At 33.2% G+C, this 72089-nt stretch overlaps 2 protein-coding genes across 3 annotated transcripts; one reads left to right on the plus strand and one right to left on the minus strand.

The window, feature by feature from the left end:
* The first annotated feature begins 11916 nt into the window (after window positions 1-11916).
* Window positions 11917-44294, plus strand: LOC112785368 (sulfate transporter 2.1). Of its 2 annotated transcripts, XM_025828838.3 has the most exons (12): window positions 11917-12391; window positions 12897-12945; window positions 13025-13232; window positions 13889-14063; window positions 17224-17289; window positions 17412-17642; window positions 18071-18197; window positions 37561-37847; window positions 41726-41919; window positions 42005-42096; window positions 43416-43492; window positions 43901-44294. In XM_025828838.3, exons 1-12 carry the CDS (start codon window positions 12056-12058, stop codon window positions 44024-44026), a joined length of 1968 nt encoding a protein of 655 aa, XP_025684623.1. In that variant the 5' UTR covers window positions 11917-12055; the 3' UTR covers window positions 44027-44294. The 2 variants fall into 2 exon arrangements, with proteins under 2 accessions (XP_025684623.1, XP_072086352.1); XM_072230251.1 differs by lacking the exons at window positions 17224-17289; window positions 17412-17642.
* A 10252-nt stretch (window positions 44295-54546) lies between these two features.
* Window positions 54547-58078, minus strand: LOC112783620 (bifunctional aspartate aminotransferase and glutamate/aspartate-prephenate aminotransferase). Its single transcript, XM_025826652.3, has 10 exons — window positions 57667-58078; window positions 57319-57577; window positions 57083-57176; window positions 56857-56960; window positions 56138-56386; window positions 55932-56045; window positions 55625-55708; window positions 55202-55372; window positions 55002-55115; window positions 54547-54847 (listed from the first exon to the last, which is right to left on the minus strand). The coding sequence occupies exons 1-10, from the start codon at window positions 57774-57776 to the stop codon at window positions 54707-54709; spliced, it is 1440 nt and encodes a 479-aa protein (XP_025682437.1). The 5' UTR covers window positions 57777-58078; the 3' UTR covers window positions 54547-54706.
* Window positions 58079-72089: the final 14011 nt, after the last annotated feature.

Raw genomic sequence — 72089 nt, forward strand, 5'->3', positions numbered from 1 at the left:
CTTTCTTCCTGGACTCTTTATCCTTGTCCCGTAGTGGGTTAGGAGAATTTGGTTTTTGAGCTGTCTCCCAATCGGGAGTTCTCCTCCATATTGATATTTTTTTTTGCCCTATCTTGAACTTCGTTTAGAGATGTTGGGTGCTTCTTGGATATTGAGTGGTTGAAAGGTCCTTCTCGCAGGCCATTAATGAGACCCATGATAGCTGTCTCTGTTGGCAAGCTTTGTATATCTAGGCATGTTTTGTTGAATCTTTCCATGTAGTTGCGAAGGCTTTTCCGATCTCCTTGCTTGATCCCTAGTAGACTGGGGGCGTGCTTAGCCTTGTCTTTTTGGATGGAGAATCTGGCCAGGAATTTTTTGGCTAGGTCGTCAAAGCTTGAGATGGACTTTGGAGGTAGGTTGTCGAACCATCTGATTGCTGTCTTCGTGAGAGTCGTTGGAAAAGTTTTGCAGCGAACGGCGTCTGAGGCGTCAGTGAGGTATATTCTACTTCTGAAGTTGCTGAGGTGATGGTTGGGATCTGTAGTGTCATCATACAAAGTTATATCCGGGAGTTTGAAGTCCTTAGGAATTTTAGTTTTCATGATTTTCCTAGTGAATGGATCTTGATCTTTGCGTGAATTGTCTTCAGGGGTGGTCCGGGTAGCTTTTGCTTTGAGATCGGCTTCGAGTTGTAGGAGTTTATCTTCTAATTCTCGATGTCGCCTTATCTCTCTTTGTAGATCCTTGCCAACTTCTCGTTGATGCTGGCTTTCTTTTTCAAGTTGCTTTAAACGATCTTGAAGCGCTTCTATTACTCCCGGATTTGATGAGTTTTTGTCTCCGTTAGATTCCGGGGTATCTTTCGGCGTAGTGTCTGTGTTTTTGTGCAGTGTTCTATCCTCTAGATCTGAATCGTGGTCGTTGTCATGGTCGTCCGCCATGGTGATGGGATGACTTTCAGGTTCCCCGGCAACGGCACCAATGTTCCGAGGGTTACCTGAAACTGTAGGTCGATCTCGGATGAGATCTTCTGTACTGGTCGGAGATGACGGGTCAGGCTGGTGGGTGGCGGCCGGAGCTGTCGTGTCCGACTTGTTGGACTGGCTGCACCTCTGATCCTTGGTCACCGGAGGGTGGGAGTACCTGCAAGAGACTCCGATGCTTAAGTTAGCACGGGTATTAAACAGGTTTTTAGTAGAATCAGAGTATGAGTTATACCTGGGTGCTCCAGTGTATTTATAATGGTTGTAGAGTAACTGTTTTTAGATAAGATAAGTTAGTTATCATATCTTATCTTATCTTTATCTTTGAGTTGAGATCAGCTTATCTTCAAGGGAACCGCCCTTATCTCTATAGGCTTAGACTGCCTTTGGATTTGGGTCGTGTTCCTCTATTTGGGCCCTTTATTGGACTTTTCTGTCGATTCGTCCGACCTCTTTTGAGAAGAGGTCGGATAGCCTGACCTGAAGAGGTCGGTCGCTTTATTACTGAACATCCCGGATCGGATAGCTCGAACCAGGGTGTGAACAGTATGCGAACTTGCACTATTCGCAAGACAAACATTTTTATTATATGTCCCTGCTATTTTCTTCAAAGACAAATGATAATAATAATAATAATAAAATGAGTAAAAGTACATGCGCAGTAAATTAAAATTGTATTCCTGATTGGAATATATTTTTTTAAAAAGGACAATATATAAACATAGTACCATACACTAAAAATTTTATTATTATTATTATTATTATTATTATTATTATTATTATTATTATAATAGACACATCTAGTAATTTTAAAATTTTTAAATATAAATATTAATATTTTATTAAACATTATTTATATACAGCATATTTGAAATTCAAATGCATAGGAAATAAAACTCAAGAAATTTTTTACATTATTTATTTACATAAATAATTAACGAACCCAAATATTAAATTTTTATATCATTGAATAAATGACCAATATTTTCTTCAATATCTTCAAAGAAATCAAATACTTCATAATGAGTGGTGTAATTTTCAGCAACATCCTTTGAAACGAAATTTGTCCCCTTTTCTTTGTTATCCTTTTTCAAGAATGTTTGATAAAGATCAACTAAGTGTCTTGGAGTACGACAGGTACGTGACCAATGTCCCTTTCCACCAGAACGGAAACATTTATCCTCTATTGATTTATTTTGCCCATTATTTATTTCTTTATCCGACTTCTGGTAAAATCCTTTCTTGTGAACATAATTTTTCTTCCTTCCATAATTTTTTTCTTATCAAAGTCTTGCCATTTACCTCTTCTGTAGTTATAATTTGCTGTATTTGCTTCAAAAAATGAGGCGGCACCAGCTGAGTGCACTTCATGATTTATTAAAAGCAATTCATTGTTTCGTTCAGCAACAAAAAGGTAAGAAATTAGTTTAGAATATTTTTTAAATTTTTTTCTCGATACTGCTGCTACAGGAGCATATTCGAGGCATGGAATGTCTAGAAAATTTTTTCTAACATGTCATTATCAATTATCTTTTTTCACATAATTTCATTCGTGAGATAATTTAAAATATTGTTGAATTGTATTTATTTATAGATTTAAAATCCTGTAGACACAAGTGTGTCCACTCATATCGGGCTTGAGAAAGTATTACTGTCTTTTGATAATTATACATTTTTTCAAGGTTCTTCCACAAATCTACATGATCTTTTAGTGTGAGATATTCATTTTTCAATCCTTCGTCAAGATGACAACGAAAGAAGATCATAGCTTAAGCTTTATCTTTCTGGAATGCTTTATTTTCATCTTTAATGGTATCTTTAAGATCCATTGAATTAAGATAAATCTTGGCATCTAATATTCATGATAAGTAGTTGTTTCTAGATATATCAAGAATATTAAATTCAAGATAAGAGAGATTTGTCATAATGAAAATTTATTACTTAAGTCTTCCTAAATTTTAATCAGAATCTTTGATAATGTATCGTAAAATAATAAATAAGAAAGAGAAAATAAATATAAAATAAAGAAGTGTAAATAGAGAATTCTAGTATTAATATTCACTAATATTATTATCTTAATTTAACTTAGATGATTCATATATATTCACTGCTATTATATGTTGCAGCGTATATATCTATATATATAGAGAGAAGTGTTTTATATTAGTATTGTGTATGTATCATTTATCTCGGCCTATGATTATTTATGTACGTGCAAAAGTTATATTTTTAACTTTCATTAATTTTAGGCTTCTTTGAAAAACTGAATTCTTACTATTGAAAAGTGAATTGAAAAGGTGAATTAAACGGGCATTTAGCCTTATCACAATAATAATTTTTTTTATTTATTATATTTCTAAATATACTTACGTAAATAGTTATTTTTATAATGTTTAAAATATCACTATTTTATATTTCAAATTTTTATTTAATAATAGTTAGACTATATAATTTGAAAATCTAATTTATAATTTAAATTACATGACATATATATTTTTAATAAAAAAATATGAAAAAAGAATGCTATGTATTTTTTTTTTTTAAAAAATATTAAAATACTTTTATTTGTCTTTAATATTTTTTGAGCATTTTAAAAATATTCTAATGTTTAATTTGTTTTAATTTTATTTTTAACATTTGAAATAGTTTTGATTCTGCAGCTATCGTTAACTTTTTGATTGTTAATAATTTGTCGAATTATTATTTTAATCTTTTTTTTTTTAATTCCAGTTCCATTCATAATCCTAACCTTAGTCCAACTTCAACCCCAAATTTTAATCATAATTTTCATCCTAATCCTAACTCTTTAACACGCATCATCACCCTTATTCTCACCACCACCAACTCATATTCTAACTTTTTTACCACCATTAACCCCTGGCTTGGTGAGTCTTGTCTACCTCAGTCTTAATACCTTGTTAATCCAATTTTATAGAATCTACTACAACACTACCCCGCCTTTTAACACCATCACCAACATCAACAGCAATAAGTGAATAAAGAAAAAAATATATCGATGTAGAGGTATATCTAGAAAGAGTTGCATAGGCAGAAGTGGTAACACAATACTAAATATATCTAAAAGATGATGAATAAGTGATGGTTGATGCACCACTATCTTGTGGTACATCTTGTGCTTAATTGAGTGAATTTTATCCACTATTCTCACACTTATTCATAGAAATCGCATGTTGTACATTTTTCTTCCTGATTTTGTGCTATGATTAAAAACATGCTTCTTTGGGCTTTAAATTTTCTATGTTTAATCCTCTCTTATTACCATTCGATACCATGATATGTGTGTTAAGTTATTTCAGAGTTTACAGGGCAGGAATGGCTCAGAGGATGGAAAGGAAGCATGCAAAAATGGAAGGAATACAAGAAGTTGAAGAAATTGCTAAGCTGTCCAGCCTGACCTCCTCGCACTCAAACGGTCATAACTTGAGCTACAGAGGTCCAAATGATGCGGTTCTAGTTGCGTTGGAAAGATAACATCCGGGGCTTCGAAATGATATATAATTTGCTATAGTAGCCGTACAGATAGGTGACGCAAATGCGTACTCCACGTGGACGCGTCGCAGTGACGAAAATCAGCGTGACAGAATTCGCAATCAGCGATTTCTGGACTGTTTCTGGCCCAGTTTTTGTCCCAGAAAACACAGATTAGAGGCTATAAAGTGGGGGAATGCATCCATTCATGAATACAATATTCAATATACATAATTTTAGGTTTTAGATGTAGTTTTTAGAGAGAGAAGCTCTCTCCTTTCTCTTAAGTTTTAGGATTAGGATTTCAACTTCTTCTCAGATTCCAGGTTCAATGTTCCTTTAAATTAGGATTCTTATATTTTCATTTATTCCATAGTATTTTTTCATTTAAATTTTATTGTTTATTTTATTGCTTCCAATTTTATTTCAATTATCTTCTCTATTCTTTTATATCTTTAATCCTTATTCAGAGTTACAATTGGAAAGCTTTTATGACATTATTGATGCAAAGAGTATTTTTCTATTTACCTCATTATTTGTTTGATTATCTTCAAGTATTTATTTAGTCATTTATTATGTGAAATTGGCATCCATGTCAATAGAGTAGATTTTCCACTTGACATGGGGGTTGATTAAGAGGAGACACTTGAGTTGGAATGCTCAAGTGCTTAGTTAAATTGGACATTGTTGGCTAATTCTGTATCTACTAACGCTAGACCTTCCCAAGGGAAAGGACTAGGATTTGTGGATAAGAGTCAGTTCAATCACTTGACTTTCCTTTACTCAGCAAGGGTTAACTAAGTGAAAATAACAACCTCTTTACACTATACTTGAGAAGATTCCAACAAGGATAGAACTTCCAATTAATCACACCACCGGTCAAGGCTTTTTAATTAATTATATAAATTCTCTTTTTAAATTTCCACTGCTTTAAATTACAAGTATTTATTTTTCTGTTCACAAACTCAAAATCTTCTCAGAAAAACCCATAACCAATAATAAATACACCTCCCTGCAATTCCTTGAGAGACGACCTGAGCTTTGAATACTTCGATTATAAATTTTATTGGGTTTTGTTACTTGTGACAACCAAAGTTTTTGTACGAAAGGATTCTTTGCTGGTTTAAAAACTATACTTACAACGTGATTATTCTTATAAAATTCTAAATTAGCAGAAATCCAGTTCGTCAAAATGGCGCTGTTGCCGGAAAATTGCAAACGTGTGCCTTATTATTGGTTATTGTAAATATTTTATTTTGCTTTTTTTATTTGCTTTTATTTTTGCTTTTTAATTTTTATTAGTTACTATGAGTTCTCACCCCGTCGCTTTGAGTTTGGTTCGAATATTGTTGAAAGGAATGGAAGCTATAACAGGAACATGCATCAAGGTCAAAACAATCACAGATGGAATGAGTCACAAGGATTTGATCAACCCTCTTGGCAACAACCCCCTCCAATGCACTATAACTAACAACCATTCTGTTATGCATACCAAGACAATAGTTATGGTGGACCTTTTCGTGACAACCAACCTCCACCAAATTACTATGGTCAAGAGTCATTCCAGGGAGCATACCAAGATAATGAATATGGTGGACCCCCTTACTAACAAGTCCCACCATATGCTTATGAACCACCTCCTCAACACAACTCTGGACCACCATACTCACGAGCCCCCTACTACCAAACACCATCACATGATTCTAACCCTTATCCACCATATCAACCACCCTATGAGCCATATGAGCCATACATAGATCCACCCCAATTCCAACCCAGTTACTTCCAAGGACCACCACCTCCATATACACCACATCCATATCCATCAATCCAAGAGCCTTATGATCCTACTTATGATATCCGAGCAGAACAAGAGTCAAGAGATCGTCTCAAGAAAACAATGGATCAATTTCAAGCAACCCTGCGTCAATTGGACGGAGCGATAAACCGAATAGCACCCGAAGCTTTCATGGCTAAAGAATCTCAACTTGAGAACAAGGAATTGAAGTGTGCTGTGCAACAAGTGGAAAAGATAGAGAGTGATGAACCACCCTCTTATCATGAACCTTTCTTCCCAAGTAATGAGCCCTCATGTCCACCTCAACCTTCAATGCATACACTCTTGGTGTTCTTCTTCAAGGGCAAAGAGAGATGAAACGGGGAGTACTAGAATTCGCAACTACCTTGACCGAGGTAGTAAATCAATTAGCTTCCCAACATCTGAGAACTCAAAGTACTCCCATGGCTACATGTGGAGAATCAAAAGAAGAACGTAGCATGAAGAAGACACTAGAAACTCCGGTGGGACGCTGAGCACGATAGTACCATCAGGAAGATATTTGACCGTAGAATAGGTCGGTGGCTCAGATGCTGGATGATATTCGTCAGGGATGGGACCACCGGACGAACTGGCACTGAACAAAAATAAAAAAGGCTCTATTAGTTCAATTGGAGACCGATGAGGGGTTTAGGCATCAGCATCTCACCAACAGAGCTAACAGAGCCTCGTCTAGGTCGTCTAAGTATATCGGCGGCTCAGCAACCTTCGTGAAGACTAAGGCCAGGCTGGTATGTAGTGACTTTAATTTTGTTAGTAACTTAGTTATATTCTTTTACATATTATGTGAGACATTTGGGGAGACATTCAAGTACACCCACACACTGAAGGAGAACAAAGAGAGATTTGTGGACCAGCGGTCTCAAAACCATTATGTGCATAAACATACATCTGATTATCTTCTGCTATAAAATTATTAGAGATTAACTATATATTTCTTGTAATAATCACAATAACTTGTGTTAATTACACAGGAGTCCTACACACAGAGACTAGAGGCCATGACTCAACTGACTCGGCAAAGTGGGGAGGACATTGTCAATGGTTTTGCAGCTTCAGTTGTTGATCCCGATGCGGTTTGGCACGAGACCACCTCAGCGCCGTACAAGAATTACGTATACGGGATGGGGTCATTTTTCATCAGCAGCCTCCACACCTCCATGTGGAGGTTGTCATTAAACTTTGCCACCAGTCGAGCCATCGAGCCATCGAGCCCGCGGAAGGCGTGGATTTGAGGCTGCAGGTGCAGGAGCTCCAACACAGCCTTCACTAGCAGGCTCAGGAGCTTAATGATTATCGGGAGAAGTATCAGAAGATCCTCACCCCATGTGACGTCTACGGATGAGCTCAGACTGAAGTGGAGGGATTCGCTGGAGCGGTTTCAACGTATGGAGGCTCAGATGGAGGTGTATTAGGCCCAGATGCACGCCGCTGGCATCGACTCTGTTGGTGGCATACAGACATCACCGCTTTTTGCGCTGCCAACTCAAGGCCATGGGACCGATGACAATGACGACGAAGACTATTTAGATCTGTAGTTATTAGTTTTTTGTTTTATTGTTTTACTGTATTTATTTGATGCACTTGACTTTTAACAACAACTGCAAAGTAATCAAACCACACAAATATTTAGATTTTTTTAAAAAAAATTAAAGACAAAAGAAAAAAAATCAACACAAGGCTGATATAGAGAGATCAAGGGATCTTTGGTACTTTAGAGAAGGTGGCACCAAGGTTGATGCCGATTATACCGCGAATCAGACAAGATTGAAAGTAGATTGTGTTTCGTCTGACAAAAGCGATGTTTGGAAGATGATGGAGAAAGAAGAGAGTTAGGGAATAGGGTATCGTGAATCAGGTTCAAGGTGGTTGGAGAGATATAATTTGGGTTACAATAGCAAGGTTGGGTCTTCAAACAATCCGAAGCAGGTTAATCATGCTGGTCCAGGGTGCCCATATTTTTAATTTGATTTAAGTTTTTAATTCAATTTTCCACGTCAATGAGTGCCAAATCACCAATAAAATTACACGTATAATAGAATGCTTAACTAACGAAATTCAGTTCTGATTAAAGAATTATTATATTTGGCACATAGAGAGCATTATTGATAGATACAAGCATAGTTGTAAAAACCAGACCGGACTGATCGGTTCGACCGAAAAACTGGTGAACCGGATCCCTAACCGGTCCGGTTGAGTGATATGACCGGATAAGGAAGAGAACCGTTGAGAACCAGGTTGAACCGGCCGGTTTTGATGAAAACCAAAAAATCGGCGATTTCTGGTTAACCGACCGGTACGGAAGCGCTTTTTTTTTTAAATTCATTTTCCAAAACGACGTCGTTTTGGTTTATAAAAAAAAAAAAAAACAGAAAATTCTCGTCGTATACGCACGGTACCCCCAAACCCCACTCCCAGCTTCCACTTTCCACTTTTCCCCCAACCCTAATCCCCTAACGGCTAACCCTCTCCACCACCGCCGCCAGCCGCCCGCCGTCGTCTTCTTCGTCTCACCGCCGGTCTAAACTCCGAAGTCTGAAGGAACTAAGGAAGTAGGAACAGCTGAACAGGACAGACCCGCGGCTGTCTCTCATCGCCGGCGCCGTCGCCCTCGCCGTTGCCGTGCTGTCGCCCTCGCCGTTGCCGTGCTGTCGCCCTCGCCGTTGCCGCGCTCTTCTGCTCTGTCAACCAGGTTAGCTCCAGTTCTCCTCTGTAGTCTGTTCTGCACTTCTTGCTGTTACAGTGTTATGACTTATGAATAATGTTGTTCACTTGTTCTGCACTTCTCCTCTGTTCTCCAGCAACCTTAAACTGCACTTCTCCTATGTTATTCTATTCTATGTTGAAAACTTAAAATTTCTGGGATGAATATGCTTGTTGAAAGCTTGAATCTATGAAATATGAATTATGTTGTTTTGTTGATTTGTTCTGTGTTGAATATGCTTGTTGAAAACGTGAAAACTTGTTGTTTTGTTGATTTGTTCTGGGATGAATATGCTTGTTGACTAATGCTTGAAACCGAGGTGTTGAATATGCTTGTTGAATATGAATAATGTTAATCTAATGTTGTTCTGTTATGAATATGCTTGTGCTGTGAATATTTAAGATTGCTATGAATAATGTAACTATTTAATATTGCTGTGAATTTAACTATTTAAGCCTTTAAGGTTGTTGTCTTGTTGAATAGGGAATAGGAATTAAGGAATTTAGGATTGCTATTGTTTTATACTTTTGTTATTTTGCTACTCCATATTCTTTTAGAATGGCTTCTGCGAATATACCATCAGAAATACCATCTTCGCAAGAACAAAGATCAACTCCTAATGCATCAATCGGAACCCAAAAAAACAATGAGCAAAAACTGATCCTGCATGGGGTCATTGTAAACAAGTTGTGGAGTCTGGAAAAATAATTTTGCTATGCATATATTGTGAGAAGCTTATTAAGGGTGGAGGAATTCATCGGTTTAAGCTTCATTTGGCTGGAAAAGGAGGAGATATTGAGTCTTGTCGAAAGGTGCCAACTGCAGTGAGACACCAATTCCATCAAAGCATTGAAGAGCTTCGAAGCAAGAAAAGAAAAACTCAAGAACAATATGCAAAAAGTTATAATGCTTGTGATGATGTTGAAAGAGAATTTGACGAGATCGAACGTAATGAGATGCAACAACAACAAAAATCCAGGGTTCCAGCACCTATCTCTAGAAAAGGAAAACAAGTCAAATGTTTACAATCCTATTTTCCATCGGCAATAACACCCGGAGCTCAACCAACTATCAAAAGCGTTCTTCAAAGCAAAGAAATAGTGGAGAAGTGTGATATTGCTAGTGTGATACTGCTATTTTTGAACACATTCACTCAAAGAAGAGGAATCAGTTAGAGCATCAAAAACTTAATGATCTTGTTTATGTTCATTACAACTTAAGGTTACAACAAAGGTACTTTCTTGATTGTTTTAAGTTGAAAGCATTATTTTAAAATCTTAATCATCACATGAGTAACGAAATATATTGATAACATAGGAACCAAATGAGAAACCAAGTTTATGATCCAATTTATCTTGATGCATTTGATCTGAGGATCATTCGGAATGGATACTGAAAGATTCACCACCATTTTTAATTCCTAAAGAAGTTGATGCTTTATGAAATGATCTTGCAGATATGTCTCTTCAATCACCTTTAGATGATTTAGGTATGCTTTTACTTATTTATGAATTATGATCAACTATGATTTTCGTATGCCTTATAACATGTTTTATATTATTTTTTATCTTGATTTGTGAAACATTATCTATAATGCTAGATCAATTGGATTTAGAAGATGATCGGGATGATGATGGAGCTAATAATTCTGTAGAAAATGCAAATCAAAATGAAACCAATCAGGATGTAGCCCCACATTTGTCAGATGAAGAGCAATTTGCCGACTTCGAAATCACTCCTTGGATTTAGTTTATAAATTGTTATCCTTATTGTGTTTAATTAAGATAGTAATGTACTAGTACTAACTAATTTCATATTTATCTTTGTATTAGTTATATTTAGACTTTGAAATTTGGTTGTTTTTAAAATGTTGGTGAAGAACTAAAGATATGTATTTTGAATTTATTAAGTTTATGACTATTTTTAGTATTTTATATTTTTTATTTACGTGAAACCGATTTTACCAGTTAAATCAGCGATTTATCGATTGAACCAATAAACCAGTGAACTAATAACTTGACTGATTCGATCACTGATTCGGTTCTTACAACTATGGATACAAGTTAGTTTTTCTTTTTGTATGGTCAGTTTTATATGCACTTCAATCTTTCAGAATAATTTTGATAGTTTACTCCTTTTATTTCTTCTCCAAAATTTGCTTAAACTAAACTTGCAATCACTGCTTAAATTTTATGAATAGGACAATAATTTGTGAAAAAAAAGAATATAAATGTAGTAACAATTACTTTTTAGTGAAAACAGTATATAATATATAATTATTGGACCTGGCCTATAAATTAAAAGCTATCTTAGAAATACATGTATGGACTACGGAACACTGTTAAAGTAAAGATTTATATAATAAATGAATAAATGTAAGCGTGACAAATATATCGTATATTTTGAGTTCATCTTTTAAACGTTTCTTATTAACCCAAGAATATTAAATTGTTTCTTAATTAAATAAATTTTAATATTTTATTTATTACATTTTTTATCAATAGATTAAATTTAAAATTTAAAATTTAGAACTAAAAAAATTTAGGATTTAAAGTGTTTATTTTTTTTCTCTTTTTTTTCTTTTCATAGCAAATTAATTTTTTTAAAAACAGTCATATGATTCATTTTTTTCGAAATACATTAATATTATTATTTTTAAGGAATACTATAGATTATTTTTGTGTCTCTCAAACATTTTTTACTTTTAGTATTAAAAATAAAAGAACAAAATAAAAATAAAATAATTTGTCTTTTATACTATAAAATAAAAATAAATAACACATAAATATAAAAATAGTGGAAATATTATTTTTATTAATATATATATATATATATATATATATATATATATATATATATATATATATATATATATATATATAACCTCCAGTGGCAAGCCTTTTGTTGTTCTATATAAGACTTGTTTCCAATCTTAATTCCTTCAACCTCATAGCAACCATAGCTCTTTCACAGGTAAATTTGATGAGAGTGTAGTCATCAAAGAATTGTATTCCCTATTCGCGGGAACAAAGAAGTTCTCCCAAACACTTCATCATCATCATGGCTTCTTCAGCAATGATACCTACCTGCATATCCTCGTCAAAGGATATGCAGGTCGACATTGAGAAGAACCAAAGCCATGTAAGGTGTCAGTGGGTACTCAACCCTCCTGAGCCACCGAGTCCTTGGCGCATGATCACGGACTCAGTGGAAAAAAGTATCTTGCGTTGGCGCAAGAACTTTTCTACGCTGGGACATGAATCATGGGCCAGGGTCATGTTTTCAACTTTGCAGAGGATTTTTCCGATCCTTGTGTGGGGAAGAAGTTACACTGCCACTAAATTCAGGAAAGACTTGCTTGCTGGTCTCACTATTGCGAGTCTCTGTATTCCCCAGGTATAATAATTCTAATTAGCAATTTGATTAAAGTATTCATATACATGTCGTTTAATGATATCTTGCCATTTTGCTAAATTATATGAATAAATTACTTAAAAAATAGTTATTTTTGTTAATTTGATTTTATATTTGTACATAGCCTAGTTAAGTGGTTAATAAGTTTATATTGTTAGTGTAGTCTCGAATTTGTTGTATTGCAAAAGACAAAGTTGTAGCAAAAAAAGTTGTTCCAATTTCTTTGGATATATTAGTTAAATAATTGTCAGTAATATAATAATACCTGAATTTCGATTAAAGTAAAAAACCAAGGAAAAAAAAAAGACCATATGCTTAATTAACATAGAAAATTATTGCAAGCCACTAACGGATTCCCCTTCGAAATAATAGTTTTGTTTGGCTGCTGAAAGCATCTAAGATGAAAAATGGAAAATAAATAAATAAAGGGGTTAATGGATCTCTTGCATCATGTTGGTTACTTAATTTGTTTCAACTTTGAATGCAGAGCATTGGGTACGCGACCTTAGCAAACCTTGATCCTCAATATGGCCTTTGTAAGCAAGCCACGTTTTGTGTCCTTTTTATTTTCACTTTGTTTCCCTTTGAGCTGATGAAATTGCATTTATATATTAGATACAAGTGTTGTGCCACCGCTGATCTATGCCGTAATGGGAACCTCTCAAGAGATAGCAATGGGGCCAGTGGCGGTGGTGTCGTTGCTCTTGTCTTCGATGGTTCAGAAATTAAGAGATCCTGTTTTTGATCCAATCGCTTACACCAAACTCGTCTTGCTTGCCACTCTCTTTGCTGGTATTTTTCAGACCGCCTTTGGCCTTTTCAGGTATTTACATTTCTTTACTAATCTATTCTTTATATTATTTTCATTTTGGTTGTGGTCAAATTTTATTAGCAATTCTAACCCTAATAACATTTAGATTCAACTCTATGCTTTCACTTTTAAGGTGGAGTTGAATTTTAATGTATTTTGAGAAATTCCAATTGAATATATTTTGGGTATCATTTTTTATTTTTACAATATTAATTGAATCGATTTAAAATTAAAATTTGTATTAGATATCATCTTTGAAACGATACATGCTAAATATTAAAGTGACAAATTTTATATTAAATATCAAATCAATTTTTATAATATATAATCTTATAGATAGTTATGTGATATTTTATAAGATCTAAAATAAAATAAAACTAAAAAAAGCATTAAAGATATTCTTAAGAATGACAATAGAATAAATAATAGTATAAATTTCGGTACTATTTGATCTTGTTTTGTCTTATTTTATTCTATTTGTGAATATTAACGTGGATACCTTTCAATTGTAGTCAATAATATAGTTTTCAAAATTTGATTCTATCATTTAATTGATTTCTATTAATTTCTAACAACATATATACTGAACACAAATTAAATAAACCATGTTCACATGAGCACCTTTTTGTTTTTCATATGATTATTGTTTTTTGATGTTATATTTGCAGGCTGGGGTTCCTTGTGGATTTCCTGTCACACGCAGCAATAGTTGGATTTGTGGGAGGAGCAGCCATTGTTATTGGCCTTCAACAGTTGAAGGGCCTCTTAGGAGTTTCTCACTTTACTACCAAAACCGACATTATCTCTGTCATCAAAGCTGTTTGGCAAGCAACTCATCATCCCGTACGTATAAGTATTGTTCATCAATTAATATCCATAGTCATAAATTAATTATATCTACTTATATCAGAAAAAAATATAATACTAATAAAATAATAAAATAATACTTTAATCACTTCTAAATTTATAATATTTATTATTTATGAGCTTCGCTATCTTAATCCAAGAATGATTAATAGTGTATTTTTTTTCTCTAAAGTGATAGAGGAGTTCTACACATATAAGTCATTTGGTTTACAAGTCTTACAAGTTGGGAGAAACTTAACAAAAAGCACGCTGACCCATATACGATTTATATGGCGTGCTTTGCGTTCCTCCTTTTCCTCCTCCTCTTTCTTCTTCTTCTCCTTCTTCTTCTCCTACTCTTCTTTTTCTTCCTCCATGAAAACGAGTTTCTTGCCAAATTTGATCTCCTTCATGCGTTCTCTCTTTGTCTTTGCATTCGTTGTTTTATTTGCGTTTATCGCTGGTATTCTTGCTTCGTTTTTTTTTTCGATTTTCATGGTTTATGAAATCAAGCTTTGAAATCGTTTTGAAGATAATGGAATTACAGAAATACACCCAAACAATTACAGAAATACACCCAAAGGATTACAGAAATACACCCAAACGATTATAGAAATACACCCAAAGGATTACGAAAATACATCCAAAGGATTTAAGAAATACACCCAAAATTCGTTGAAGTACACCTTATGCATAATTCAGAACTCTTTCTCTTTCTTCTCCTCATCTTCTGCTGCTTCTTCTTCTTCAAAAATGATTTCAGAACTTGATGTCAAAAAACAATGGAAATCGAGAATAACGAAGAAATAAAACAGAGAGAAAAACACGTAAATGAAGAAGGAGAAAGAGAATGCAAGAAACGAAAGAAAAGAAGAAGAAGAAGAGGAAGAGGAAAAAGAACGTGCAGTAAGAAGAAGAAGAATGTGCAAAAAATGAGGAGGAAGAAGATGAAAAACGTGTAGTCAAAAAGAACGAGGAGAAACACGACGATGAAGATGAAACACTTAAAAAACGAAGAAGAAGAAGAAGAAGAAGAGGCACGAAAAAAGAAGAAGAAGGAGAAGAAAAAGAGGAGGCATAGAAAAAGAAAAAGAAGAAGAAATAAATGACATGTATGAAAAAACGCTTGTATGTGGAGAATTTCTCAAAGTGATAATATAACTTTAGAGGAGTCAGATCCCTTGATATCTAATATTAATCAATCGTGTTAGATTTATACTAAATTTAGTCACTAAAATTGACAACTAATATAAAATACATATTAAAATATAAAATACATATTAAAAATTAGTTTAACAATACATATCTTCATATATAAATATATGATAACTAATTTTAGTTTATACATAATATTTTTTAATATTAATAGATTAATTATGTTAAATGTATACCAAAATCAATTACTAATATAAAATATATATTAAAATACAAAATACACATTAAAAATAAATTAAATAACAAATATATTTACACATAAATACATAATAATATATTTTAATAACTAATTTTAATATACATAATATTTTTTTAAACAATTAATAGGCACCAACGTATTTGATTTACTAGGATTTAAATTTAGTCATATTCTTCTTTATCCATAAATTTAATCTTATCTTTAATTTAGAGCCAAAAAATTTTTGATATAGGACGAAAATGTGTGAATTTCAAAAATATTATTTTTTTTGCGATTTTTCTAAAACATGGAGATTGTTTTACCAAAAAAAATTAGAGAGAATGTTTAATTTTGTCATTTTTGTAAATTCAAAAATACAAAAAACATAGGGTCTAATTTTATTTTTTAAATTTTTTAATTTTAAAATAAAAAATTTCAAGATGCGATTTAATTTTTTTATTTTAAAATTTTTGAAATGAAGAAATTGCATGGCGCAATTTCACCTTTTTAATTTTTCTTTTTTTTTAAAAAAAAATTGCAAGGTGCGATTTCTGTTTTTTTTTTTTAAATAAGCCGCAAGATGTGATTTATTATTAAATTTTATTCATCAATTAATATCCATAACCCTAAATTAATTATATCTACTAGATATTTAATATTAATCAATCATATTAAATATATATTAAAATTAGTTATTAAAATCAACTATTAATATAAAATACATATTAAAATATAAAATATGTATTAAAAATTAATTTAACAATATATGTATGTGTATGCATATACAAATATATGATAACTGATTTTAGTATATACACATAGTATTTTTTAATATTAATAGATTAACAATGCTAAGTATATACTAAATTAGCCACTAATATAAAATATATGCTAGAATACAAAATACATATTAAAAATAAGTTAAATATATAATACATATATTAATGAGTTATAACTCAAATGACATAGTCTTCTTATACTCACTTAGAAGTTGCGAGTTCGAGTTTTCCTATCTTTAATATATATATATATAGTACACATAATATTTCTGTTAATCGATTAATAGAAACGGACTTATTTGATTTATTAAGATTTAAATTTAGTCATATTCTTTTTATCCATAAATTTAATATTATCTTTAATCTAGCACTAAAAATTTTTTGATATGGGACGAAAATGTGTGAATTTCAAAAATATTTTTTCCTTTTGATTTTTCTAAAATATAGAGATCGTTTCACAAAAGCGAAATTGGAGGGAGCATTTTGCTATTTTTTGGTAAATTCAGAAATACAGTTTAATTTTATTTTTAAAATGCAGAAATCACATGGTACAATTTACTTTTTTTATTTATTTTTTATTTTTTTGAAAAAATTTGCAAGGTCAATTTCTATTTTTTTAATTTTTTGAAAAAAAAAAGTTGCGGGATGGGAATTATTATTAAATCGCATGGTGGAAAATCGCATCAAATGATTTAGCCTTTCTTTTACAAGAATAGAAATAGTCTTTCTTTTATAATAAATTTGAGTGCACCTAGTTCTCTAATCTCTATTATTGATGTAAATAATAATAGTAGTAAATACAATAAGTCAGAATAATTATAAGAATACTAGTCTTTTAACATGATTGTGTTAGTTTTAATCATTCACCTGTCCTATTTCAGAATTAATAGAATGAGAGGTGACAAAAAATAAGGCATTAATAATTAAGTTTTCTCATATGTTGATGGGAGCATATACAATAATATTATTATATGTTGAATTACAGTGGAATCCTCGCAATTTCATACTAGGATGCTCATTCCTGGTCTTCATCCTATCTACTAGATTTCTGGTGAGTGAAAATAACAACAATAATGAACCTCCATATGTTTTTGTTTGCTTTGATCAATTTCTATTGAATTTCCAATAATGATTCTTAATTAACTTGTTCATCATATTAATTAATTAACCTAGGGTAAAAAGAAGAAGAAGCTGTTCTGGTTGGCATCAATTTCCCCTCTCATATCAGTTGTAGTATCAACTTTACTGGTTTTTGTGACACATGCTGATAAGAATGGAGTTAAAATTGTAAAACATGTCAAAGGGGGATTAAATCCAAGCTCCATTCATATGTTGGATTTCAATAATCCATATGTTGGAGAAGTCGCCAAAATTGGACTAATCCTTGCTGTTGTTGCCCTCACTGTGAGTATATTATTCTCATGTTTTAAGAATATTTGATTTAGTTATTTAATTATTATATTTTTAATATTTTTTTATATTAATTTCTTTTTAGATTTATTTGAATTTTGCATGACTTATTTCTTCTTTTATTTGTCTCAAAATGAATTTTTTTTTTTTTGCTTTTCAAAGGTTAATAAAAATCGAATTATATATCTTTTGAGCATATAACTTTTGATTTATTATGTTATAAAATTATTTATTCTAAAAATTTATACGATTAAAAAGAAGCGAGTTATTATAATAAATTTTATAAATATTATATGCTTTAAAAAAGACCGTGTAACATTATTTATACAATTTGCGTACTAATAATCAAACATTTGAATCATAATTAGCATAATTTCATGGTGATGCAAATTATGTTGGTTTCTTGCCGCAATGAAATATAGGAATCTGTTGCTGTTGGACGGTCTTTCGCATCCATCAAAGGGTACCAACTTAATGGGAACAAGGAAATGGTGTCAATTGGAATCACCAACATCATAGGATCTTTCACCTCTTGCTATGTTGCTACTGGTAGGAACAATTTTTGTTATTTCCTCCAAAAACTACACCTAATTCTCAACTAATACTATGTAGAGTGAGCATTATCCGTGTGGCCTTAACTTTCAAATATTGCTTTTTAATGTTTATGATGGTAAGGTCAAACTTTTTTTTTTTCAAAAAATAACATTTCATTTAAAAAAAAAACTCATACAACACTTACATATAATATAAAAAAAAATAGGGAAAATTCCACTCCTGTCCCTGCGAGATGTTAAAATGACACTCCCCTCCCCTCTATTTTATAAATGTACATTCTCCTCCCTTCTAATTTTTAAAAAACATCATCTTTAATCCATTTTAAACTTTTTGTGTTAACTAATGTTAACTTTATCTATTTTTTAAGAAAAAAAATTATTTTTTAAAAACAATACCCATTAGTAAAAATTTTATTTTTTTGTCATTAAATTTTATTTACCAAAATATCCTTTAATAAATTATTTTTTATTGATTAAATTATATTTTTAAAAACATTTAATAATTATATTATTTTTTTCTAAAATACTCTTCAATAATTTTTTAATTATTAAATTATAATTTTACCAAAATTTTCTTTAACAATTTTTTTATATTTTACTATTAATTTTTTGATATATATATATATATATATATATATATATATATATATTTTTTTTTTTTTTAAATAAAAATTTTAGTAAAATTATTTTTTAATATCAATATATGTTGATTGTTATACATATTAACACTGGTAAAATTTTTTATTTAATGTTAAAATAATATATATTGATATCAAAAAATAATAGTAAATATAAAAAAATTGTTAACAAAAATTTTAGTAAAATCATAATTTAATAATTAAAAAATTATTGAAGGGTAGATATTTAAAAAAAAATTTAATTATTAATTTTTTTAAAAATATTTTGATAAAAATATAATTTAATCCATAAAAGAATAATTTATTAAAGGGTATTTTGGTAAGCAAAATTTAATGATAAAAAATAAAATTTTTGTTAATGGATATTTTTCAAAAATTAATTTATTTTTTCTTAAAAAATGGATAAAATTAATATTAGTTAACACAAAAAAAAAATAAAATGGATTAAAGAAGAGATTTTTTAAAAGTTAAAAAGAAGAAGAATGTACATTTATAAAATAAAGAGGAGGAAAGTGTCATTTTAGCATCTCGCAGGAGAGAAGAGTGAAATTTTCTCTAAAATTAGATCTCAATCATATATATATACTTTCTATATTGAGCTAAAGCTTAAGAGAAAAACAATATTCGATTAAACAGAATTTTAAAGGATAAGAATAAGAACAAATCTAAATCTCTTTAACTTTTAGTTCTATACAGAAAGTTCTATAACATTGTGAGATATTTTTTTCTCTTTTCTAAGAGTCTGAATTTTCTCTTGATTTAAAGATGTTTCCGCGAATGAAAAAGCAATTTTCAATGTATTATCCCATATATAACATATCTACACCACCGTACCCAAATCACCCTATGAAAATGATGACTAGTGAGATAAAAGAAACATAGAGAAAATAATGACAAATTTTAAATATTGCATTGCTATATGTGAGGTCTCATACATCAACCTTATACAGTAGCTTTAGCTTCTTTACATATGAAAAAAGATAACTACTATTCTAGAACTTATAATGTGATGGTCTAAAATGAGTCATGACTCAGAAAATAATCTCATAGCAAGTTTAACATATTTAAATATAACTTGAATAAAAAAGTTATAAATATTTTACAAGTTCTAAAATAAATAGTTATACATTTTTAACAAAAATTAAAATAATTAAAAATGGTTAGACTCTATCTGTATTATATAGAGTATATACATCTAGGAACTCGTTAAAGAATAGATATTCATTGCAGATCGTTACATCTTGAATAGAAAGTCTCACATAGACACATAATTGTTCCTGAAAAATATTTATAGAAAAACGGGTTGAGTTTTGCAACTCAGTGACTAGACAATACATTTATAATCGACATGAGACCATATAAACATTATATTAAAAAAAATTTAATTAAAAAATAATAGTTGATAATAATAAATGAATCAATAAGGGAGTTCTCATACAGAAATCAAATCAAAAGTCCACACTTGGGCAGCTCCACCTCTATGGGTAGCCACCTCCTCTCGTGTGTCCTAACAAAATAACAGATCTAACGCGTGGCTTACATGTTAAGCTAGCAACACCCCTGGAGTCTGAGTTAGATGCATCTAAATTAACGTCATAACCACCGTTAACTACGGTTTTCAAATATCAGCCTCCCAAACTAATTCAAAAAATATAATTTCAAATACAACAAATCTTTGATCTTTCAAATATATAAGGTATCGAATCAAATCAAATTATATTGTACTATCTCATCAGAAATCTTTTCCAATCATACTTTTTCAATCATAAAAAATTTCAAACATATTTCACAATCTTTAAAGTAAGTGAGTACCAATAAATACTTCAATGCTTCAAAAACACACATTCAAGTAAAATCAAACATTTTAGAATAATACAAAACTTCATAAAAAATATATGGTCTCAAAAACAGATATTCAAGTAAAATCAAACATTTTAGAATAATGCAAAACTTCATCAAAAATATATATGGTCTCATGTATAGTTCCGAAAGTATAAACTTCATAAAAATGAATTACTTAATTCTAATAAATCAATTATTCTAATCAATTTAAAACCATTCAAGACAAATATAGTGAGTATAATTCAAAAATCATAATAGATATATGTCAAAATAAATATAGATGCACAATCAAACAATTATAAATATAAAGCCTACTCACAATTTGGTTCTAAGAGACCAAGCCCGGAATGCCAATTAAAAGGTGATAAAGGTTGGAATAGAATGGAATGAAAGAGTGTAAAATTTGGACCGAGACCGTGAGAGTAACTTCCACGACTACATCGCAAATGTAATCGTGACATCAACAACTCCGTCTGTTCACCAATACCAATACTCAAGATAATTTCCAGCAGAAATGCAACAAAAGTAGAGTGATAGTACTAAAACAGAGACATATATTATCGCAATTAAAATGATGCTGATTCAGAGACAAGAATGAAGGGGGTGTGGGGCTGAGCAAGACCAAAATAGGGACTGAGACGATTCATTAGTAGTGACATCGGTGATGCTCCCCTGACGATGAGCTCCGTTGATGACAACAGCAGACGCGACAATGGTGAACAGTTCCTCCATCGCGACTTTCTCTTCCTCCTTTCTCTGACCAGCTCAAACTCTCCCTCTTCATTCAGCAATGACGGCGGCCTCTACGGTAATGGCTTGTCCGCGACGGAGGTGGCCCCCTTTCTTCCCTCATCATGGTTCTTCCTTCTCCGCGAACACCCTTCTCTCTCTAAGAAGCTCCCTCATTCGCTCTCTCAAGCTTAGCAACGGCTCCCTTCGATGATGACCCAGGCAACCGTAGCGACGATGGATGCTTAGGCGACGGCAACAAGGCATGGCGTGCCTCCTGCTCTTTCTCTCTCTGGCATCTTGGTTCTCTTCTCTGTCTCATTTTCTTTCTTTATTTCATTCTCGTGTGTGTGTATGTGTTTTAGAAGAGGATTAGGGTTTGGTTTGGAAAAAAGAAGAGTAAGGGTATTATAGGAATTTTACATTCTACCCTCCTTACAAAAATTTTTGCCCTCGAAAATTCAAAAATTGTTATAATCTGCAAAACTTTACATGTTTTTAGGACTTTACCAAACATGAGAAAGACCTATAACGAGGTGTAAAAGTTATAAGATAGATTTCTGTTAAAACGATGCGATTGACATTCACCTACTCTCATTCCCTTGACAACTTAGATATACATAGCACTTTTCACTTAGTTTGTCAATCTCCTCAAAATACACTTTTACTTCATAATCTCTTGGTTTTGTTGTACATCTCTTTGGTAGTAACCAGTCTCACGTCAAGCCTTAGAATTATAACTTTTTGAATTTGAACATCGATAAACCTTATCCTAAAGAACTAGCGGTATCGTTTGCTATATCTAGAAATCGCACGTGACATCGAAACAAGCTCGAGTTTACCTAAAATGATACAAAACTTAGAAAGAGAAGAACAAGCACCATAGATGATGTTCGCAAGAATTCGAAGCGATGCGTGAGATCGCAACTAAATAAGGATATACAGAAACAATGAAGCATGCCAAAAAAGAGAATCAATCGCATCTTAACAAGGAAATTTAAATGAAGAAACTTTGATAGAACAATAAAGGAAAAGATGGTGTATAAAGTCAAAACAAATTTATGTTGGATTAAAGAAGTACGAAGTTCACAAGAGATAGCCACTAAAATCAACGGCAATATTCACCAAGAATTAAGAGAATGATTAGAAACACAATCAAATAGGACATCCATCAACAATGGGTAAAACTAAGAGGGAATCATTAAAAGCATAAATGCTATCACGTCAAACAAATTTAAGTTGAAACAAAAGATGCAGGGTTTAAAATTGAAGATTAATAAGGGTTAAGGCAAATGTTTTTTTTTCCTCAAAAATTTTAGAGGATATCTAGGTGCACAATCATGCAAGGATATGCATGTGTTAAGGAAACAATTTTCAGAATATATGCATGTGTTATAATATAAAATTATTTAAACTTGTAAATGTAAAATATACCAGCCACCTATATCTCACACTAGCCTTTGTTGAACAGGCTGTGTAAATAGGGCACCTCCTTAAGCTCCAGTTGTTGACTATGTCGGCTGTTACTGTGGATTAGGTGATGCTTGTGGCTATAGAGGTGTCTGGTGTGTGCCTTCTGTCTTTGAGGATAAACCCAGGGTCGGTATCATGCTAACAGAGTCCAACCCCTGCAACAGTTGTGTCTGTATATCAACTACAAGATTGGTAGTATTTGTGATAGTCATAGGCTAGGTGCGTGATGATGATGCACCCATGCCACCTACGATGATGACCACCAATTAGTCCACCGTAAGCTCAGCTCCTACTTCTGTCACCAGCCATGTCACCTGAAGCATGCAAAAGTAAATAAAAACTACAAGAAAGTTGTCGAAAACTATTGGATTTATTGGCAAAATTACCAAAAAAATTTGCTGGTGAATTGGTTATCATCGAATTTAGCAGTAGACAAATTTAGACGATAAAAATCTCACCGGTAACAAGTTACCAATGGATTTTTTCATCCGTCATTAATTACTGGTGGATTTAGCGACAGATTTGAAGTTATATGGTGAATTTCTGGATGTCGTATCGTTGAAAATTTTTCAAGGGTAACATTGGCTCCATTAAATTGCATTTTGCATGTTCTTTACCGTTGAATTCATCCTCTAATAAATCTAACATTAATATATTATTTATAAATATTATTAAAAAATAAAATTAATTAATACAGACAGTAAATCTGATGGTAATCATAAATTTTTATTGTATTTTTATTTTTTTTAGAATGGCTATATAGAATACCTTTTATAATCTGATATATCATCATCAATATGTTAAGAATTAATATTCAAATTTCCGTTAATGAAAATCGAATAGTATTTTTAATCTAAATAGTAAAACATATAAACTAATAATACTGTCAAACAAATCAAAACAAAATCATAATCACTATAGGTCCTGATAATCGTCGCCATCGTCCCTCTGGTCCTACTGCATCAGCGATATAGGTGATGGTGTCGGTGCCTGTGCCAGTGCCGCCGTGTAAAGGACGAGGATGCCCCTCCAACAGCGACACTACCACTAGTGCGCATCTAGTGATAGTGGGCCGCCATCGGTGTGCAACTCTGTTGGATCTTCTCTAGCTCTTACTTTAGGGACTCTAGCTCTACATCACGACCATCCTTCTCTATCATGCGTGCGAAGAGCTCATTATACCTCTCCTCATGCAGATGCAGCTGGTGACCCTGATCCTAAAGGCTTTGGATCAGGCTATGTACTTGCTCCCGCAAATCAACGTGCTCGAGATCTGTAGACTAATGGCTGAGGTGGAGGAAGCCCTCAAGGTGTAGGTGAGGTCGTTGCTGGCGAAGAACGGCCCTAGTTTGTTGACATGATTATTGTACAGCTGGGATGCAGTCTGGCACCACATCGCATCAGAATCGACTATAGAAGCAGAGGAGTTGTTGCCGTCCTCACCACTCTGCTGAGATTGCTAGGTTATGGCCTCCTAAGTTCTGTGTGTATGATTTCTACCACGTGAAATGCAAAGGTTATTAGGATGACAATTTTCTAGTGTGAACATTTATTGAAAATGATTATATATTACGAAATAAATGAACCTACTATATTATATCAAGTTATATACCATCCTGACCTTTGCCTTCATAAAAGTTTCCGAACCGCTAGTATACTTGGACGCCTTGGTCGATTCACTGTTGGCCCAGTTTGTGGCTCAGCGACGCTTGAACCCCTCATGATTCTCCCTGTCAAGCATCTCTTTACCTCTGGTTTAGGCTCTTTTTCAAAAAACTGATCAACCTCCCACAAAGAACTCAGGTTTTAAACCCCTCGATCTCCCGTTGACCGTTATCCCTATCATACATTCACAAATGATGACTTGGAGTTATTTTGCCACAAATAACCTAGAATTTAACCAACAACACAATTTATTAAAATTGTTAGAAACTTTGGCAGAATTTTGTCTATAATTTAAAACCAATACCAAATATAATTTTTTATTTTTTACAAACCAAATATGTCTTTAAACAATTTTAATGAAAAATTGGCAAAGTTTTTTCTTAATTTAGATACCTCTACCAAAGAAACTTTTCAATTTTTACAGAAGAAATAATTGCAAATATAAATTACAACAAACAATGATTCGAGAAAACATCGTATTCTATCCGTTATAGTGCACATTCCCTTATTATTCCATAAATTACATAAGCGAAACTAATCAAATCTAACTAACTTAACATAACTAACTAAAACAAAACAAACTAACCAATCATGGTGTATACTAAATTAACACAAATATCAATATTATCGATTTTTCATATTTAACACAATTGATAAATTAATTAACACAATTTAAAAATTAATTCAAAGAGAAAAATAAAAATAAAACACAAACAAAATTATTAGTTTTTTAACATAACTAAATAAAAAAATTAATAAAATTATATACAATATATATACAAAAATTTTAAATTCTGAAACTTGGACAATGATGGCAGTGGAGGTGCAAGCAGGGGCAGTAGCTTGTGGCGGAATTTGAGATTAGGATTTATTTTTAACAAAAATAAAAAAAATTATTATAGTGAAGATTAAGCTAGAGTTGGGTATACCTGATGCTTGAAAGTGGCATCGGAGAGACTCATTGGAAGGAAGGGCAATATAGTAGTGAAAAAGAGAGACAAACTATGGTAAAAAAAAGAGGCGGCTACAAATAGTGACCGTAACATGCACAATGACGAGGTAGGCAGCACTGACGATGGTGACTTTGTGGAGTGGCAGCGACGGTCCTCCTTGATACGACAGTAAAAGAGAGAGTGATAGGAGAGACAGCGAATAGAGCGAGAGACATTGATTTTGCAGAATAAGGGAGGAGGCCCTTTTGTATATCTATTAGTTCAAATACAATCCGATGGTAATGAGTTGGTCATGAACAAAATGGTGCATTTCACTAAATTGGCTTATTGTCGGAAAAATCTAATGTCAAATCTAACGAAAAAGGACATGCCTTTTCATTTATTTTTCTGTCATTAGTTACGTCGGATTTATAGGAAGTTTTGCACATCCGTCAGTAACTCCTGTAGAATGACAAAATTCATGTATAATCTGCTGGTAAATTAGCCGATAAAATTATCGAAAAAATTTGACAGTAAATTTGACCATTTTTAGTGCATTTCATGTAGTGAAAGTTATATATACCATTAGCACTTAATTCCTCCTACATAGTCCTTAAAAAAGTTCGTATTTAAGTTTTATTAATTGAGTATTTCAAATTTTTTAAAAAACTTTGGTAGAGTCTCTCCTATAAAGAGTTTCTTCTATAATTAGGACACTCCAATTTTTTTAATTACCAAATGCAATCAACACAAATAATCAACATAGAACCTACATTTAATTTGTTAATCCTAGCCATTCTAATCACCTTATACCCTCGCACAAAATCATTTCACCTCTCTAACACTACAAATTTTTTCTAGAGTTCATGACTCTATTTTAAACATGCATAATAGTAGCTGCAACAGCAGCAACAACACTGATAACAACAAGAACCAATATTTTGATCAACATTGTTCTAAATTAATCCAAAAATAAAAAATAGAGGTTAAAAAGTTTGAAAAAATTGCAAAAAAACAAAAAATAAACCAATTAAATTGAAGCTCTCTTCAACACGAACACAACGTTGCGCTGCTCCTGCAAGGTTTGGCCTCATACATACACACACAAACACAAACAAAGGAGAGAGAGAGAGAGAGAGAGAGAGAGAGAGAGAGAGAGAGAGAGAGAGAGAGAGAGAGTTGACATGTTTTAAATTGGTTATTGTTTTACCGACGATCACGGGATCGATAAATTATGTTACTGACACCTTAAAATGCTATGTTTCATTTAACTGAATTTTACCGACAACTTGGTCATCAATAATTTAGTGAACATGCTAAATTTAACAATGACAATTTTTACTTGAAAAATAAAAAAAAATAATAAGGCACGCCAATTGACCCACAGTGGGTGCCAATTAGTATCGACAGCTTGACTGTTGGTAAATAAAACGCACGAAAAAATGAAGTACACGTTTTTAGTAGCGACAGTTGCTTTATTACCGATGACTTGCTTCATCACAGGCCGTCGATAAACTGTTTATGTCTAGTAATGACCACAAAAAAGAGAGAACCACTCATAAAGAGAGAAGCTAGAAATGTCAAAAAGGGAGTACCACTAAGGTTATTGAAGTTAATGACCGGAAAAAATTAAAAACAGCAAAAACAAAAATAGAAAGGAAAATACGGGTTGGGATATTAAAAGGAGAAACATGTTACCTTCTACTTGTTCATGTTGCAAATGTGAGGTGCATGAAATTAGTCCCACATCAAAGAAAGTAAGGAAGAGTGAAGAGTTTATAAGATGAGAGACCCATTAACTTACTGCCTTAAGGTTTTTAGTTGGATGTGGTGTTTTCTCATCTTATGTTCCCTCACTCGATTCCTCCCCAAAATCTCTCTGGTGGTCGAGAGCTCCCCACGGAGGCCTAACAAGTGGTATCAGAGCCGATGGTTAATTGGTCTGATGGTTTTAAGGGTTATTCAAGGTGAAGTATCGAAAGTCGTCCCGGCAAAGGTGGGTAAGGAAGAGTGAGAAGTTTATAAGATGAGAGACTCATTAACTTACTACCTTAAGGTTTTGAGTTGGATGTGGTGTCTTTTCATCTTATATTATCTCACTTGATTCCTCCCTGAAATCTCCTTGGTGGTCGACGACTCCATCTCAATTGATAGTGGAAGCACCAGACCATCGGAGATAAAAATACTTTTGGCACCATTGTAATTGTTTGCATTCTCGATAGTCTCCAATTTGAAATAGGACTGAGAGTAACCAGGATTGGGATCACTAAACGTATAGATTTAGGTGGAAAAAGAAGTAAAGAGGGTCAGACAAGAAGAAAGGATAATGGAGAAGAAAATGGAAATAAAGCAACAGTAAAAAAGAGAAAGGATAAGAGAAAAAGAGGAAAGGGGAAGTTATGATGGTAATAGTGTTGACTTGCAAAATTTTTTTCATATAGCAAATCTAAGAAAAAATTATTAAATTTTAGAAAAGCCTTGGCTAATATTACGATGGTAAAGTCAATTTTGAATGTTACTCAATATTAACCAATATCTTTTCATTTTAAATCCTAAATTTTGAATCATAAACTATAAATTTTAAATTTTAAATCCTAAATTCTCACAAAATAAATGTTAAAAAAAATTTACAATAAAAAGAAATTGGCTAATATTAATTACTTAAAATTAGTTTCCTGTCATTTTTCATAAATAATCAAAAAATATAATATGACAATTATTTTGATACTCAAAAACTGTTATATTAACTTAAAATTAGTGATTTCCTTTAAAATAGGTCAAGAGTAAAATACGTATATGGGCCACCACTCTTTTTGCAAATTGTGAAAAGCACCATTATTTGATATGAAATTGCTTTCATAGGTTGTGAAAAGCAACCCATTTTTTCTGTATGATTTTTGCACATAGCGAAAAACAAGTGCTTTTTTGCTTTGTCCATTTCGTAGATTGTGAATTTTTTTTTATTTCTTTTGAAAATTTGCAAGTTGCAAAAATTGTTTTTTATAATTTTAAAACAAACACTTGTTTATAAATAGGACTAAACATATTGCTTCTCAAATATTGTGATCTCACTGAGTCGTTATTTAAGCTAAAGAAAAAAACAATGGAAGCTAGTACAAATTTATTAATTACAAGTGCCATATAATGGTTAGATTATATCAAATACACATGAATGTATAGGTTTTATCTCTGATTATATTTATTTTCGTTTAGTATTTTATGCACTATAACGTGTGTTGAATTACAAAGAAATTTTTATCAAAGCATACAAAATTATATTTTAAATAGGGTGAATAATATTTTATATAGGAATCCAATTATAATATTTAGCAGGTTAATATGGTTCAGACAGTACACATAATTGATAAAATAAATATACAAAAAATATTTTCGATTTATCAACAAACTCAAGCTCAAATGTCAATAATAGAATTGTTTTTTTGGTGACTGAAATAAATTAAACAAAGAAAAACAAAACAAACAAAACAAGGAACTGCCTAAATAGAGGGACAATCCCGTTTAAGACTACTCTTAAACTCCTCCCAAGGTAAAAGAAGCTCCATATGCGAAAGTTGTAACTTCATCGCCATCTTTGCCATAGTATCTGCCACCGTGTTTGCATCTCTCATAATCAAACGAAAGTCAACCCGCCAATTCCAATGCATGATATCTCTTATTTTGAGCACCAGTGGATCAATAAACCCAAAACCATCTTGAGTAACAAGATTAAATACTTCCACACAATCCGTCTCACAAATAACATCTCGTTGACCCACATCCCAAGCTAAGAGATATCCTCTCCAAATAGCAAACAATTCTCCTTGAAGAATACTATTACTCTCAATCATTCCCAAACACTCCCTTTGCCAGCTCCCATTACAATCTCTAATAACACAAGCAAAACCAACACTATCACCCGAACCAAAATAACTAGCATCATAATTAATCTTAAAAGTACCAATGGATGGGGGATTCCAAAAACCATTTAGAGTAGAGGGAAGGGACATACGTTGTAATTCAAAGATATTCCTAAGCTCCTTTTCTGAAGTTAATGCCAGACAAATCACTTTTTCCGGAGGCCAAGTTTCATCGGGATTAAAGATGTCATTATTCCTTGCTCGCCATATCCACCAAAGTCCCGAAAAGAACTTGAACGGATGCTCTCTGCTATGATACAAGAACCAGTTCTTCAAATTCAAAGGATGACAAGAAATATCCAACCTATGCCAGACAAGCTGAGCTTTGGGACAATCCCGAATACAATGTAAAACCGATTCCTGGCTAGAAAGACATCTCGAACACTTATCCGATGACGACATCCCTCTTCTAAAGCGAAAACTTGCAGTAGGAAGAGCCTCCTTAAGACACAACCAAGCCAAAAACTTATGCTTTTCCGGAACAAGCTGGCGCCAAAGCCAAAGCCAATTCTCCCGCTCCTCCCAACCAAACAGCTGCTTACACAACCACAAGTAACCATTGCGAGAGTTATAGACTTTGGCAGCAGACCCACTCCAATACCAACCCACTTTCGGACCTGCTTGTTCATCTGGATTGTAAGAAAGAATATTATCTTTCAGATTTTGAGATAAAGGAGAATAAAGAGTATCTAAATGCCACCTACCAACCGACCAAATATCCTGTATCCATAGATTCGAATCAGAAATGTGAACATAATCGATCTCATTAGATAACCGTCCTTCTTTCCTCCAGCTAGAAAACCAAAAATTCTGGTTCAAATCTCCAATACACCAAGCAAACCCATCCTTCAACACTTCCCAAGCCTTGGAAAGACACCTCCAAATGGGAGAGTCCTTGTTCTTAGGATAACTAAAACAGTCATATAGAGATGATCGGTATTTGGCATCTAACAATTGGACCCATAGCTTGTTTGGCTGCTGGAAGAAAGTCCAAACTAGCTTCCCAAGAAGAGCAATATTTACACAATAAGGATCTCTAATCCCTAAACCTCCATATTTTTTTGGAGTAACCAGTACCTTCCAACTAACAAGATTCAATCCTCTTCCATCAACTTGTCCTTCCCAAAGAAAATTCCTCATCATAAACTCCAATTTACTAATGATTCCTTTGGAAAAAATAGAGATCTGCATCTGGTACGTGGGAATAGCAGCGACAACAGAATTAACCAAGCAAAGTCTACCAGCCCGATTGAGTAAACTTCCTTTCCAGCTTGCTAGCCTACTCCGAATCTTATCCAGGACACCATTGAAAACTGAACGAGTCACCCTAGAATGGCTAAGGGTAACTCCAAGATACTTGCCCAAGTCCTGGACAAATCTGATAGAGGATACCCCAGTGAAAACCTCTTTCCTTGTTGCAGAGACATTCTTAGAGCAAAGCGCTTTAGACTTCTCCACATTAATCTTCATCCCAGATGCTTTGCAAAAAGTCTCTAAAACCAACATCACATTTTGCACTTGTCTCTTTGTAGCTTTACAGAATATAAGCAAGTCATCCGCAAACATTAAGTGGGATATTCTTGGTCCTCCTCTAGAAATAGCAATCGGTTTCCACAATCCCAAATCAACCTGATGACTAATAAAGCATGCCAATCGCTCCATACACAACACAAAAAGATAGGGTGACATAGGGTCTCCTTGTCTAAGACCTCGGCTAGGAGTAAAGCCATTCAGACGACTCCCATTCCAAAGAATAGATAAGGAAGAAGCAGTGACACAATTCATAATCAAATTAAGTGTAGGAATAGGAAAACCAAAGCTTTTAAGGGTATGAGCTAAAAACCTCCAGTCAACTCTGTCATAAGCTTTCTCCAGATCAATCTTAAATGCCAGTGTGCCTTTCTTTGATTTAGTCTTCTTCATAAAGTGGAGGACTTCTTGGGCAATAATGATGTTGTCAGGAGTTCCTCGTCCCGGAATAAATCCTCCTTGAAGCGGGCCAACAATCTCCGCAAGATGAGGACGAAGCCTATTAACAAGGACCTTCATGATGATCTTGTAAACTACATTGCAGAGACTAATCGGCCTGAAATCTTTCATAGATACCGGTGATTCAACCTTTGGAATGAGAACTAGTAAAGTCTCCAACATTCTTGGATCAAGAGGAACACCGGAGAATGCCTGCTTAACCATCTTCCAAACATCAAGACCAATGATCTCCCAATATTCTTTGAAGAAGAAAGCTTGAAACCCATCAGGACCCGGAGCTTTAAAAGAGTTCATGTGAAAAACCGCTGCTTTGACTTCCTCCATAGTAACTGGTGCCGTAAGGTTATTGCAAGCTTCCTCATTTAGAGAAGGAAGAGGCACATCACCAAGGCAACCCAAATCAACATCATCCAAATGACAGAATAAGTTTTTATAGAAAGACTCTGCTTCTTGACTCAGAACCTCTGGATCAGTTTCCCACACTCCATCCTTGAGAAAAAGGCCATGAATCTTATTATGCTTCCTTCGCGCAAGAGTTTGAATATGAAAGAATCTTGTATTCCTATCCCCGAACCTTACCCACTACTCTCTGGACTTTTGGAACCATAGGAGCTCTTCTTGCACTAGAGTATTATTATAATCATCAAGCAACTGTTGCTCTTTCTGACGCAAATAAATACTATCCACCACTTCCAAACGCTTTTGTAAATAATTAATCTGCTGCTCTAATTCACATTTCTTAACAAAAATGTTACCAAATACCTTCGAGTTAAACTCTAGTGAATTCTTCTGTACTTCCGAAAGCTTGCCATGAATTCCTCTATTACCAGACCACCATGACTGGTTCACAATATCCCTATACCCAGGATGAGTAGCCCAAGCAGCAACAAATCGGAAAGGTCGATTCCCTTTAGGCTGAGGACGACCTTTACAATGCACCAGAATAGGGCAATGATCAGACTGAAGCCTATTTAAAACTTCTGCATAAGCCTTTGGAAAGATAGATAACCAACTATTATTTATACAGACTCAATCAAGCTTTTTTGCCACGTCAACATAATTTTTCACCCTCCTGTACCAAGAAAACTGCCTCCCAATAGTCTTCAGATCAAACAAACCACTATCCCCTAATGAAGTAGCAAACATGTCTGCTCTTTGATGAGAAAACTGACAGCCCTTAGATTCATGAGAAAATTTGACTTCATTAAAATCACCAAGAACAATCCAAGGTCCTTGAAAAACCATGGATTGTGCAACAAGATAATCCCAAAGGAGAACCCTTTTATTAAATTGAGGACTGCCATAAATACCACTACACCTCCAAATTAAATTATCAAAGTGAACCTCAACAGTAACACCCTGATCAAAAGCATCAATGAACTTACAACAAACACCCTTCATAGAGGATAGAAACCAAATACCTCCCTTATGCCCCTCTGCTTCTACTATACCAACAGAGTGATACCCCAATCTTTTCCAGAATAATTTTAAATGCTGAAAAGGGGAGTGAGTTTCAACCACAATAAAGAAAACAGGTCTAAATTTCCTAACAAGTTCCTTGCAATGCACACGGGCTAACTTATTAGAAGCACCCCTAATATTCCAAACAATCATATTTAAACTATCCATAAATAATAGGGACAGAATAAATAAGAACATAAAACTCTAAACAGAATCACCAACCTCAATAGGTGGTTTGTCCTGCGGTACTGGCACACTCTGATCCTCAATAATTGCCACCTTTGGACCTCCTGACACTGCACCTGTCATGCTTCCATCTACTAAGGTTTCCTCCATTGTGCCACCATTTTTATCAACTGGCGAGTTCTGCAAGGAGGAAGGCCGAGGACGCTTCCGTAGAGAAATTCCACGACGTGCAGGAGTTCTGCGTGATGGAGATGGCGCAATTTCATATTTTTCTTGTTTCCCCATCCTAATGCCAATTGATTTACCTCCATCACCATGCAAATTGGGTCTTGGAACCCTTCTCGAACCAAACTTGTGCTGCTTTCCATCTTGGTCCTTCAAACATGATGACTGGCCCATTGTGAATTTTCCCTTACGGAGCACTTGTTGCCAGCCCTCTCCATCATCCATGCATGCCTCATTAACATGACCATCAGGTATGTGAGGAGCCAATGATTTCGTAACCACATCCTTCCCTTTAACAACTCCTAATTTCTCACCCAAATTACGAGGATTCTCACCCAAAACACGAGCTTCTGATTCAGCCTCTTGTTGAATCTCATGATTGTTGTGTGGCACTAGTGTCGGGGCTTCATTATTTTTTTCATCACCAAAGAAATTCCCGTTTCCTTCCAAGGACTCCTTCTCCATGCACAACGATTTATCATGCCCATATCGTGCACAAGTAGCACAAATCAACGGTAAACTCTCGTACTCCACTTCATAAGTCACACCCTCCACTATAATATGTTTGATTACAGGCAACTCAAGATTAATTTGAACACAAGCTCGAGCATATTTTCCTCTTTCTGCAAGCTTAGTAGCCAAATCTACTTTCACCGGAATCCCTATTGCAGAAGCAATTCGCAGCATTGCTTGTTCCTGGTAGCACCAAATTGGAAGTCCCGAGACTCGAATCCATACCAGCGTTGATCCAAAGGATTTTTCGCATGGCCTAAAATCCACATCCCATGGCTTTACTGCAACATAGTGACCGTCTATCAACCACGGGCCACCAAGAATGACTTTCTCACGATCCGCAGCAATATCAAATTTAACCAAAAAATACCCAAACCCCACATCCAACAAATCAAACCCTCCTTTGATGCGCCATACTATCCGAAGCTTATGCATGAGAGCCGTGTAGCCATAATGCTTATCCAGCACCTTGATCACGATGGCTTCCTTATAAGGTTCAGCTAGACAACTCTTTGCCTCCTTGGTAAAATTGACACTTGGTGGACGAGAATCACCCTGCTTACCTGTCACCGTCGCGATACCATCCCCAGATAAAGACCCTACTAATGCAAAGGCCTTAGACTTTTCTGCACCAATGACTTTATCTCTAAAAGAGACCTTGGATGGCTTTTCTAACCCCTCTCGAGAAGAACCCTCCTTAACACCGGATACACACCCACCCACGCTCTCTCCCTTATCTCTTCCGATGGCATGGCCATCTTCCTCACTGTGTTTCACCCTCAACCGTTCGCCCCCGCTCTCTCCTTCTCTCATTCTCCTTGAGTACGGAATACGTACTCTTTCTCTGCTAGGGTTTTTTTTTTTTTTTTTAAGTTTGAATAATTGGATGAGATGAAGTTGAATATGAGTCATATATGGATAAATGAAGTTGGAATTAAAAAAAATAATAGTTAAAAGTATAGATTAAAAAATGTTGTTAGATTACTAAACTAAAGAAATTGAGTTGATATTCTAAAAGTGATGTCTAAAAACAATAAATTCTAATAATTTTTTAATATTTTTTCCAATATTCTAATATTTTACTGATTTTAAATTTTTTTATGTATATTATGCTTCATCCTCTCGATTTTTTTATACCTAAATAAATTGTATAATATATTACATATTATATAGTAGAAATAAATTATTCAACGAAAATTATGTATATAAAAACTTTTAAATTTTAAATATTTCAAATATTTAATTTACATTTGAATATAGAGTAATATTCATGTACTATATGAGTAATTATATTGGTCTATTCTATGATAAGTTAGAGTGGTGGCTATGAAATTTTGAGAACACTTAAAAGATATAGTTAAAATTAAGTTTGCACTTTTTTACTATTTATTAACACTTTTATTTTGCAAAGCGAAAAAAAATGTTATCATCGTACTAACATAAAAACTGTCTTGCAAAAAACCGATTTAAGAATCGACTAACTGACAATTAATTGATAAATTATCAGAATCGACCATATTTTTTTAAAATTATCAGTTCAAGTATATATATAAAAAATAATCAGATTCTCTTTTCTTATATATATTAAAAAAAAAATCAGATCTAGCTACCATCCCTCCTCTCTCCCTTTCTCTTTCACTGTGAACCTAGAATCCAACCTTAACATTCGAAATCCTTTGTGAAACTTAGTCACCATTCTATTGCCAAATTCTTCTCCTCTAATAGAGGGTACTTCATCGCCAGTGAAAACAGACTACGGTGCCGTTGTTGCCCGTAGAAGGTCAGTTCGTTTTTCCTCGATTCTCTTCTCCTCAGCGTCGCACGAAGGTTTGTTTAGAGATGTTGCATCATCACTGCAGAAGATTACATCATCGTCATCTCTGTCTCTCTCTCTAACATCTCTCTCTCTCTCTAACATCTCTCTCTCTGTAACATCTCTCTCTGCTCGGCTGTGAAGTATTCGCCATACCATCATCTTTCTTCCTCCCTTGCTGCAGAAAACACTGCTGCCTCAATTTATTTTGATTATTTTATTAATTTTATTTATTTTAATTTTTGAGTTGTTAGTTGCTGATTTTTTTTATTCCGAGTTATTGATTTTGGTTGCTAATTTTTTAATTTTTCTGATTTTGAATTGTTGATGGTGTTATGGTGCAATGATTTACTGCATTGTGCTAAATTTTTTTATTATGAGTTGTTTATGTTATTTTTTTAATTGTGAGTTGTTTATACTAGAATTTTTTTATTTTGAGTTGTTTATGTTGATTTTTTTTATTCTAAGTTGTTGATTCTCTTTGTTAATTTTTCTAATTCTGTTGTTAATTTTTTGTTTTTATAACTTTTATGAAACTAGAATAACTGATAGTGGTAGAACATTATAATTTTGTCATTTACATACATTTTAATTTTTGTTAGCTATAAATATTGATGTTTTAGAAGTTGTTTGTAAACTTTTAAGGATAAATTAAGATAATTTATTATGTAAAATTATAAAATCTTAATTTTTCTCAATTTAAAAATAATTAATTTAAATATTTAAAATTATATATTAAAATTTTAATAATTTTATTTTATATTTAAATTAAACACGTTAAATTTCGATTAAATTTCGATTGAATCTTTAAATTATTAAACTAATCACTCTACTGATTCATTGACCAATTTGATTTTCATAACCTTTGTAATTATATTGGTCTTTTATATAATATATTGGTCCATTCTATGATGGTTAGAGTGGCTATGAAATTTTTAGAACACTTAAAAGATATTGTTAAAATTAAGTTTGTTCTTTTTTACTATTTGTAACACTTTTATTTTGGCAAAGTAAAAAAAAATTATCAAATTAAAAAATACTGCCAAATGTTTATAAAAAATATAATAGCATGTAGTGGCTAATTTTTTTATATCACTGAAGTTTGATGATCTATTGTGAAATAATATTTTGATTATTATATTATGCAAAGTTTAAATACTAGCATAAATTTTATTAAAAAAATAATTTAAAACAACATATATAAATATATGACTCATTCTTAAAAGAATTTTGTATTTTTTAATAATTAAATAAGTCTTAATTCTTTATTTATTATATTTTATATCAATAATTTAAATTATTTAAAAAGATAAGTCTACTTCGAACTAATAATCACTTGATTTGTAAGATTATAAAAAAAATAAAGTCCAGAAGTTACTAATTTATTGGTTATTTCTAATAGTGTGTTATTTTTTAAATATTGGAGTGCTGCACTCCATATTTTCACTAGAGCACATTTATACTTTTCATAAATATATAATAACCTATTTGGTTATTTTTAGTTAACGTTCACTTAAACTTTTCTTTTTCTACTCACTTAAACATTGGCTTTTTTATTGTTAAGAAAAGTATAGGCAGAAAATAAAAATATTAAATAATGTGAATAATAGATATATTAGATGTTTAATAGTAATTTAGAGCATTAATTTTTTATTTTTTATGTTATTAATATGTATAAAATTTGAAATAATTAAATTTTATATTTACTTTAAAAAAATTTAATATTTCTACTGGTAGAATAGAGTATGATAAAATATTAGAATTTAGAATTTTAAGGTGCAGATAGAGTTAGAATTGGAAAATTCTCAACTCACAAATAGAATAGAATAGAATTTTAATAAAAATTTTAAGTTGCGGATAGAATTAGGATAGGATTTCATTATCAGCCTTAAATACCACGCACTACTTGCATGAACCAATTGAGTTAATTAAGAAGTGAATGAATTAAAATGGTTAATTAATTAATTAATTGCAGGTTCATTCTCCCGAACGGCGGTGAATTATGCAGCTGGATGTGAAACATTGGTGTCAAACATAGTGATGGGAATGACAGTGTTGATATCGTTGCAGTTCATGACAAAGCTTTTGTATTACACACCAACTGCCATTCTTGCTTCGGTCATCCTTTCAGCACTGCCAGGCCTCATAGATATCAATGAAGCTCTCAGAATATGGAAGCTTGATAAGTTTGACTTTCTTGCTTGTCTTAGTGCCTTCTTTGGTGTACTCTTTGCATCTGTGGAGATTGGTCTTCTTGTTGCGGTAATCAAATAATAATAGTTAGGGTAAATTATTATTATTTTTTTTGTTATGTTTAAGTAAAATTTTAATTTGATTTTTAATATTTTAAATATTATCATATTTTAATTTTAAAAAATAAATGGATTAAATATTATTTTATTATTAAATTTAATTTAAAAATTTAACAAAAAATCTTTTTATATTAGATTATTAATAAGTCAATTATATTTATCTATTAAAATCGAATATTATATTAATTTTTAAATATATTAATTATTCATGTAAAAACTAAAATAAAATTTATTAGTAAAATATTAAAAACCAGAATAATACTCTACCTTAATCATTATTCTCACTTCTACATGCTTTGACTATTGATGTGTACTTTTCATGTTTCTATTATTATTCATTGTTTGATATATTAGTAAAGTAAATTTATTGTTAATATGTGTCATAAAAGTATATTTTAAAAATATTATAAAAAGATATTTTATTAAAAATTTAAAAATTTCTATTATCATACTTCTAAAATATACCCTTAAAATATATGATAGCTAAATCGTTAATGTAATACTATAAGAATCAATAACATTCAACAAATAATTTAGTTTGCTCCTATAATTATATTTCTCTTGACTATTTTTAGTGTCCCACATTTATTGGTGCACATGTATCAGTGGTTTTTTAGTGAACAAGTGTCTCTAAAAATGTTAAAAAAGAAATATACTAATAAAGATTTTATTGAAAATTTAACCTTTCTTTATACTTTAAATACACTCTCAATATATTAAATGTATTAAAAAAATTCAATTTTATATATGTACTGAACAATTACTCACTTGTTAGCTAATTCTTAGCTTCTTTTTTTTTTTTTTGGACTAAAAGTTGGTTTTGAAATATTTATATAAATTTTATAAATACTTAACTTAAAATCAATTATAATAAATAAATTAATTTGAAATTTTATTTTTTTTAAAAAAATAGATAGTTCATTGAAAAAATTTATTTGAGTTATTTCAATATCTAGTTATGTATTTAATTAATTTTTAGGCTTTATGATAAGGGAAATCACATAAATAACATATAATTATTGTTTAATTGAAAACTAAATACTCGTAGTGTAACATTTATGTATTACGGGTGAAATTTTTTTTATATTAATATTTAATTATACATAAGTACATAAGAAAATTAATTAAGTTGTACACTCATTATTTTTAAAAATAATCACTTTTATTTATCTTGTACCATCTAATTATTAAGTGATAGTATAAAAAATTTATATGAAAAGTGCATAAGAATTAAACTCTAGTTAAACTTACTATTTGATTAAAATATTTTAATCATTAATCCAGTAGTGCTAATCCACTAATTATAATTATATATTTTTCTCTTTTTGATTGAAAGAATTATATTTCAAATAATGTTCATGATCCTTCCACCATAACAAATAAACTAAAGATAAAACATAATGATACTTTAGGCTGCGCTTGTTTCTGAGAATAGGATAGGATAAGACACTGAGAACAGGACAGGACACACAAAATTTTGTGTTTTTGTATTCTGTTTGGTGATAAACTAGAACAAATTATGAAAATCTAATTTATTCTCATTTTTTTTCATTAAAAAAATTTGAGATGAAAAATATAATAATAAAAAATATAATTATGAAAAATTAACAAGAATAATAAAAGAAAAAATAAAAAATAAATTGTGTCTCTTGTTAGTGTTTTCGTGTCCTTCCTATCAGGATGGACACAAAATATACTAATTTAGTGTCTCTGAACATATTATCTCTGTCCATGTCTTCTCTGCTAAACACGATTTTGTGTCTCAGTGTCCCTATCTCAGTATCCTATCTCTGTAAACAAACACAGTCTTAAATACCTAGCTAATTGTTATCAAATCAGAAATACATTAATTTAATAGATAATACTATAATAAAGAGAGAATTTAGGTAAAGAGTAAAGGTTTTTTTATAATAAAAAATTAAGAAAATAAAGATATAATATTCAATACACACTCTCCTAAAAATTTAGTTATAATCGTTGCTTTTCGTCTAAATTTACTCTTCAATGTTCATCCAAAAAAGTTTCCTAATTTAGTTACTATTGAAAATAATCATGAAACGCAATATGTTTTTTCAATTCCATTTCATCCATTGGTGGACACAAACGAGTGGATAACCTATTAGTCTATTACTCCAATTGGCTTGAAATTAAGTGGTTTCTTTTTCAGTGGTTTCTATTATTTAGGAATCTGTTATGTCTGGCCAAAATAAGGAAAGAATTTCAACTATGTAATCTTCCCCCGATTTTCCATTTAATAAGCACAACACCACCCCACCACTTTAATTATCGGACCTATGTTTTTGGACCAAGTATATGATGCAAAAATGCTATATATGATGCGTTGAAAAACTCCACTGCCTGGGATTGATGTTGAAAAACTAACGCCAACGTGAATATTATTCTCCATTTGGGAATGACTTAATTTTTATGATTAATTATATTATAAATGGCATATAATAGTCCTTTTCCCTTGCTTTAATATTTGCTTTATTTCTAAGGAATTGTTGACATTAATTGACTTCGAGCATCCTCACACTTGCACAAGATTCCCATCAACAAGACCAAAATACTAATAACAATATAATATTGCTGCTTTTCTTTTTCTTACAAGTGTTTTGTTAAAGAATATTTTTATGAATGTCATGAAACTATTTCTTTCGACGTTTTCTTAAGTTGTTAGAAGTTTGTCATTTTTGAATTTACATGATTTTTTTTTGATAAGCTTTATTTCTTTTTTTTATTAGTTTTATACTAAAATTTTTTATTTGAAGATTAATAAGAATTAAATTTTAGAATTTTAAATTATAGAATTTTTTATACTATATATCTAAGAGTGTATTTAAAAAGTTTATTTTAAGAGAAAAGAATTTTAATTCTATTAAAAAAAATTCAATTTTATTTTTAATTCAAATCTATAATTTGAAATAATACATAACTTTGATAGAATTTTATTCTTATTGATTTTGATGTTTACTAATTTGTCCTTAACTTAAAAATGATTGAATACTTTTGTAAGAATATTTTGAATTTTTTTAATTTTTAAAGCTATAACTATGAAAATAGAATTGAAAATCAAATAGTCTAATTTATAAATAGAATAAATATGAGAATTAAAATTCTCATTGGAATTGAAATTATTAACTTTTGTTTGTTTCAAAACATGAAAAAAAATTTAATTTTGGAATGAATTTTGATCCTTAACTTTCCAAACAAGCTCTAAAACTTAAGTTGATAAGAGAAAAATAAATGATTTAAAATATTATTTATACATTAAAATTAGTCACAAAAATTAATATCGTGTATTTGTGTATAAATAATACATGTGTTGTTTAGTTTATTTTTAATATATATTTTATATTAATAATTAATTTTAAAGATTAATTTTAGTATACACGTAATATAATCATAAATTATTGTACCTGTAATAATGAAGATATATACTCAACAGACAAAAAAAAATTCAACTAATTTATTTCAGCAGAAAAAAGTTTATTTCCATCCTTAATATCTATAACAAGTGTATAATAATAATTTTGATACAGGCATACGGCTGAGTTAATAATTTAGTAATTAATTTTCTGCAAGTAGCTTTACTAGCTATGTCAAACAATAATAATATATATTTATAAATACTTTTTTTTGTTCCTAAGAATTTATCACAAACTATTTATCAATAAAATAAAACTTTAATTTTACTATATATCTTCGCTAATCACATATATTATTATTACACATATTTAATTAATAAATAAAAGGTGAAATAATAAACATGTGATGTAACAATACTATTGATTGTGCTAATTTATAAATGAATTAATTTATTGGCAGGTGGCAGTATCGTTTTCAAAGATAATTGTGATATCAATACGACCAGGGACAGAAACTCTAGGAAAATTACCGGGAACCGATTTGTTCGGTGATGTTAATCAGTATCCAATGGCTGTTAAGATCCCTGGCCTTCTCATTATACGTCTTAAGTCTGCCTTGCTTTGCTTTGCAAATGCCACTTTCGTTAGAGAAAGGTATTTTACTCATTATTAATTTCATTTGCTACCATATATTTAATTAATTATTAGCTTAATAATAATATTGAATTTTGGTTTGAAGGATCATGAAATGGGTCAGTGAGGAAGAAGAATCGATGGATGACAAGGGAAATGCAATAAGCCAAATTCAATTCGTAATCCTTGACATGTCCAGTAAGTTTTAGATTTAACTCATACAAATTAGAACTCATGAAATAATTAGGAAGAATGTTAAAAGATTATCAGAATTTATTGGTTTTGATCATCAATTATTAATGTTTAAAAATTTAGGATAAAAATATATTGTTGAATTATTAGACTAAAAGAATTAGGTTGATAACTAAAAATAATAAGTTAAAACAATAAATTTTAACCGTCCAAACATTTCTCATAATTAAAAATCTTTCTAGAAAAAAAAGTTTTGTACATTTGTTTTTATCTCTCAACATAATATAAAATTTCTAATTCGAATTCGCGACCTTTTAGATAAGTATGGGAAGACTATGCCTTTTAGTTATTATAACTCATTGACAGTAAGAGACATTTCTTATTCTGAACTAATTTGTGGAGTTGAATTAGACACATTTAATCTCAATTCTAATAGTATTAGAATATATTCGATCGAATATTATTAAGTCATCAACAGAAATGGATTCTCTTAATTCTTTTTAACAATTAAAGGAGTAAAGTGTGATTTTTTATCATTAATTTTATAAGTAGAACATAAAAAAAACATAAAAAAAAATAATAAAAGATTCTGATCACACTTTACTCCCTTAATTTTTTTAACAATTGAAAAGATCCATTCCCAATCATCTACTTATAAATGTTTATGCTCTAAATAAAGTCTAGATTGTTATTTTATAAAAAAGATATATTACATGTATGTTTCACATACATCTCTTAAAGGTAAATAAAATCTTTAAATAGTTTATCAAGACATTCTTCATTTTATAAACTAGATTTATTAGTTTTGCACAAGTATTAAAATAATTATTAAATTTTATTAAAATATAAATAACTAAAAGAAAAATACAAAAATATCCATAATAATATATTTTTTCTATTCCATTAAATTTTTCAATCTTTTATTCTATTTAATAATAGAATACATATAACACGTTAAAATTAGTTAATAATTTTTTGAAATTTGAAAATAACATTTAATTTGTAATAAAAATAAAAAATATATTTAATATGAAATGGGGAGAGTATAAATATTCGGAATGTACATGTGCCTCTACTCTCTGCTTCTAAATAACTATCCAGCCATTATTTTAACAAAATAAAATAAAATCCATTAACAAAATATCTTAGATATATACTTACTGCACTACATACAGTGGAAAACCCTAACTAATTAACAGAATGATGAGATAATATAATGTTTGAATCACAAGCTAATACTTTAATAAGATAAATTCTTTACCATTTTTTGCTAGTATGATTGATCAAATATGATATTCCATTTCTATATATAATATATCATACAGATTTGGTGAACATTGACACATCTGGAATTGCTGCTCTTGAGGAACTGCACAAGAGTTTGTCCTCACATAGGAAGCAGGTAACATGGCTTCTATTTTCTTACTTAAGCTAATAATTAAGCTATCTAAAAAGCTACCATTCAATATATGGTGCATGCTGCAGTGCCAATGATAACTATAATATTTTTAATAAACGTTGCTAAAAATTAAAATATTTTTTTATTATTTAACAATATTTTTTAATTTTAAAAATAAAAAAATATTATCAAAATATAAAAAAATATAACTTTAATTTTAATAATACTTATATAACCACCATACTTATTATAATCATAGGCACTATAGATTCTGCCTCAATATATACGTTGCCCTTTAACTCATCATATTTCTGAATAATAATTAATCACACCATCACCATTTCATAAATTCTTAATTAATATTTGAAATCATTGCCTTTGACGTATTATATATATATGGTGTCTTACCAGTTAGCCATTGCGAACCCAAGGTGGCAAGTGATTCACAAGCTAAAGGTATCAAACTTTGTCAACAAAATCAATGGCAGGGTCTTTCTCACTGTTGAAGAAGCTGTTAGCTCCAAGATCCAGTGCTGAGTTAACGTTGAAAATAAAATCGAAGAAGAATCTAGTCTTCTAATAATAGCTACTTATTATTGTCATGTTGGAATGTCGAAAATAAATAAGCATAATTAATAGTACTTCATAATTAATTATGATGTGAGACGGTGTGTGTATATTTTAGATTTCCTGTCTAAGTACGTACGTAACTTTATGTAAAAATATCAAAAGTACAAATCATTAGTGATGTGTGTCATAATAATAAGTCATCTTGTGATAAAGATGATGGGAGTTTGTTTCGGTCCATCGTTTGTACCCATTAGGTTTTTGGGATGGTAATGAGGAAGGTTGTGAAAACCGGAGCACTTATCGAATCGGTCAAATAATTGGTTTAATGGTTAATGGTTCAATCGGAGTTAAATTATGATTGAATCGATTTAATTAAATATAGAGTAAAAATATAAAAAATTCAATACATAATTTTAAAAAGTTAAATTCAATAATTTTTAAACTAAGATTCAAAATTTAACAATTTTATAAAATGAACAATACATAATTTATTATTAAAAAGTCATTAAAAAGTCATAAACAACTCCAGGTCCAGGTTTTGAATTTGATTTCCACCCTTATTCCATTTGTAGAAAAGTTGGTTCAATTTTTTCAGAAGGTACATAAGAGAATCCTATGTTTTGTTTTTTCTACTTATTAGTGTTATACATTCAATACTTGGCTGTCAGTATTTAAGTAAAATGTGAATAAGATTTTTATTTCGAGAATAAGTATGTGATAGGGACTCGGGTAAGTAGCCCAAGTCCATTGTTGAGTAGGGGTATTTTTTTTTCCCTTTCTTTTATTTGTCCCCTTCTCCAAATTTTGGTGCAGGTGAGTAACCAAATGCTACTTGAGAAAACTCGGGGGAATGACCAAAAGGGCTATTAACGGTTTAAACATGGATATGGTTCCTGATAGAGCACTATGGCCCACTTTAATCCATGTAACTGAACTCACTTACACTGTGTTTGGTTTAAGGGAAAATAAGAAAAAAGAAAAGTGGTGGAAGGAAAATGAATAGAAATTTTCATTTTCCTTTGTTTGGATACCAAAGAAAATGGGAAGGAAAAAAAATTTTGATGTGGGTCTTACAAAATTTTTTTTCTCTCCATTAGAAGCAAGAAAACAAGAAAGAAAATATTATTTTTGGTATATTTACAATACTACCCCTGATTCTATTATTATTAATAATTATTAATATAAATTTAGTTTTAATAGTTTTAATACATTATTATAATTAAGATTTATATTTAAACATTATATATGTATTAGATAAATAATTTATAAAATTATAATATTTTATAATATTCATAAAATACAATAAAATATAAATAAATAAAACTATTTATACTTTATTTTATTATAAGGGTATTAATGTAACTTTATACCATTATGATTTTCTTTTTTCTCATTTTTCTTCTCATCCAAACAAAAGAAATTTTTTTCTCTATTTTCTTTCCATTCATTTTCTCTTCATCCAAACAACACACAAATAATTCTACTTTTCCTTCTATTGTCTTTCCTCTCATTTTCTTTTCTCTTATTTTCTTTCCTTCTATTTTCTTTCCTATATTCAAACAAAACCTTAGTGGACTAGGCTTAGTTGCTATTGTTGGATAATATCCCAATGAATTTAGGGTTATGATATATGTACATAGCACTTCAGGAACTTAATCCAGAATAGTTTTCTAAGATGTTGAATATTAATTTTGAATTGTTGATTATTTTGTGGCTGTTCCATCCAAATTCAGAATGACAGCAATTCAGAATCCAAACTAATATATCAATTCATAGTTCATACAATTCATATGGCATTCAATATAATTAAATTCAACAATTCATCTAGTTAATTCAATAGAGCAGAATTAAAAAAATTGAACCTACATCAACAGAGCAGAATTCAACAGAGCAAAATTTTAAAATTGAACCTACATCAAATTTATTCAACATTACAGAATGATTAATCATATAATAAAAAAAATAAAAAAAAATTAGAAACAGAACAAGAACTCAGAAGAACTTTGCATCTGAAGAACATCAACCTACTTCAAATCTGCCCTAAATTCTTCACTGAATAAAAATTTAACTGAAAAAACAACATTACTCAAAATATAAACTCAAAAAGATTGAAAAAGTGAAAAACAGAAGAATAGAAGAACAAAGACAAAAACTCAAAAAGATTGAAGAATAGAAGAACTCAGTAGTCAGTACTCACCGCAGGAGAGCACAGAAGGCCAGAGGCCAGAGCAAGACGACGACGTTTTGGTGACGGTGACGACAACAAGCCGACGACCTGCGACGGTGAGGCTTCGCTCCAGCGTTTGTTTTGTTTGACGATGGCGTTTGTTTCATTTGACGGTGAGGCTTCGTTTGAAGGTCGACGAGATTAGGGTTAGGTTGGGAGGTGACTAGGAGTCTTTTTTGAAGAGGAAACTAGGAAAGTGGCTCACTGCATTCAGACTTCACTTCAGCCTTTTTCTTTTTTTTTTCCAGCACCAAATGACGTCGTTTCGTGACTTGGGAGGGAGAACCGGTGCTCTTTGAAATCTAGCCGGTTCGTCCGATTTGTCGGTTAACCATCGGTTCGGTCAGTTTTTTTGCCAATTTTTTGTAAAACGGTTTTATAGGTGGACCGAATCGGTTAGGTGACCGATTTCCGATTAGCCCGGTCTGATTTTCAGAACATTGGTAATGAGTCTCCACAGGAGAAGGCATCCCCTCAACTTTTATCTAGGGGTAACAAATAGGCTAATCCGCCTTGTGCTACTTCATCTAGTGAGGCGATTTCAAATTTTATTTCGCGAATTAGCGGGCTAAGCTCGCCAATTATTATTATTATTATTATTATTATTATTATTATTATTATTATTATTATTATTATTATTATTATTATTATTATTATTATTATTATATAATTTTACAATTATTTCAATAAATTTACAATTTTTAAAGATATAAAAAAATTATAATTTCTAAATTCACAAATATTAAAGTCTTAATAATTTTAAATATGTAATAAATATAATTATCAACCAAATTTTTTGAAATAAAATAATAAAACTAATATTGTAAAAAATAAAATAAATATATCCAAAACATATAATTAAACATCTTCAAGTCTCTAATCAATCAAACATAGAACATAATCTAAATTATAATTTAGAACATGACGGGCCCATCGGGAAAGCCCACCCCATCCCGCTGAAATCTGGGAATTAGGCGGACATTTTAATTATAGCAGTTTTAAATTTTCAGTCCGACCCGTCTTTTTTGGTGAGTTATCCGGACCAGTCCGGCAAGTTTCGCCCCGTTTGCCACCCCTATCCCCATCCTCATTATTTGCCAAAACGACCCCATTTCTATCCCATATTGTGACGAGTAATAGATATGTTACTCGGCGTATATCTGAATCATCGTGGATATTTGTGGATGTTTGAAAATAATTAAAAATTGAAAAAAATCTCAATTTTCAAATATTATCGTATATTAAAATTTTCAAAACACACTGCCAGAAAAAGGATTTAGCCACAAAAAATTACCCACGAATACATTAAAATAGTAAAGTTATATGTTAGTTCGTAAAATTTGCTACAAACATTCATTCCTGTAGTTAGGTTTTATCAATTTATCATAAATAACATTAACAGTGGCCTCCTAAACTACAAAATCGTTTCTTTTCCATTATCAACATTTTCTCTGTCCCTGTTTTCCATTTTTTTCTCCCTTCCCTTCCTTGAACTTGCGAGTCCTTTTTCCTCTACTTCTATCTATTTCTCTGAATCCTTCTTGTTGCTTGAATCTCAGATCTTATTTTTCTTCTTTATGTGAGTTGATCAATTGTGAAGCCGTCTCATTCTTTTCTTGTCATGGAGTGGCTGATGTTCCATCTATTTTCTTCTTTTTATTTTTTCTTCAATTGAGATTTACTTGCTGTTAGTAGTAGAAATTCTAGCTATAATATCATTATTGTTGTCACTACCTCGTATTATTCTGCTGATGCAGTCATCTCTATCGCAATCTCATTCTTTCTTCCTCTTTGGTGGTGCTAAAATTAGGGGCGATTTTGACGAGGGGTTGAGAAGCTCGACCACTCCTTGAGTTTGGGTTTCTTCACCGACATTGAGCTCAGGACAGTGCTTCAGGGAGATATCTATGACATTTTTCGTGGCTATGCTTCTAAAAGGCACTGTCTTTAGCCACATAATAATACTGATGCCAAGTTATTGCACAAATTGGATAGAGATTTGCTACAGCAAAAAAATGAATTTGGGCTTTTAAATTCTCGGACTTGTTGTCTCTCATTTGATAGGAACAGGACCCACCATGGCTAAGTCGTGTGCGATGAATCAATTTGGCATGATTCACTACAAGAAAAACATTAAGTATCGTTGGATTTACCGCCGGAATAACAAAAATTATCCGCCAGTAATTTTACCACTCCAATATTTTCTTTCCCACCTAATTACTGTCGGATATTGCCCTCGATAAATCCGACGATAAATTTAATTTTTATTTATGTTTTTATACACAATAGGTGGTCAAATTCTTTTGTTTATTTTTTATTAACTTTTTTTGCACAATTTGTAGTCAAATTCTAAATAATAGAAATCAAATATGATAAATTAAATATCAAGTATACAAAAAAATTAACAATAAAAAAGTAGAATATACAACGAAACAGTCTACAATAAAATTCTAATAACTAAAGATCCAAATAGTCTCGTCGTTATCATCTCCCTGGTCCTGCTAAGGCGGCGGATTATGCGATGATGTCAGTGCCCCTGTAGCAGCGCCGCTGCTGGTGCTGCCATTGGCCCGCATCTAATCTTGGTACACCGTCATCTATTACTCCATCCGCTGAAGCCGCTCTAACTCCCGTCTCCACTCTAGTTTGAGGAAATTTGTGTCTGAGACGTATGTGAGGATCTCCTGATACTTCTTCTTAAGCTATTGCAGTTGTTGAGTCAGTTGGTGAATGCTCCGGGTGAGCTCTAGTACCTGCTCCCTCAAATTAATGTCGTTTGTGAGATCGACGGGCCAGTTGGTGGCAGAGGCGGATGAATGTCTTAGTGTGGAGGTGAAGAGGTTGTCAGTGAAGAACGATCCCAGCCCATAGACACGGTTCTTGTATGGCTCAGATGTGATCTCAAACCAAACCGTGTTAGGATCGACTTCAGCTGCAGCGGAGTTGTTGTCGTCATCTCCAGTTTACTGAGATTGTTGGGTTGTGGTCACCGCCAATTTCTGCATGTAGGACTCCTATGTAACACATGTTATGATGAGGACTGCAGTTAATTGAAAATAAAACGTTATACCCTATGATGTTTACTCACATAATGATCTGCAACCTGCTGATAAGCAAATCTCTCCTTGTTCTCCTTTAAGTTGTGGGTGTACTTGAAGGTCTCCGTAATCGCCGCATCACGACTCATGACTTAGACTATGCAGGTTGAAACAACATGTTAAATCAAGTTATAATGACATTATATTTCAAAAACAAAATCAACTTAATAACAAATTGAAACAAATTACATACCGACCTGGCCTTTGTCTTCATAAAAGTCGTTGACCCACCAGTATACTTCGACGACTTGGCCGATACTCTGTTAGCTCTATTCGTGAGATGACGACACTAGAACCTCTCATCAGTCTCCTAATGGACATACAATGCCTTCTTAAGGCCTGGACGGAACTAAATAGGGGCAGTCACGCCGCTCACGTACGTCATCCATCATCTGCTGTAGTTGCCTAGTCATCCGACGGTCGAGGATCATCCTGATCATGACATCGTGCGTCTTGTCCTATATAATTTTTTTTGCATAAAGAGTATTTAACACTAGTTAATTAAACTTAAATACATAATTAAATAAAATAGAAGATATAAACTAAGTAAGGTTTGAATATATAGAGTTTTTACTGTCCACTTCTGGAACAATCACTCTCTGGTCTCAGTAGGGATCTTCGTGTAGCTCGACCACTGGTGGTCGTACATCATCTTGATGAAATTAGTGCACTCCTATGTACACACATTGTTATTTAACACAAACCTATCAATGAAAAACTTAAGATTAGTAGTTTACTAAAAAATTATTTGAAGTAATCTATAAACTTCAGTTATATTTAGATTTTATAAAAATTTTAGCAAAATTTTATCTATAAATAGAATGCGCCACAAATTCTATCCGTCAACAATAAACCCTAAACAATTCACAAATAAACCAATATGGAATTATATCACTTAAGCAGCAACATCCATCAACAATCAAGTAGTATGCATATAAAACAAAATATTTGAACCTAAATCCACTAACCTAAATCTAACTTATCTTAACAACCTAAATCCACTAAAACTAGAAAATTGAGTGTAACTAAATTAAACGGACTAACTAAAATAGTATGCATATAAAAGACTTAAAATAGTATTCACACTGTCAAATCATCAGGCCAAATAGTCATCCATATGATAGGATCTGGTGGAGGGTCATCTGGCTGGGATCCATGAGAACATTTTGGCACCGCGGTGTTTATCGCTAGAGGTGTCGTCATCGTCAAAATAGTGGAATACTGAGCAGACGGAGGTGGTGGAGAAGTCTACTGTGGTGAAACAGCCGAACTAGTTGCGAGGGTGCGTAGTAAAAGGAGCCACATAGTTGGGGTTAGAGACTATGATGAATGACTGATCATGTGCACCCATTGCCTGTGATGTCTCAGGAGTAGTCAGAGTAGAGGGTGATGATCGAGAAGTCCCAGGAGTACCAGTAGACATCCTTCCTCTACCACGACCACGAGGCCGATTCGTGACACCTTTGCCTGTCGTTATGTCTGCAAAGAGCATACGAATTAAATTCAAATTTGCATCCATTAAATTTCATTAAAATTTTTCAAAACATAATTCTTTACTTAGAACTAATCAAATTAAAATCTTATAAAATTCAAATTTGCAACAATTCGAATTTAGGGCAACATTACCGTCAGATTTATCAACATAAAAATCTGCTGGTAAAGCTTCACGGTGCTTCAAAATGCAGTGTTTCACTAATCCAGGGTACCATCCAATTTATCCTCCTATAAATCTGATGGTAATCCTCACGCCAATTATTTTTTTCTCTCCAAATATTACCGGAAAATTTACTGTCGGATGTTATAATTCGACGGTAATTTTTTTACTTGACAAATTTATGTCCAAATCCGCAGATAAACCCGACGCTAATGTCTGACAATAAATCTAACGGTAAATCTGCCGGTACTCAGCATTTTTCTTGTAGTGGTTCCCACTATTTTTCCTAATTTTTATTCAAATATTTCTCTTTTAATTTGGTAAAATTTTTGTTTAAATATTTTCCCTAATTTGTTTGGTGCAGTAGAAAATTACAAAGCCAGAGTTTTGGGAAAATCCTTTTCCAAGTAAAATCTAACTGATCTTTTCTTTTGTTATCATCTTTCAATTCCTGTGATTATCATTTTTGCTTATATTTTATAACTATAATTTCTTCTTGAATTGTATTCTATTTTTTTCTTATATTTTTTCATCTTTTCTGATTTTTGTTTCTGAGTTATATGGATTATATTTTGCCTTCATTTGTTATTGTTAGGTTGTTGAAAAGAGCCCTGTTATTTCTTGATTAATTGTTGAATTTTCCTTTGTTGTGCTTTTGCTGTGTGTGATTGAGGCCTTATTGTGTTGTGGTATATCTTACTCCCTTTCGAGTTATGGTGACTCTTTGTAATCATCAAATATAATTTTAATAGATCCTTTGAATGATTGATGCACAGGCCGGCTGACCCGATGGACGTCGATGAGTTCCTTTTCAAGACGACCAGGGGAGATGACGTCTGGTGGCCAGACCAGCACCGTTACTGGTACGACCTGTTCAGGGGCCCTACCAGGCACAGCACTTGATTACAATCGACGACCATCCAAACCTTCGCCCGACACAGGAGTACCTCACCTGGTGGCAGCATTCCTGCATAGTGAGACATCTCTCCGGTGATGACGTCCTCACCGATCCCAGAGCAGCAGCCCCACCAGCTGATATCCTCCCCACAGCCCCTGGTCATAGAGATGAGATACAGTTACCATGGGATGTCCCAAATCGAAGGCGACAGGCGAGGAGGCGACCTCGCGATGATGTCTGGAGACCAGCACGTCAGGCACGTGGTCAGCGCACTCGTAAGGACGGTGACAGAGACTAACAGTTGTCAGAAGAGGAGCCTGAGTACGCATGACAGAAGGATATAACCGAGGTTGGCATTCCCGATGCATATACAGGGCAGCTGTCCGATACATTTTTCGCTGACCATGAAGCTGACATGGCTACGAGGCTTATGCCGGGTATCTCCATCCCAGTCACCACCCGACTAATGACACCGCTTGGGAGCAGCCCCTGTTCGACATTGGATCCGATGTTGAGATAAACATGGATGATATGTTCTAGATCATCGGGGCGACCAATGATACGATGGATGACTTGGCCAATCATTATCACCTCCAGAGAGACGATACCGACATACCTGGGATATCGAGCGGTGTATCCACCCAGTATGGGACAGCTCTTCCAGGGTGCTACCAGACTCCTCCTCCACCACAGCACCAGTGTGGCTTTGCTCCGTCACTCTACTATCAGACTCCATCCCTGCCACCACCGCCACCACTATCCGATTCTGTCTGGCCACCACCTCCTATGCCTCCTCCCATGATTGTAGCAATTCTTCCACCACCCACTTGCTGCCGTCGGACGGCGTTAGTTACTATTATTGCTATGTATTTTGTTTATTGTTTATGTCTATAGACCTCCATCACATGTATGACTCTACTTGTTTATCCATGTTGATATATGCTTTTTTACGAAAATATTGTAACGTCATATATAAAACATTCTCCTATATTCTCGCATGTATCTCAGATTCACTGGCCCAAATCAGAGTACACGCATATCTCAGGTGCATCCAAGATAAGACTCGTACACCGCGTATCATAGAACGGGGTCAGTGCACCCGAAATGTGGCCATTTTTGAGAATGCCCCTCTGTATCTGAGATATGACTAACAATGCATTTTGGTAAATTCCTCCACGTTTATTTAAATCGGTAAATATTATATTTATTTAATTTAAATAAAAAATCCAACGAAGTAATCATTTTTTTTAGTTTTTATTTTGTTTATTATAGATGTATTTGAAAAACTGTATGCATTATGGAAAAAAGAATAAATAGACGTCAAAAGAAAACCCACAAAAATACAAAAAATAAAATTATTATAGATTCAAATTATAAAAAATTTCATCAAATTATACTTATCATAAAAAATTCTATCAAATTATAAATTACAAACTCAATAATTATTCTAGATTAAAACTTAAATTAAAGATACTAGATCAAAATGCCACAATTAACAATTTTTGTACTATTTGATAGAAAAGCAAAAAAAATTATTGGACAAAACTATCTTAAATTTAATTACACTCCAAGACAGCAATGATATTGAAGCACCATCCCAATTAAAAAATTTATACTTTACACTTATATTTGAAGTCAAAGTAAATGATTTTAACTATACTCTTAACAATATACTATTGCCAAGACATTTATTCCAACAAAAAATACTGAAACTTAACCCTTATTACAACAAATAAAACAGGTAATACAACAAAAAATTTATTTATTCAAAACATAATTTTTATTGTTCATTTATATTCTTCATTGATTATAGAAAACGACTTCACCAACATGAATATTATCAAACCTAGATGACATATAAATTAAGAGATTAAGGAGAAAGAAAAGTAAACGAATCTAAGACACATCTTCACATGAAGAAAATATATACATAGATGGAATAAAAAAAGACAATAGATCAGAAAATGTATACAAGTCAACGGATTAAAAATATCATGTCTCCACAAAAATATATGACAGGAAGAAAAAAGAAATAATTCCAACAAAAACCGAAAATAAAAAAGGAGGACAAACACTATATAAAAAGACTAAGTCAATTAATTATAACAAATACGAACATAAAAACAACAAATGAAGATGTAGCTTTGTACAACTTTAACATTAAAAACTTTTGTATTACAAAATATTTTAAATAATAAACACATCAAATTTAATATTAGTTTGTATATATTTTAATTAATTTTTAAATAATATAATACTTATTAAAATATAATATATACTATAATTAATTTATCACTCTGGGCATCGCGCGAGTCTCACTCTAATTAATAGTGTTTCCTGAACCTTTAACAATAGTGAACTCTTGAACTCAGTTTGGCCATGTTTCAAGCATGAATATGCCCACATTAATAGTGTAGGAAGTAGGAACACTTCGGGATCTTGTGTAACCTCCCTCCGTTTTTTATCCATTATCTTTCATTTATGTTCAGATACATTAGTTTTTGAATATATCGCTTTTTCTAAGTAGGAACGTTATCCAGAATCTGCAGCAGTTCCTTCAAATAAATTGGACAAATTACTTTCACTGACAATTATTTAGAAATCATGAAATGATCAACTACCCACATAATTTTAATAATCATCATTTAGGATGTGGTATTCAGAAGAGAAAATAGCCACAGCCTGTTATTTTAAGGATTTAACTAGTTGCAAATTGCCAAAGCCAAATATAAAATACATCAAGTAGAAGAAAGAGTTCAATTCATATGCTTCAAACAAGAGCAGCAGAGATTAGAGGGATAAGTGCTTTCTTAATTCTCTCTACAGCTGCCTGTAAGGTAGTAAGGGATGCAGCATAAGAGATGCGGATGCAAGTGTCATCTCCGAATGCACTTCCCGGCACCAGAGCAACCTGCAAATGAAAACACCACAAAACAAATAAAATTATTATTTGCGAAATGTGATGCATTAAACCTTTCAAAGCATCATGTCCATCAGCTATCTTAACTTTATATACATATAAGATGTTTCAGAAAAATAGTAAAACAAAATATTACTGCTGATACCTGGCCCTTGTCTAGAAGGTATCGACAGAGGGACTCAGAATTCTCAATTTTACCGAAACCATCAACTTCTCTTCCGTAGTAGGAGCTGAAATCAAGGAATAGATAAAATGCTCCCTGAAAGTGGACAGCATGGTATATTTACAAAGTAGAATAGCAGAGAACAGAAGGAGGAGAAACATCATATAGTTGAGTTTGTGAACCTGAGGTTCTGATATTTTCACACCATCCATCTCTCTAAAACTTCTAACCAAGAAATCTCTTCGTTCCCTGAATGCTTTCACCATGGTAGAAACAGCCTCCCCACCAGCATAGCCTAGCCCTAAGGCAGCAACTGCAGCTTTCTGGGATATACTACTTGCCCCTGAAGTGAACTGAATAAGATAATATGTGTCAGGCATCATATTGGGCGCATGTGGCCACGTGCATGCAAGCACACATATAGCATAAATCGTCCAACTCCAACTTAATCCAAATGAAAAATAGAAATTTTCTTCTCTCCATTGCCGAATCTTGCAAGACCCTAAGCATATAAAGATGTCTTGGAGCAACAGGAAACAAAGAGAAATACAAAGTAGAGCTATATTGTTGACAAAAATGGCCAACCGAAAACAATTACAACATACCTGACTTTGAAGCTTTCCGCATGCTGCAATAAAATGTTTCGGGCCAGCAATATATCCAAGTCGCCAACCAGTCATTGCAAATGCCTACAAGAACACAGTTCAAAAACATCGCAAGTTCATAACCAAGTTACCTGACCAAAGGCTTTATGCATCATGCCATAATTGACAACTATACTAACAAATAACAAATATGAATTGAGTAGTCAACAAAAAAAAAAAAGAGATCAACAACACCAAAAATAATGAAATACCCAAAAAGATATATTAATTTGAATTAAGGTAAGAGAACATATCCTAACAGATTAACCTTGGAAAAACCGTTCACAGTAAGAGTCCTGTCCCACATGCCAGGTAAAGATGCAAAGCTCGTATGAGTTGCTGGTGCATAAATTATGTGTTCATAAATTTCATCAGAGATGACCTGTATAAAACAGCCATAAAGATCTTCAAAGGAACTATCATTTAGAAAAAAACATTGACACACGTGATCTAGTCATGGAAGTATAAAGCTACCAGAAGCCTGGGGTGCTTTGCTACAATTTGGGCTATCTCTTCAAGTAATTTCTTTGGATAGACTGACCCTGTTGGGTTAGATGGCGAGCAAAGAATAAGTACTCTTGATTTTTCAGTGATTTTGGATTCAAGGAGTTTGGGATCCAAAAGAAAATTATCAGATATGCTGGTTGGAAGAATCACAGGTGTTGCATCAGCCAATCTTGCCATTTCTGGGTAACTCACCCAAAATGGGGCCGGAATAATGACCTGAAGAATTTACAAGACATGGTAATGTAAACCGCAGAGTTTGCAAAGGGAAGAATGACATAAGATACATCTTTCATAGTTGTAAACATAACACAGAATGGAGCAATCTTTCATTGGCATATAAAGCTTGCTTGACCCAAAATATATGATAATCAAATTTCATGAGTACAGCAGAAAAACAATACATGGAGCAAGGGGTTCAGAAATGAATGCTGAGTTACAAAATACAAAGTCAGTTGATCAAAACAAAGGCTTGTCACTAAGTTCAAACAGATCATGGAATCCTACTACAAGTCTGTAAACACATACAAGAATACAGCATCAAAAGGAGAACAAAGCTAAAGCTTGTATATTGTTGAAGTCAATTTTTTCCCCTAACCCTGTATTTCAGCACAAATTTAAAGCACACTCACCATTTTTCTTTAACTAGCCTAATGTCTTCGCAAGTAAGGTAAAGAGCCATTACATACCTCATCGCCCGGTGAACAAACTGCAAGTACTGCCTGAGCAATACTCTGCTTTGCTCCATTGCTTACCACAATCTGATCAGGAGTATATGTAATTCCATTCTCCTCTGCAATAAAAATTCAGGAAAATTGTCAAAAGCCACATAAGCCCCCATCTCAAAAAATCAGTAAAAAACAATTAACCAGAGTAAACCAAACACAAACACTTGAAGTGCATGAATTAGCTAACCCTTCAACTTATGACAAATCGCGCTGCGCAATTCAAATGTTCCGGCATTAGGGGTGTACCTTGTGTATCCTTCGCGAATAGCATTAATCCCAGCCTACCATACTCACCACACATTAATCAAACATTCACATGATCATTACTTCATGATCATAATTTCATTATCATACACCTAAATCAAAAAGCAGAAAGATGCAGCAATAAAGTACAATTCACACAAAAATAAAATGAGAATTCACCTCAGCTATGACGGCAGGTGTATCGAAATCAGGTTCTCCGGCGGCCAAGCGAATAACCGGCACTCCGGCTTCGACAAGAGCAGTGGCCTGGTCACTTATGGCAACAGTCTTGGAAGGCTTAACAGCATTAACCCTCGGACTCAAAGAAATATCAACACCAAAAGATTCTGAATCTTCAAAGCTACTACTCTTCGCTTTCACAACCGCCACAAGAGCTCTTCTTCTATTCAGCTCAACACGTTTTCCCTTATGCACCGTTCTACAGAAAACACATAATATTCAAAAAAACAGTTGCAGAGGCGGATATTAGAAACAAATGAAAATGGAGCATAAAGAAGAAGAACTCACATGAAAGGAAGAGATCTACGAGTAGGTGGAGGAATCACGGAATGGAAAGAGGGGCATTGATCTCCGAATTGGGTTCTGGAGATGGTAGCGCTGTTTAGAGTATTCGCCATTGTGAATTCGATTGAAGGTGTTATGATAATACGAGAAAGAAAGGTGAAAAAAAATGCAATTGAAGTAACTGAAATGAAAAGGAGAAGAAATGAGAAAATTAAAGGTAAGATTCAAAGAAGAGGGAAGAGGGGGTTGGTGGGAGAAGAGTTAGTTGGTGGGTGGAACCAAAAAGAACTAAACTAACTTTATTAATAGATTAATAGTCGTTCAAGTCAATAAGATTGAACTCAATTTTTACACGGATGTAGTTTTTGTTTTTTCGTTAATGTTTTGGGAGTGAAATGTAAAGTGAAGTGAAGATAATTAGTTGGGACTTGGGAAGGGGATATTTAAAAGGGTATTTTGGGCTTAATTATTAAGAGATAGAAACATTATTACTCATAATTTTTTATCATGTCACGTCTTCCAACGTTCAATATATAACAATCATGGACCTAAATAATTTTAAGGTTCCTTATCCTTTTAATGATTTGGGCTCGCCAGGATCGATATGCATGTTTTGCTTCAGAAAATAATTTCTGAAATAACAATCATTATTCATTGGAAGTTCATCGTGCACCTTTATATTAGGCTAAACAAGTATAATATATAATCTCTGAAAATATTATCCTCAATTAAGTGATGACTTAAGTAGATTAAAAAGAAAAATGATAAACTGAGATCAGTGAGATGGTCAATAAGGGAACTCGCATACGGTTTTTTTTTTTTTTTATTTCTCAATATGCGTAATTTCTAAAATATTTATCAATTTAAATTTTGAAATATATTTTGATGTAAGGTTACAAGATAAATAAAACATACATGTATTTCTAATGTACTGTATTTAAGATATGAAAGAAAATTTAATACGTTAATTTCGGGTGCACTCAAAATGCTCATTTAAAAAATTGATGTGCATCTAATCTAAGGGGTATGTCTAAAATAAGCTCAACACTTATATATTTATTAAATGTGTCACATTTATATAGACCATTAGATTTTATTAGATTAAAATCAAAGACTAATATAAAAGAAGAACATTGATAGATTCTAATAAATACAGAATATCATAGTAAATAAATGTTTTAAATGACAATACTTTAATATACAATACTTTAAATGACAATCGAATCTTTTATTCTTAAATAATTAAATATAAAATATATAAATACAAAATATCTAAATATTTTTTATTTATTAAAATTAATTATTATACAAAATTTTTTATAATATTAAAAAATTATATTAAAATAATATTTTAAATTATAACATAAAAATATAAAATAATTAAAATTTTATTTTATATTACTTGACAAATAATTAGATTATTATATTCAAAATTTATTAACTAACTATTTTTATTAAAAATATTATTATATAATATAATTTTTCATAAAAATATTTTTAAAATATAATTTATTTAAAATATTATATGTAATACATGATATATATACGTAGATTATACAATCCTATATAAGCGTAAATTATATTTTAAAAATATTTTTATAAAAAATTATATTATATAATAATATTTTTAATAAAAGTAGTTAATTAATAAATTTTGAATATAATAATTTAATTATTTATCAAGTAATATAAAATAAAATTTTAATTATTTTATATTTTTATGTTACAGTTTAAAATATCATTTTAATATAATTTTTTAATATTATAAAAATTTTTTGTATAATAATTAATTTTAATAAATAAAAAATATTCAAATATTTTGTATTTATATATTTTATATTTAATTATTTAAGAATAAAAGATTTTGTTGTCATTTAAAGTATTGTGTATTAAAATATTGTCATTTAAAACATTTATTTATGTACTATGATATTCTGTATTTATTAGAGTCTATCAATACTCTTCTTTTATATTAGCCTTTGATTTTAATCTAATAAAATCTAATGACCTATATAAATGTGACATATTCAATAAGCACATAAGTGTTGAGCTCATTTTAAACACGTATTCTAATCTAAGATATGTGTTAAGTTATTTAGGAATTTTTACATCATAAATATAAAAAAAATAACATTAATTTTTAATTTTTTAAAAAATTGAAGACAAATAAATCTTTCTATCAAATTATTCTTTTCTTTAAAATTGCATTGCATCCAAAATACATATATACTAAGAATTTTTTATTATAAATTAAAAAATTCTTTATTTTTTAAATAAAAAAAACACATTAATCACTAATACCAATTTTTATATGTAATTCGCTTAATTTCATGACAAACTGCATGTTACTGTCTTCAGTTCGCCTAGTGATTTGGTGACTTAGAACCAAGTAATACAGTTCGCCTAGTAATGTAACAACGGAGTGAACTTCGTCCAATTATAAAAGATGTTCTTTCTCCTCTGTCATTATCACCTTTTTTCTAAAAATTCACTCTCTATTTCTCTCTCAATTCCCTCTTTCCTTCTCTCTCAACTACCCCCTTCATTATTTATCTTTTACTAGGTTAGTTTTCCTCTTTTTGAACTAACTTAGGTTGGCCGAATTGTCCACTCACTTGTCCGCTTAAACAAGTGTTAGAAATGACCCTTAAATAAAACTCAGATCCGCGACGTATTAGTTCTTGACCTGTCGGGCCAAGAAATACCGTGAGCAACCAAAAAAAAGTTTTCTTCTCTTTGTTCTTGTTTTTATTTATTTTTTATATTATATTATTTAAATATTTAATTTAGATAATGTTAATGATAGTATTATGTAAATTGATAGATTATTATTATTATTATTGTTGTTGTTGTCGTTGTTGTTGTTATTTATTTTGTTGGTCTTTATAGTTTCACCAAATTTTTAATTAGGTCTTTATACCTTTTTTTTTCTTTTTAATTGGATCCCTAAACCATTTTTTTTTCAATTAGGTTTCTCCTGACACCAAACGTTAAAGAAGAACAAATTTATTATTATATCATCGTTTATTTTTTACAATTCTCTCCTACACATTAGGGTTTTCCTCTGTGAACGCTCATAGATCTAAGCTAACTATTTTCAGAAATATCTAGCTCCAGAAAGTATTTTTAGGTGATGATGGATTAATTTGGATTATTCCTCTAAAAATGACTTCGACTACTAACTCCGCACTCTCCCTATCCAAAAGCTCAGTAATCAGCAACAATGGGAGTGACACCATTGCCAATGATGATAGAATGTTTTACGTCCAAAAATTCCTCCATGAAACTCAACTGGCTCGAAACTACAACAATAAAATCAACCACCAACAAGAACTATCTCCTTACACCACCCATCTTTTCAATTTATATCTCCACCGATTCCCACCACGTCGACCCTCTCCACCTCCGTGACCTTTGCGACATATGCACTACTCTTTCCACATGTTTCCAAACCACATGCGGTAGAGGATCAGTCCCTCTTTCTCGATACTTGCAAGCTCCGTTGTTTTCTTCGTTGTTTGCAAGTCTCATCATGTTCTTATCGCTGATGATAGTGGTGACAATGGAAGTTTTGGGACAGAGAATTTAGTTGTGTGACGTTAATGACTCTTTTCAACGATGAATTGGTGAGGTTTGGGTGTACCGTGTCGTTTCCAACTGCGGCCTCACTGCTTCAATTTATGATGTCATGGTAACACTTACAAAAGTCAATTAAAAAGATGATCTTTACCTGTTTGATAAAATGCCCATGAATTAAGTTTGATGGCAATAAACACATATGAGTTGTAACATATTTTGGTTATTTGTTATTTGGTTAGTACATCAATAAACGTGTGCACAATGAAGGGATGAAGGAGGGAGTGAAGGAGAAGGATTTTAGTCTAAGTGTGAGAATGACTAAGAAGATGGTTAATTTTGTCTTTATGAAAAAAAGAAAAGGAGAGATAATTAGGGATTCAGAGAAAAGTTAAGGTATCTTCAATTTAGGAACGAAATATTCTGTTAAACTAAATATTTTTATTGCGGTAGGGATCTAATTGAAAAAAATAAATGATTCAGTGATCCAATTAAAAAAAAATATAGGAATCTAATTAAAAATTTGACAAAACTATACGAACTACTAGAATAATTAAACCTTGTTGTTGTTGTTGTTGTTGTTGTCGTCTTCTTCCTCTTCTTCTTCTCCTCCTCGTCGTCGTCATAATCGTAGTTGTTGTTGTTGTCGTTGTTGTCGTCGTTGTCGTCGTCGTCGTTGTTGTTGTTGTTGTTGTTGTTGTTGTTGGGATCTTTCTGGGCCAAGTTTCCTACGCTTCTGTTGCACCGGCCGAGATCCAGGATATACTGCAAGTTTATGGCACATTAGCTTGGGGTCTATGCCGGGCATGTCTACGGCCTTCCATGCAAAGAGATCGGCATTATCCTTTAGGAACTGTATCAGTGGCTCCTTTAAGTCTTCCCCTATGTTTGTTGTTTTATCCTGAGCATCCCCGATCTGGACTTCTTCAGTCTCACCTTCAGGTTATGGACAAAGTTCTTCACGAACTCGAACTCCCCCGAGTTCAATGGTGTTGATTTCCTCTCTTCTGGGATTGCCTTTAAGGTTCAGACTTTTGTTGTAACAGCGTCGCGCAAGCTTTTGGTCTCCTTTTATCATGACGATCCCTTCTGGAATCGGGAACTTCATGCACAGATGTAGAGTGGAGACTACTGTGGCAAGCTGGTTCAGTGTTGTCTGACCTATTAAGGTGTTATAAGCTGAGCTCACATCAACTACGATGTAGTCTATGTTTAATGTCCTTAACCGAGTTCCTTTTCTAAAGGTTGTATGCAGTGAGATGTATTCTAGTGGTTGAATTGGGGTGTCTCCGAGTCCGAACAAGCTATTCGGATATGCTCTAAACTCTTTTTCTTGTAGGCCGAGTTTGTCGAAGGCGGATTTGAACAAGATATCTGTGTAGCTCCTTTAGTCTACCAACGTTCGGTGGAGATTAGCATTGACGAGTATGACGGTAATGACCATGGAGTCATTATGCCTTGGGATGATGCTTGTTGCGTCTTCTTGGATAAAGGTAATAGTGGGGAGGTTGGGTGACCTGTCCCCTTCTCCGACATGATATACCTCTTTAAGGTATCTTTTGCGAGATGATTTAGATATCTCTCCTCCAGCGAATCATCCATTTATCATATGAACATGTCTCTCAGGGGTGTGAGGTGGACGTTCAACTCGTCCGACCTCTTCATCCCTTCTTCTCTTTCTTAGTTCATCCGTTTTATTGGCTAAGAACCGATCTAGTCGCCCTTCTCGTGCCAACTTTTCTATGATATTCTTTAAGTCGAAGCACTTATTGGTAGGATGTCCGTAGATTCGGTGGTATTCACAATACTCCATCCGGCTTCCTCCTCTTTTGTGTTTTATCGGGCGAGGTGGTGGGATCTTCTCAGTGTTGTATATCTCTCAGTAGACATCCACAAGAGACACCCGAAGAGGGGTGTAGTTGTGGTATTTTCTAGGTTTCTCAGTGGATTGGTCTTCTTTCTTCCTAGATTCTTTATCTTTGTCCCGAGGTGGGTAGGAGAATCTGGCTTTTGAGCTATCTCCCAATCGGAAGTTCTCCTCCATGTTAATGTATTTTTTCGCCCTTTCTTGAACCTCGTTTAGAGTTTTTGGGTGTGATGAATGGACTTTTGATGGTTTAGAATTCACAATAAGTCTCGTTGTAATATAGTTTCTAAACCAACATCAATCCTTTCATACAAAAATTTGTTTGTCACAAGTAACAAACCCCTAAGTTTATAAACCAAAGTATTGAATCTCGGGTCGTTCTCCCTAGGAATTGCAATAAAGTGTCTTGTTATTGGTTATGAGTTATATTTAGGGTTTTTGATAAGAGGCATGAAAAGTAAATGGAAATGAAAATAAACTAACAACTAAAGAGGTCTTGGCAAGGTTTAGTGGTCAAGGATCTCTATCCTAATCACTAACCACAACATGAGAATTGGCAAGGATCAACCCCATTAAGTCATCCTCTAACTAATAAAGGAAAGTCAAATGAGCTATGTCAATCCAAGTCCATAAGTCCTAGTTCTACACCAAATCAATTAGTGAGATCTAGAGTTAATGGCTCCCAACCGTCAATCACTTGGACATTAGTAACTCAAGAGTTTCTAAGTTACCTTCCCAAGCCAAGAGCACTAAATTCTACTCTAAAATCCAACTAAGCATTTTATCAAACACTTAGAAGGCATAAAAGGAAAACATAGTAAAATTGCAAGGAATGTAAATCTACACTAAAATCCAACCAAGTATTTCATCAAATACTTGGAAGGCATAAAAGAAAAACATAGTAAAATAGCAAGAAAAGTAAATCTACACTACTCAATTGCAAGGAATTAAACAACAACAAATCAAATCAACGATAAAGGAACATGAATCATAAATTGTATTGAAAGAGAGATAGAAGAACAAAAGTGCATCAACATAAAAGCAGAGAATTACATGAATTAAATGCTAAACTAGAGAGAGGAAAGGTAGAAGAAGAAGAATTACAAAAGGAAAAATAAATCAAAGCATGAAATTAACCTAGATCTAAGAATTCCTAATCTAGATCTAACCTACTCCTAATTCTAGAGAGAAGAGAGAGCTTCTCTCTCTAGAAACTAACTAAAAGCATGTTAAAACTGAAATAAAACTAAACTAATGACTAGGTGTCTCATCCCTCTTCAATCCTTGGGTTAAATAGCATCAGAAATGAGTTGGATTGGGCCCATAAGGCTTTAGAATTCGCTGGCCACTAATTTGCTTTTAATGATTCACGTGCAAATCGGCACGTGCGCCCCCCTCTAAACATGATGAAACTATAGCAAATCTTATATCATTTTCAAGCTCCAGATGTTAGCTTTCCAACACAACTGGAACCGTATCATTTGGACTTCTGTAGCTCAAGTTATGGTCGATTGAGTGCGAAGAGGTCGGCTTGACAGCTTTTGCAATTCCTTCATTTCTTCATGAGTTCTCCACTTTTACATGCTTTTCCTTCATTCCCTTGATCTAATCTTTGCCTCCTAAACCTGAAATCACTTAACAAATATATCAAGGCATCTAATGGAATCAAGGTGAATTAAGATTAAACAATTAAAGGCCTAAAAAGCATGTTTTCACTCTTAAGCACAATTAAAGGATAATTTACAAAACCATGCTATTTCATTGAATAAATGTGGGAAAAAGATGATAAAATCTCCCTAAAATCAATACAAGATAAACCCTAAATATGGGATTTATCAGGGTATTTTTTGGATATTGAGTGGCTAAAAGGTCCTTCTCGCAGGCCATTGATGAGACCCATGATGGCTACTTCTGTTGGCAGACTTTGTATGTCCAGACATGCCTTGTTGAATCTTTCCATGTAGTTGCAGAGGCTTTCCCAATCTCCTTACTTAATCCCTAACAGGCTAGGGGCATGCTTGGCTTTGTCTTTCTGGATGGAGAATCTAGCTAGGAACTTCTTGGAGAGGTCATCGAAGCTTGCTATTGACCTTGGCGGCAAACTGTCGAACAACTTTATTACCGTCTTGGTCAGAGTAGTTGGAAAAGCTTTGCATCGAATGGCGTCCGAGGCGTCTGTGAGATACATCCTACTTCTGAAATTGCTGAGATGTTGGCTTGGATCAGATGTACCATCGTATGGGGTCATATCAGGAGCTTTGAAGTCCTTTGGGACTTTAGCTTTCATGATTTCCTTGGTGAATGGATCTTAGTTTTTGTGGGGGCTATCTTCGTGACTGGATCGAGCGGTTTTAGCTTTGAGGTCTGCCTCGAGCTTTAGAAGCTTGTCCTCTAGCTCTCGACTCCGTCTTTTTTCTCTCCGGAGGTCTCTCTCGGCTTCCCGTTAATGTTCGAGTTGTTTGAGGCGATCCTGCTGTGCTCGTAGAGCATCTAGAATTTCTGCATTCGGAGACTGCTTGTCTCCTTTGGGTTGAGGTGTGTCTTTTGACGTGGCATCCGTGATTTTAAGCGGCATTCTTTCTTCTAAACCGGAGTTGTAATAGTTGTCGAGGTTGTCTGCCATGATGATGGAATGACTTCCAGGTTCCCCGGTAATGGTGCCAATGTTCCAAGGGTTACCTGAAACTGAAGGTCAATCTCAGACGAGATCTTCTGTGCTGCTCGGTGCTGTTGTGTCCGACCTGGGAGAATTGGAGATGCTGCTGATCCTTGATCACCGGAGGGTGGTGGACCTACAAGAGACTCCGATGCTTAAGTTAGCATGTGCTTTAGGCAGGTTTTTGTGTAAAATCAGAGTGTGAGTTATACTTGGGTGCTCCAGTGTATTTATAGTAGTGTGGAGTGACCTATAAGATAAGTTAGTTATCTTATCTTATCTTTGAGAGAAGCCACCTTATCTTTTTAGGCCAGCAGCCTTTTAGAGTGGGCTGCGTCCTTTCATTTGGCCTGCTTGGACCTCTATGGCGATTTGGCCAAGCTCTTTAAGGAGAGATCGGTGGCGATCCAACCTTAAGAGGTTGGTCGCACTTGTCTTCGATCAATCCGGATCGTATAGCTTGACCCAGGATATGAACAGATATGAAGTCTTGGATTGCCTTTGGCGTCTCGGGGTCTTATATCCTACATCACTGGGTACTGTTACCATACTGAGAACCTCCGAGTCTTGATGCACGAAAACTTGTCTCGCAACAAGTTTCCTACCGGCAAGTGCACCGGATTGTCGTCAAGTAAAAACTCACTATAGAGTGAGGTCAAATCCCACAGGGATTGGTTAGTAGATCAACGTTAATTGAAGAATTATTCTAGTTGAACTGAATCAGATTGAATTAACGATTGCAGAATTTAAATTGGCGGAAAACTTAAAGTGCAAGAAATATAAATAACTGAAGGTAAATGACAGAAATTAAATGGCAAAAAGGAAAGTGCAGGAAATTAAAATGCAGAAGCTTAAATTGCAAGAAATTAAATGGGAATGGGGTTGTTGAGCATCAAAGTAAATTTCAAAATTAAAAGAATGAGTAAGATCAGAAGTGGGGAAGCTCATTGGGGTCAGGAGATGTTATAATCCTCCGGATCAAGTTCATTTTCATCTCTTCCTCAATCAATGCATTCATTGATCTCCTTGGCAATCATAAGTGATTGGATCCCAATTCCTTGGTAATCCAATCTCTCTAAGCTTGAACAATTGCCCAATTCCTTGATCTAATTGCTCATGAGAAGAGATGAAGTATGGTCACTGATTATACCACATGTATTTCCAAATAAAAGTGTTGGTAGGATTAAATGTCACAATATCCATCCAAACCCAATTCGGTCTAACATGAGAAAGCATTTCTAGCATGATCTCCTCAATCTTTTTCCAAGGTTCAGAGGAGATCCAATTATGGATAGCTTCTCTTCCAAGATAATTACCCAATTGGATTAAGATCGAAAGCTTTCTAGCAAATTCAAGAGAAAAGAAAGAAGAAGAAGAATGAAAACTAATTTTGATCCATTGAATTATAACAGAGCTCCCTAACCCAATGAAAGAAGGTTTAGTTCATCATAGCTCAATTCAAATTACAAGGAAAGAAAAAGTGCAGAAAAGCAGAGGAAAGTACAGAGAAGATGATTGTGGAATTTCCCCCAATTGGGTTTTTGCCTGACTCCCTCCTAACTTAAACTCTAAGCTATTTATACACTTTCTTCAATTGGTCTTCAAGTCTTGGGTGTGGGCCTTGGCCTTTTGTTGAAGCAGATTCAAGTGGCTCTCCATGGTGTTGAGGATGGACGTTGGTCAATTAACGTTTCTGCTTTGCATCGTGCCAAAAAATGAGTGTTGCTGTAGTGACGTTTGCCTCAACATTGGGGATCCAACGTTACATTCAACGCTGCTGACTTGTGCATACGCACGCCGCCTTGTGCGTGCGCACACCTTCAAGTTTTCTACCTGTGCGTATGCTGATGAGTCCATATTTTTCGATATGTTTTGCCTTGATTTGAATGGATTCTAGCATATGAACTCACACTTAAGCACCCAAATAGCATACTTTTGTGTTTGATCCCTAATTTGATCCTAAATGTGCAAACATGCAATTTTATGCTTTGATAGAGCGATTTAATTCCACTTTTATTCCATTCGATGTCGTGATATGGTTTGTAAGTGATTTCAGGCCTTGAAGGCAAGAATGGATGGCCAAAAGTGGAGGAAAGCATGTACACGGGAGAAAACATGAAGAAAACAAGGAAAGGCACACACAGTGAAGTGTGCGTGCGCACAGCCTTGCGTGCGTACGCACAAGCGAGAATTTCCATGTGTGCGTGCGCACAAGCACCTGTGCATATGCACAGGTCAATTTTTAGCCGAGTGTGCGGATGCACACACAGGTCCCTGCACGTGATTTCATTAATAAAACATGTGCTGCGCGAATTTAGAGGCCTCTTGGCCCATTTTGGAAGGCTAGAAGGCTGAATTTGGATGCTATATGAAGGAAAATTCAACACTTTTGAAGACATTAGGACATAGACATAATTTTCCATAGTTTTTGATAGTATTAGGAGTAGGAGTAGGAGTAGTGTAGCATTTCTCTCTTAGGGTTTCATTTCCATCTCCATTGTAGCATTTTATAGCAAGCTTTGATCTTTGATTTTGCCTCTTTAATTGTAAGCACTCTCAATTTCCTCTTTAGTTACATTGTCTTTACTTTCACTTCCTTTGGTTCAAGTTACTTGTTCATATTTGCAATTTTGTGTTTCTTGAAGTTTTGATTAATGAGTTTTATGTTTCATGCTTCCTTTATGTTTGATTGTTTGTTTACGTTTGGTCTTGTGAATGGTTGGTTATAACTCTTTATTTTTTTCTTGCAATTTTTCATGTTTTACTTTCATGCACACAAGGTGTTTGTGAAAATGTTGACTTTAGAATTTAAGTAGATTTTTGCACCTTGGCTTGTGGTTTGAGTTCCTAGGATACTAGAGTCATAATGTCTGATATTTAGTGGTAATTCTTGGGTAGTTAGTTGGCTCTTCTTTCCATTGACGCTAGCCTTTTATCAACTAGTTTGGTAAGTTGGTTAGGACTTATGGATTAAGGTCAATTATGCTTGCTTGACTTACTCCTTGATGGTTGGGGTTGACTAGGCAAGATTGACTCATGATAATTACCATAGTTGTGGTTATGGCAATAATAGAATTCCTTGGATCCTCATTCCCGAGTCAAGGCTCTTTTATTGCATTTATAGCATTTTCATTAAGTTTTGATCTTACTTTCTCTTTAATTGCATTAATTACAATTTTGATCATCTCCTTGTTCTTTCATTTCTTAAGGTCTTTTAATCTTTCATTTCTTGCTTGAAAACCCCCTTTGCCTTAACAACCAAGGAAGTAACACCTCGATTGTGTCCTAGGGAGAACGACCCGAGGTTTCATTACTCTCGGTTATTTTGTATTGAATTTTAACATTTGATTAAGAGAATTCGTTGTTGGTTTGGAATATGCTACCAACGAATTGATTCTTGTTTTTGATTGATTCCAAACTAAACCGGCAAAAATTCCTCTTTATCATACGCACACAAGGCATTCTGGGCAGCTTGAACATTGAAGAGCTATCGAAGGCGTTGGACCAAACGTTGGACTGCAAACGTTTCTTCAAACGCTGTCACTTGTGCGTACGCACACTTCCTTGTGCGTGCACACACTCTCCCTTTTTCTTCTTGTGCGTGCGCACACTATGCTGTGCGTGCACAAACATAGCAGACTTCCCAGCTCTAGTTTCTGAACTCTGTCATGGACGTTTGACCCTGCGTTGGATTGGCAACGTTGCCTCCAACGTTGCTTCTTGTGCGTGCGCATACTAGCTTGTGCGGGCGCACACTTTGCATTTTTCTTCTTGTGCGTGCACACACTATGCTGTGTGTACGCACATAAGGTAATTTTCACACTTCCAGAATTAAGCCCCCTTCAAGACGTTGGAGGTAATGTTGGTGATCCAATGCTCCTTCCAACGTTGGCACCAGCAGTAGCAGAACATTGCAGCCTCTTCCTCCAACGTTTGAGGCAACGTTGGTGGTCTAACTTTGGCCACCAACGTTGCTTTTCCTCCTTTTTTCTATGGCCAATCTTCAACTTTCTTCCATGCCTTTCTTCACCTATCATCAAGCAATACATGCATCAAAGCCTTGCTAAGTTCACAAGAGATTGCATCATTCTTAGCACACAAGTAATTATGGCATAAATCTCATGAAAAAGCATCAAATTAACTATGTTTGAATGAATCAAGGTATGCATAAACTTTTAATCCAATTGCTTACTTATAACTCAAGAAAGTGCATAAAAATAATAAAAACAAAAGAAAAAGGCTAGTGAAACTAGCCTAAGATGCCTTGGCATAAGTTCTTATACCATATTTCTATTGTATTTTTCAGATGCAGGTCGCAACCCACCTCGGTGAGTTGCTTGGATGGTGACAGAAGCGGAGGATCCGGATATCTTTTGGAGTCTTTTTGATTTACTTTGTTTATACATCTCTCATTTTGTATTTTGTTTTTTCTAGAGGCTTGTATTGAGAGAACAAAACTTGTATAAGCTGTTTTTACTGTCTGGTTTCATGTATGGTTTGTATATATGACTAACCGACTTAAACTCTGTGAGCCATGGCTAGATTATTTTGATATTATATACTTATCTTTTGTTATAGAATATCTGTATCCTGTGCTTTAAGTTAGTAGCTCCATTAGTATGTTTTGCGCTTTTGAAATCCTGTTTTGAGTTATATCCTTCATCGGGCTTCTAGTTTATATTAATTCTTTCTATATATTATATGTATGAGCTTATAACTGTCGTAATCTCTGATTAACCTTTGCTTTACGATGCGAGGTAAAGCTTAGGGTAATTAGGGTGTTACACCTCTGCTGTCTGCCCTCAGACGACAAAAAGCTCTGCAATGTTTAAAAGCCACAACGCATGGAGGGAATGTCCAGAAAAGTCGATGAAAGTACTTTGTAGACTCATCAACCTCATCACCTACACGCACTGGTGAAGTCTTCAACAGAGCTACGGTTCCGTCCATCATTGCTTGCATCCCAAGGATCCACCGGGGCAACTCTGCATACGACTCTTCCTAATCCCTGTAAATCTGTGTGACTGCCTTCTGCTTTGCCTTCTACACCTTCCTATAAATAGGCCTGAATCCGTAGGTTGACTCAGTAGCTTCTTGCAACACCTTTATGGTAACCGCTGCATCTGCCTTAACCAACGGATAGATCCTCGCACAAATTACGTGGTAATCGAGCTGTCGGTGGTCGCTCGAAATCGAAGTGGCCAGGCAAGTGTGGGCTCCGTTGTACCTTCTAACCTTCTAGTTACCCTTGCGCTGCCGAAGTGCCACGCAGATCATCCACGTGCATCCATTTTCAAACTCCTTGCATCTCCCAACATACTTCAGATGATCCGATTCCATAACCTGATACTGAACTCCACGACGAATGCTATAATCCTTAACACTCATCACATCTTCCTCCTTAGTATGAAATGATTGGCCAATCTAAAATTCCCCAAAAGTATTGCTCTCGTGTAATCCTTGGTAACCGAAGGTGTGTGCATCATCCGGTTGTTGACTCACTGCTTCCAAGTTCAACGTCGAGAAATACAGCCGTTGTTGGTGGGACCCAGAACTGGATGGCCCCTGAGGTGCAGGCAGGGCCACTGGAGTCTCCTCCTCACTATCTCCCGATATGTGATCGGGCTCATCGTCCGAATCATCTTCCTGCATCGCGTCCTCAACGTGATCCGGCTCACCACCACCAACAAGACCAGTAATCAAACCAGGTGACCTAGCTGTCGGTGCTAGAACAAGTGAAGGTGCAGCTAGGAGACAACCAGGTGCAACAACAGGTATCGAAGTAGAAGCCCCACCGTCGTCGACTGCGGATTTGGCGCTGAAGCCCCGGAACTGTCCACACGGTCTTCCAACTTGGAAAACAACTCGTGTATTCTCACCTCCGAAAAACTCCGCTGACAATGAAGCAAGACCCCCATGTCTTCATCCGACCCTATGACAAATGTTTCATACTGCACACCATTGGACACAACCGCCATCGAAATATTGTAGAACACCTTCTTCACCAACTTTGCCCCACACAAGCCTGCCTTTTGCAGTATGTTCCTCTTCAGATCTGACAAATTATTAGTTGAACGGATAAAGACACTCAGCGGTTCTTTATTAGTGAACTCAACACCATGCATATTACTTTTTTTTTATTTTACCAGAGCAGTGGACTAGAACCAACAAGCTTTTCTCACTATCCATCTGTGAAAGTGTGAAAATGACTCTCCTCAAATGCCCTACTCCCTATCTTGAGTGGTATTTATAGGCAAATTTGACAAAGCATAAACCGCTAGACCCCTGTAGCGGTTTATGCACGTCTACAAAACACACATAAACCGC

This window comes from Arachis hypogaea, chromosome 20 (genome assembly GCF_003086295.3).
Source record: "Arachis hypogaea cultivar Tifrunner chromosome 20, arahy.Tifrunner.gnm2.J5K5, whole genome shotgun sequence".
NCBI lineage: Eukaryota > Viridiplantae > Streptophyta > Magnoliopsida > Fabales > Fabaceae > Arachis > Arachis hypogaea.

What these genes read in the sequence shown, in the direction of transcription:
- LOC112785368 (XM_025828838.3), top strand. Translation starts at nt 12,056, where the DNA reads ATGGCTTCTTCAGCAATGATACCTACCTGCATATCCTCGTCAAAGGAT. An exon ending in CGAGTCTCTGTATTCCCCAG is followed by an intron (nt 12,392 to 12,896) that starts GTATAATAATTC and finishes CTTTGAATGCAG; the next exon opens with AGCATTGGGTACGCGACCTT. An exon ending in TTGCTGTTGTTGCCCTCACT is followed by an intron (nt 17,643 to 18,070) that starts GTGAGTATATTA and finishes AATGAAATATAG; the next exon opens with GAATCTGTTGCTGTTGGACG.
- LOC112783620 (XM_025826652.3), bottom strand. Translation starts at nt 57,776, where the DNA reads ATGGCGAATACTCTAAACAGCGCTACCATCTCCAGAACCCAATTCGGA. An exon ending in CACCTGCCGTCATAGCTGAG is followed by an intron (nt 57,177 to 57,318) that starts GTGAATTCTCAT and finishes TGAGTATGGTAG; the next exon opens with GCTGGGATTAATGCTATTCG. An exon ending in ACCTTCTAGACAAGGGCCAG is followed by an intron (nt 54,848 to 55,001) that starts GTATCAGCAGTA and finishes TTTCATTTGCAG; the next exon opens with GTTGCTCTGGTGCCGGGAAG.